We start from the raw sequence: 72089 nt of genomic DNA on the forward strand, positions 1-72089 counted from the left end.
ATGAGAATTGCTACTCCAGCTTTCTTTTGGGTTCCATTTGCATGAAATACCTTTTTCCATCCCCTTACTTTCAGTCTGTATGTGTCTCTAGGTCTGAAGTGGGTCTCTTGTAGACAGCAAACATATCCGTCTTGTTTTTGTATCCATTCAGCCAGTCTGTGTCTTTTGGTGGGAGCATTTAGTCCATTTACATTTAAGGTAATTATCGATATGTATGTTCCTATTCCCATTTTCTTAATTGTTTTCGGTTCGTTATCGTAGGTCTTTCCCTTCTCTTGTGTTTCTTGCCTAGAGAAGTTTCTTTAGCAGTTGTTGTAGAGCTGGTTTGGTGGTGCTGAACTCTCTCAGCTTTTGCTTGTCTGTAAAGGTTTTAATTTCTCCATCAAATCTGAATGAGATCCTTGCTGGGTAGAGTAATCTTGGTTGCAGGTTTTTCTCCTTCATCACTTTCAGTATGTCCTGCCAGTCCCTTCTGGCTTGCAGAGTTTCTGCTGAAAGATCAGCTGTTAACCTTATGGGGATTCCCTTGTGTGTTATTTGTTATTTTTCCCTTGGTGCTTTTAATATGTTTTCTTTGTATTTAATTTTTGACAGTTTGATTAATATGTGTCTTGGCGTATTTCTCCTTGGATTTATCCTGTATGGGACTCTCTGTGCTTCCTGGACTTGATTAACTATTTCCTTTCCTGTATTAGGGAAGTTTTCAACTATAATCTCTTCAAATATTTTCTCAGTCCCTTTCTTTTTCTCTTCTTCTTCTGGAACCCCTATAATTCGAATGTTGGTGCATTTAATGTTGTCCCAGAGGTCTCTGAGTCTGTCTTCAGTTCTTTTCATTCTTTTTTTTTTATTCTGCTCTGCAGCAGTTATTTCCACTATTTTATCTTCCTGGTCACTTATCCGTTCTTCTACCTCAGTTATTCTGCTATTGATCCCATCTAGAGTATTTTTCATTTCATTTATTGTGCTGTTCATCATTGTTTGTTTCATCTTTAGTTCTTCTAGGTCCTTGTTAACTGTTTCTTGCATTTTGTCTATTCTATTTCCAAGATTTTGGATCATCTTTACACTCATTACTCTGAATTCTTTTTCAGGTAGACTGCCTATTTCCTCTTCATTTGTTAGGTCTGGTGGGTTTTTGTCTTGCTCCTTCATCTACTGTGTGTTTTTCTGTCTTTTCATTTTGCTTTTCTTACTGTGTTTGGGGTCTCCTTTTTGCAGGCTGCAGGTTCGTAGTTCCCATTGTTTTTGGTGTCTTTCCCCAGTGGCTAAGGTTGGTTCAGTGGGTTGTGTAGGCTTCCTGGTGGAGGGGACTAGTGCCTGTGTTCTGGTGGATGAGGATGGATCTTGTCTTTCTGGTGGGCAGGTCCACGTCCGGTGGTGTGTTTTGGGGTGTCTGTAGACTTACTATGATTTTGGGCAGCCTCCCTGCTAATGGGTGGGGTTGTGTTCCTGTCTTGCTAGTTGTTTGGCATAGGATGTCCAGCACTGTAGCTTGCTGGTCATTGAGTGAAGCTGGGTGCTGGTGTTGAGGTGGAGATGTCTGGGAGATTTTCGCCATTTGATATTACGTGGAGCTGGGAGGTCTCTTGTGGACCAGTGTCCTGAAGTTGACTCTCCCACCTCAGAGGCACAGCACTAACTCCTGGCTGTAGCACCAAGAGCCTTTCGTCCACACGGCTCAGAAGAAAAGGGAGAAAAAGTAGAAAGAAAAAATTAGTAGAAGTAGAAAGAAAGGAGGGAGGGAACGAGGGAGGGAGCAAGGAAGGAAGCAAGGAAGGAAAAAAGAAAGAAAAAGTAAAATAAAATAAAGTAAGATAAAATATAATAAAGTTATTAAAATAAAAAAAAATTATTAAGAGGAAAAAAATCCCCAAAAACAAAAAAAATGGATGGATAGAACGCTGGAACAAATGGTGAAAGCAAAGCTATACAGACAAAATCTCACACAGAAGCATACACATACACACTCACAAAAAGAGGAAAAGAGGAAAAAAATCATAAATCTTGCTCTCAAAGTCCACCTCCTCAATTTGGGATGATTCGCTGTCTAAAGGAGGGAAGGAAGGAAAGAAAGAATGAAGATAAAGTAAAATAAAATAAGGTTATTAAAATAAAAAGTAATTATTAAGAAAAAAATTAAAAAAAATAAAAGACGGATGGATAGAACCCTCGGACAAATGGTGGAAGCAAAGCTATGCAGGCAAAATCTCACACAGAAGCATGCACATACACAGAAAATAAGGAAAAGGGGAAAGAATAATAAATCTTGCTCTCAAAGTCTACCTCCTTAATTCGGGACGATTCGTTGTCTATTCATGTATTCCACAGATGCAGGGTACATCAAGTTGATTGTGGAGCTTTAATCCGCTGCTTCTGAGGCTGCTGGGAGAGATTTCCCTTTCTCTTCTTTGTTCTCAGAGCTCCTGGGGGCTCAGCTTTGGATTTGGCCCCGCCTGTGCGTGTAGGTCGCTGGAGCGCGTCTGTTTTTTGCTCAGACAGGACGGGGTTAAAGGAGCCGCTGATTCGGAGGCTCTGGCTCACTCAGGCCGGGGTAGGGAGGGTCACGGAGTGCAGGGCGAGCCTGCGGCGGCAGAGGCCGGCGTGACGTTGCCCCAGCCTGAGGCGCGCAGTGTGTTCTCCCGGGGGAGTTGTCCCTGGATTCTGGGACCCTGGCAGTGACGGGCTGCACAGGCTCCCCGCGAGGGGGGTGTGGATAGTGACCTGTGCTCGCACACAGGCTTCTTGGTGGCGGCAGCAGCAGCCTTAGCGTCTCATGTCTGTCTCTGGGGTCCGCGCTTTTAGCTGCGGCTCGCGCCCGTCTCTGGAGCTCCTTTAAGCAGCATTCTTAATCCCCTCTCCTCGCGCACCCGGAAATAAAGAGGGAAGAAAAAGTCTCTTGCCTCTTCGGCAGGTCCAGACTTTTCCCCGGACTCCCTCCCGGCAGCCGTGGCGCACTAACCGCCTGCGGTCTGTGTTCACGCAGCCAACCCCAGTCCTCTCCCTGCGCTCCGACGGAAGCCCGAGCCTCAGCTCCCAGCCCCGCCCGCCCCAGCGGGGGAGCAGGCAAGCCTCTCGGGCTGGTGAGTGCTGGTCGGCACCCATCCTCTGTGCAGGAATCTCTCTGCTTTGCACTCCGCACCCCTGTTGCTGTGGTCTGCTCCGCGGCCCCGAGGCTTCCCCGCTCTGCCACCCACAGCCTCTACCTGCGAAGAGGCCTTTCCTCCTTCACAGCTCCCTCCCACTGGTGTAGGTCCCGTCCCTATTCTTTTGTCTCCGTTTTTCCTTTTTTCTTTTGCTCTACCCAGGTACGTGGGGGGTTTCTTGCCTTTTGGGAGGTGTGAGGTCTTCTGCCAGCATTCAGTAGGTGTCCTGTAGGAGTTGTTCCACGTGTAGATGTATTTCTGGTGTATCTGTGGGGAGGAAGGTGATCTCCGCGTCTTACTCTTCTGCTGTCTTCCCAGAAGTCCCTCTAATAACCTATGATCTTAATTTCCCTACTTGTAAACACTTGAGGCAAAAGGGGATCATATGGAGAAGTTGCACAGCAGAAACACCAGGAAAGGCTCAACATTCCAATTTTCAAAATCCTTATAAGTCGGAATCTCTAAGATTGGGCCTGGATAAGTATTACTTTAAATATTTCTATGTGAGGTGATTCAGAATCTCTGATCTAATCCTTCCTTCTGCAGGGGAATAAGCTGACGCAGCAAGCAAATAATGAATGATCCCATTCTCTTGCTTAAAACCTTCCAATGGCTTCGCATTGCAATTAGAATTAAATGTCCATTGTGGCGATTTGCTGACTGTGATCTACAAGGCCCTGCATAACAGAACCCCACCTGCCTTTAACCACTCTCCTCCAGGGATTCTCAGGGACTTTGCACTGGCTGTCCTTGTGCTCATAATGTTCCTCCCAGAATTTTTTGTGCCTCACTCCCTCCTATCATTCTCAGCTCAAAAGTCACCTTCTTGGAGAGGCTTCCCCCAACCGTAGCAAGCCTGAACCCTACCCCTGCTCCCATCACTCTCTCCGTTGCTCCTGTTGTCCATACAGAGCATGTACCACTATCCAAAATCATGTTTGTTTGTTTCAACCCAATTAAGAAATGGCCAGGAGAACTGAACAGACATTTTTCCAAAGAGGACCTGCAGATGGCCAACAGGCACATGAAAAGATGCTCAACATCGTTAATCAGAGATGCAAGTTAAAACCACAATGAGATACCAGCTCACACCTGTCAGAATGGCTGTCATCAAAAAGAACACAAATAATAAACATTGGCGAAGATGTGGAGAAAAAGGAACCGTTGTACATTGTTGCTGGGAATGTAAATTAGTGTAGCCACTGAGGAAAACAGTATGGATGTTTCACAAAAAAACTAAAAATAGAGCTACCATATGACCCAGCAATTCCACTCTTGAGTATTTATTAAAAAACAAAACAAAACACTAACTCAAAAAGATACACGCACCCCAATGTTCTTAGCAGCGTTATTTACAATTGTTAAGATAAGGAAGTAACCTAAATGATCATCGACAGATGAATGGATAAAGAAGATGTGGGGTGTGTGTGTGTGTGTGTGTGTGTATATGTATATGTATATACACGCACAGTAGAATACTATTCAGCCATAAAAGTAATAAAATTTTGCTGTTTGCACCAACATGGATGGATGTGGAGGATGTTATGCTAAGTGAAATAAATCAGACAGAGAAAGACAAACATGGTATGATATCACTTATATGTGGAATCTAAAAAATACAACAAATTAGTGAGCATAATGAAAAAGAAGCAGATTCACAGATATAGAGAACAAACTAATGGTTACCGGTGGGGAGAAGGAAGGGGGAAGGGGCAATATAGAGGTAAGGGGTTAAGAGGAACAAACTATTAGGTATAAAATAAGTTACAGGGCTTCCCTGGTGGCGCAGTGGTTGAGAGTCCGCCTGCTGATGCAGGGGAAACGGGTTCGTGCCCCAGTCCGGGAAGATCCCACATGCCGCGGAGTGGCTGGGCCCGTGAGCCATGGCCGCTGAGCCTGCGCGTCCGGAGCCTGTGCTCCACACGGGAGAGGCCACAACAGTGAGAGGCCTGCGTACTGCCAAAAAAAAAAAAAAGCTACAAGGGAGAAAATGGCAGCCTGCAGGGGACCTCATGAAGTGGAATATTCTCTGGAGCTTCTGCCACTAGTGTCTTTGTCCTCACAGTGAGTCACAGGCACCCCCACCTCCCCAGGAGACCCTCCAAGACCTGCAGGTCCTATGGGAACTTGTCTTCCTGGTGGAACAGTCAATAGAGCCTGCAGACACTTCATGAAATCGATTTCTTGACCAAGGGCCCTGTCTGTAGGGATCAATGAACCCCCGGAGTTTTGGAGGCTCTCATCCATGAGCCAAGAACTTGGAATGGAAGCCGTGTGACTGATAGGGTCTTGGTGCTCCGGCCAGGTGTCAGCCCTGTGTCTCTGAGGTCGGAGAGCCGAGTTCAGGACACTGGTCCACCAGAGACCTCCCGGTTCCAAGTAATATTAAACGGCAGAAGATCTGCCAGAGATCTCCATCTCAGCGCTAACACCCAGCTCCACTCAACGACCAGCAAGCTACAGTGCTGGACACCCTATGCCAAACAACTAGCAAGACAGGAACACAACCCCACCCATTATCAGAGGGGCTGCCTTAAATCATAATAAGGTCACACACACCCCAAAACACACCACCGGACGCAGTTCTGCCCACCAGAAAGACAAGATCCATCCTCATCCACCAGAACACAGGCATCAGACCCCTCCACCAGGAAGCCTACACAACCCACTGAACCAACCTTAGCCACTGGGGAAAGACACCAAAAACAACGGGAACTACGAACCAGCAGCCTGCAAAAAGGAGACCCCAAACACAGTAAGTAAAGCAAAATGAGAAGACAGAGAAATGCACAGCAGAAGAAGGAGCAAGATCAAAACCCACCAGACCTAACAAATGAAGAGGAAATAGGCAGTCTACCTGAAAAAGAATTCAGAGTAATGAGTGTAAAGATGATCCAAAATCTTGGAAATAGAATGGGGAAAATACAAGAAACGTTCCACAAGGACCTAGAAGAACTAAAGAGCAAACAATGATGAACAACACAATAAATGAAATGAAAAATACTCTAGATGGGATCAATAGCAGAATAACTGAGGTAGAAGAACGGATAAGTGACCAGGAAGATAAAATAGTGGAAATAACTGCTGCAGAGCAGAATAAAAAAAAAAGAATGAAAAGAACTGAAGACAGACTCAGAGACCTCTGGGACAACATTAAATGCACCAACATTCGAATTATAGGGGTTCCAGAAGAAGAAGAGAAAAAGAAAGGGACTGAGAAAATATTTGAAGAGATTATAGTTGAAAACTTCCCTAATACAGGAAAGGAAATAGTTAATCAAGTCCAGGAAGCACAGAGAGTCCCATACAGGATAAATCCAAGGAGAAATACGCCAAGACACATATTAATCAAAGTATCAAAAATTAAATACAAAGAAAAAATATTAAAAGCAGCAAGGGAAAAACAACAAATAACATACAAGAGAATCCCTGTAAGGTTAACAGCTGATCTTTCAGCAGAAACTCTGCTAGCCAGAAGGGAGTGGCAGGACATTTTTAAAGTGATGAAAGGGAAGAACGTACAACCAAGATTACTCTACCCAGCAAGGATCTCAGGCAGATTCAGTGGAGAAATTAAAACCTTTACAGACAAGCAAAAGCTAACAGAATTTAGCACCAGCAAACCAGCTTTACAACAAGTGCTAAAGGAACTTTTCTAGGCAGGAAACAGAAGAGGAGGAAAAGACCTACAATAACAAGCCCAAAACAATTAAGAAAATGGTAATAAGAACATACATACTGAAAACTACCTTAAATGTAAATGGATTAAATGCTCCAACCAAAAGACATAGACTGGCTGAATGGATACAAAAGCAGACTCATATATATGGTGTCTACAAGAGACCCACTTTAGACCTAGGGGCACATACAGACTGAAAGTGAGGGGATAGAAAAAGATATTCCATGCAAATGGAACCCAAAAGAAAGCTGGAGTAGCAATTCTCATATCAGACAAAATAGACTTTAAAATAAAGACTATTAGAAGAGACAAAGAAGGACACTACATAATGATCAAGGGATCGATCCAAGAAGAAGATATAACAATTGTAAATATTTATGCACCCAACCTAGGAGTACCTCAATACATAAGACAAATGCGAACAGCCATAAGAGGGGAAATCGACAGTAACACAATCATAGTAGGGGACTTTAATACCCCCCTTTCACCAATGGAAAGATCATCCAAAATGAAAATAAATAAGGAAACACAAGCTTTAAATGATACATTAAACATGATGGACTTAATTGGTATTTATAGGATATTCCATCCAAAAACAACAGAATACACTTTCTTCTCAAGTGCTCATGGAACATTCTCCAGGATAGATCATATCTTGGGTCACAAATCAAGCCTTGGTAAATTTAAGAAAATTGAAATCATATCAAGTATCTTTTCCAACCACAACGCTATGAGACTAGATATTAATTACAGGAAAAGATCTGTAAAAAATACAAACACATGGAGGCTAAACAATACACTACTAAATAACCAAGAGATCACTGAAGAAATCAAAAAATACCTAGAAACAAATGACAATGAAATGATGACCCAAAACCTGTGAGATGCAGCAAAAGCAGTTCTAAGAGGGAAGTTTATAGCAATACAATTCTACCTCAAGAAACAAGAAACATCTCAAATAAACAACCTAACTTTATACCTAAAGCAATTAGAGAAAGAACATAAAAAACCCAAAGTTAGCGGAAGGAAAGAAATCATAAAGATCAGATCAGCAGTAAATGAAAAAGGAATGAAGGAAACAATAGCAAGGATTAGTAAGACTAAAAGCTGGTTCTTTGAGAAGATAAACAAAATTCATAAACCATTAGCCAGACTCATCAAGAAAAAAAGGGAGAAGACTCAAATCAATAGAATTAGAAATGAAAAAGGAGAAGTAACAACTGACACTGCAGAAATACAATGGATCATGAGAGATTACTACAAGTAACTCTATGCCAATAAAATGGACAACCTGGAAGAAATGGACAAATTCTTAGAAAGGCACAACCTTCCAAGACTGAACCAGGAAGAAATAGAAAATATGAACAGACCAATCACAAGCACTGAATTGAAACTGTGATTAAAAATCTTTCAACAAACAAAAGCCCAGGACCAGAATACTTCACATGTGAATTCTATCAAACATTTAGAGAAGAGCTAACACCTATCCTTCTCAAACTCTTCCAAAATATAGCAGAGGGAGGAGCACTCCCAAACTCATTTTAGAAAGCCACTATCACCCTGATACCAACACCAGACAAAGATGTCACAAAGAAAGAAAATTACAAGCCAATATCACTGATGAACATAAATGCAAAAATCCTCAACAAAATACTAGCAAACGGAATCCAACAGCACATTAAAGGATCATACAACATGGTCAAGTGGGGTTTATCCCAGGAATGCAAGGATTCTTCAGTATACACAAATCAATCAATGTGATACACCATATTAACAAATTGAAGGAGAAAAACCATATGATTATCTCAATAGATGCAGAAAAAGCTTTTGACAAAATTCAACACCCATTTATGATAAAAACCGTCCAGAAAGTAGGTATAGAGGGAACTTACCTCACTATACTGAAGGTCATATATGACAAACCCACAGCCAACTTCGTGCTCAATAGTGAAAAACTGAAACCATTTCCTCTAAGATTAGGAACAAGACAATGTTGTCCACTGTCACCACTATTATTCAACATAGTTTTGGAAGTTTTAGCCACAGCAATCAGAGAAGAAAAAGAAATAAAAGGAATCCAAGTCGGAAAAGAAGTAAAGCTGTCACTGTTTGCAGATGACATGATACTATACATAGAGAATCCTAAAGATGCTACTAGAAAAGTACCAGCGCTAATCAATGAATTTGGTAAAGTAGCAGGATACAAAATTAATGCACAGAAATATCTGGCATTCCTATACACTAATGATGAAAAATCTGAAAGGGAAATTAAGGAAACACGCTCATTTACCATTCCAACAAAAAGAATAAAATACCTAGGAATAAACCTACGTAAGGAGACAAAAGACCTGTATGCAGAAAACTGCTAGACACTGATGAAAAAAATTAAAGATGACACAAGCAGATGGAGAGATATACCTTGTTCTTGGATTGGAAGAATCATTATTGTGAAAATGACTATACTACCCAAAGCAATCTACAGATTCAATGCAATCCCTATCAAACTACCACTGGCATTTTTCACAGAACTAGAACAAAAAATTTCACAATTTGTATGGAAACACAAAAGACCCTGAATAGTCAAAGCAATCTTGAGGAAGAAAAACAGAGCTGGAGGAATCAGGCTCCCTGACTTTAGACTATACTACAAAGCTACAGTAATCAAGACAGTATGGTACTGGTACAAAAACAGAAATATAGATCAATGGAACAGTATAGAAAGCCCAGAGGTAAACCCACGCACATATGGTCACCTTATTTTTGATAAAGGAGGCAAGAACATACAATGGAGAAAAGACAGCCTCTTCAATAAGTGGTGCTGCACAAACTGGACAACTACATGTAAAAGAATGAAATTAGAACACTCCCTAACACCATACACAAAAATCCACCCAAAATGGATTAAAGACCTAAATGTAATGCTAGATACTGTAAATCTCTTAGAGGAAAACATAGGCTGAACACTCTATGACACAAATCACAGCAAGATCCTATTTGACCCACCTCCTAGAGAAATGGAAATAAAAACAAGAATAAACAAATGGGACCTAATGAAACTTAGAAGCTTTTGCACATTAAAGGAAACCATAAACAAGATGAAAAGAGAATCCTCAGAATGGGGGAAAATATTTGCAAATGAAGCAACTGACAAAGGATTAATATCCAAAAAATACAAGCAGCTCATGCAGCTCAATGTCAAAAAAACAAATAACCCAATCCAAAAATGGGCAGAAGACCTAAGTAGACATTTCTCCAAAGAAGATATACAGACTGCCAACAAACACATGAAAGGATGCTCAACATCATTAATCATTAGAGAAATGCAAATCAAATCTACAGTGAGGTATCACCTCACACCAGTCAGAATGGCCATCATTAGAAAATCTTCAAACAATAAATGCTGCAGAGGCTGTGGAGAAAAGGGAACCCTCTTGCACTGTTGGTAGGAATGTAAATTGATACAGCCACTATGGAGAACAGTATGGATGTTCCTTGAAAACCTAAAAATAGACCTACCGTACGATCCAGCAATCCCACTACTGGGCATATACCCTGAGAAAACCATAATTCGGAAAGAGTCATGTACCGCAATGTTCATTGAAGCTCTATTTACAATAGCCAGGACATGGAAGCAATCTAAGTGTCCATTGACAGATGAGTGGATAATGGTGGTTTGGTACATGTATGCAATGGAATATTACTCTGCCATAAAAAGAAACGAAATTGAGTTATTTGCAGTGAGGTGGATGGACCTAGAGTCTGTCATACAGAGTGAAGTAAGTCAGAAAGAAAAAAATACTGTATGCTAACACATATATATGGAATCTAAAAAAAAATAAAAGTGGTCCTGAAGAGCCTAGCGGCAGCACAGGAATGAAGACACAGACGTAGAGAATGGACTTGAGGACACAGGGAGGGGGAAGGGTAAGCTGGGATGAAGTGAGAGAGTGGCATGGACATATATACACTACCAAATGTAAAATAGATAGCTAGTGGGAAGGAGCCGCATAGCACAGGGAGATCAGCTGGGTGCTTTGTGACCCCCTAGAGGGGTGGGATGGGGAGGGTGGGAGGGAGACGCAAGATGGAGGAGATATGGGGATATATGTATATGTATAGCTGATCACTTTTTTATCTAGCAGAAAGTAACACACCATTGTAAAGCAATTATACTACAATAAAGATTTAAAAAAAGATAAAATTGCCTTCTATGTAATGAGAAATTAACTCATCATTGGTGAGTGATTTATCGTTGCTTGGCTAATATATGAGCCATTTGGAACTTACTTTTATTGTGGCTTCATTTTCATTTCTCATTTTTGTGAGGACACTGCTGTGAGGACCTTTGTTATTTCTAAATTTTCTAGTTCTTCTGACCATTGCTAGCTCACGCATGGGGAATATTGTGACAAATGCTTAGTCTCGTGATGTTGACATATATTGTATTCTTTTCATACAGTTATAGTGCCATTGTATAATAAACACACTATATTGCCATCTATTTGGCAAAAAAATAATCCACACTCCACTGTACCTTAAAGCGAGACCTCGGAAGTCCACTTGTTTTTTTTAACATGACAGATTTGCATTGGTAATATTAAGAAAAGTTGCATTACAGGTGTAAGTATGAAACTCAAAATGCTCTAAGTTATGACTGCATTACTGTGATTTACAGTTTACTACACAGCAGTTAGAGGTGATGGGAGTGGCAAATACCGGTTCTGTTGGTCTACGGTGCCATTATTGTGCAAAAGCAGCCATAGATGCTGCGTAAGCAAATGAGCATAGCTGTGCTCTGTGCAGTGAGTGTTTTTATGGACAGTGAAATTTGAATTTCATATAACTTCCCACATGTTGTAAAATGTTACTACTCTGTTGATTTATTTTCAGCCATGCAACATTAAAAAATTTTTATCTTTAACAAGCCATTTTACCTTGTGGGCTGTACAGAAGTAGACAGCAAACCAGATATGACCTGCTTGCTGTAGCTTGACGAGCTCTACTTTAAAGTCAATTGTCTTTTTTTTTGGCGTATAATTGCTTTACAATGTTGTGTTAGTTTCTGCATCACAGGGAAGTGAATCAGCCATATGTATACACACATCCCCTCTCTCTTGGACCTCCCTCCCACCCATCCACCCAACTAGACCATCACAGAACACGGAACTGTCAATGGTCTTTTAAAAAATTAACAAATAAGGGAAAATTTCTTTTATATTCCCTCTTATATTTGCCATTTCTGGTGTTTTCATTTCTTTGCATAGACCTTTGTTTCCTGTGGTTTCATCTTCCACAAACCTGAAGAAATTCCTTTAATATTTCTTTCAGTGCAGATCTACTACTGATAAATTCTCAGTTTCAGTGTATTTTAAATGGTTTATTTTGCCTTCATTATTCCCCCCCCCACTTTTTTTTTGATGGGGACCATTTTTACAGTCTCTACTGAATTTGTTACAGTACCGCTCCTGTTCTATGCCTTGGTTTCTTGGGTGTGAGGCACGTGGAATCCCAGCTCCCTGACCTTCGATCCACCCTCCTGCCCTGTCCCCACACTGGAAGGTGAAGTCTCAACCACTGGACTGCCAGAGAAGTCCCCATTATGTCCTTTTAAGTATTTTTATTTTCACAAAGACAAAAGAAAAAAGCAGTACACCAAACAATGACAATATTAATAACATTTTAAGGAAATTAGAAGCAATTTGTAGTTATATTATGTAATCACTCATTTATATTCCATCTTGGCCATCATAATATCCAATAGTATTAATTTCCAATTAGCATTCACACTGCTTATTGGATACATTTTTCTCCTTTCTTTAGTTCCAACATGATGCTGGTACATTTGTTTATGTGATAATGCACATCTCAAGAGGTGTGTGTAAATAGGTGTATGTGTGTGGTATGTGCATGCATGTTTTGGTCCTCTACCCACAACTTTACGAATGTGAAGAAAATCTGGAGTTCCTCTTTTCTGGATCTTCTTTTGTGTTAAACCCTCTCAATTGTCTCCATCTTCATCAAGGCTTCGTGAAAGCTAAGGTCTGCTTTAATTCCAAAACATTATATTCCTCTGCTCTCATTTAACTCTTTTTAAAATAACTATCAACCAATTGAAGTTATTCAGTTAGATGAAAATTCAAATTCTTAAGGTTACCAAAATAAAATTCATGTGTGCTTAAAATTCAGCATATGGAACTCTCCATTAAGGAGAAGAAAGTGCAGATATATTGTGGCTTTAAAGACTTTTTTTGGTGATCAAGTTTAAGCTGAAATATTTTTATACGTTTCATAGTCTTCATATACCTCAGGAATAGAATTAGCATTTTTTGTAGAATGTTTATACCTTTATACTTCAATTTCAACTTAAAATTTTATCTTACAGACTGGCTATAATTAAAAACTATAAAACTACTTAGTGTAAATATTTAAAGATGTATAATATATGCATTCCTGCCTTTCAGTAAGCTATTTTCCAGTTGAATATTCATTCAACACATTTTTGTTACATAGTCACTATAGTTAGGGCGCTGTGTTAACTGCTGGGATTCTTCAGTGAAACGGCAGATATTCTACCTTATAAGCACTTAAAAATAAACTATGCAAGGTGACATGAAGGAAACGAAAGAGATGCAGGGCTACATGTAGAGTTTCAGGGAACTCTTCACTAAGGTAATCAATGAATTGGACGACTTTGAATAATGACTGATAAAAACATGGGTGAGAGGGATGGTCTCTGTGGGCCATCTGAGACAACAGTAGATTCATTTCAGGTTACTTGTAGCCATATGGAATCTAGTTTCCTTTCGTTCAGTCTTAGAAGCATTCCTATGTGTGGCTGCTGAACTGGAGCTATTGCCTATTGCTACAGCTGAGCTGTATTACCTGCTGAAATGTTAGTTCATCAGTGCCCTGAAAGAGCTGCTGCTGGGAACTGTGGTCCAAAAGACCTAGGGTAGCTTCTGAAGAGTCCACTGGTACCTGAATACCAAGACTGTCAGCTATAAAAAGTCCAGATCAACTTGTTCCAGGTGTCCAGATTCTGTGTTTCAGCATTTGAAAATTCTTCAACTAGGGCTTTATTACCTATAGAATTAGGAAGAGGCCACAGTTCATCTGGGGGGTTAGTACTGGGGCCCAGATGCTCAACTACTTCAGTTGAGAGACTTGATGACTTCTAGGAGTACACTTAAATCTTTGCAATTAACCTCCATTCCATTTGATAGATTTTTAAAATTTATTTATTTTTTGTTTTTGTTTTAAATTTTTAATTTATTTTTTTACGGTAGGTCCTTGTTGGTTATCTATTCTAAATATAGCAGTGTGTACATGTCAGTCCCAAACTCCCAATCTGTCCCTCTCCCCGACCCCCGGAATCATTATCACCATCTCCTTTTTTAAGATCTCTGTCCCCAACTCCATCACTCTCTCCATGGCTCCTATGGCCGATATAGAGCATGTGTACTATCCAAGTTGTGTTTTTAAAAGATTCTCCACTCCCACCCTACTAGAACGTTAGCTTCTTTTTTTTTTTTTTTTTTTTGCTGTACGCCGGCCTCTCACTGTTGCGGCCTCTCCCGTTGTGGAGCACAGGCTCCGGACGCGCAGGCTCAGTGGCCATGGCTCACGGGCCTAACCGCTCTGCGGCATGTGGGATCTTCCCGGACTGGGGCACGAACCCCTGTCCCCTGCATCGGCAGGCGGACTCTCAACCACTGTGCCACCAGGGAAGCCCTAGAATGTTAGCTTCTTGAGAGCAGAGACCATGCCTATGTTGTTAATGATTATAGTCATGACACATAGAACACTGTCTGGTACAAGGTAAGCACTCAACAAATACTGGGTGAATGAATGAGCTGAATGCATTGGCCCCCTAAAGTGATATCAAGCCCATAGGTCCTTTCTGTTGATATGTTGTCAATCACAGGAAATTTACCCTAGTGAAATTCTCTGGGGTATTTTAAAAAGGGAATTCTAGTTACTCAGTTCACACAATGCTTTCTGATCGCAGAGGCCGCATCACATTTACTGCATTGTTTCCATGAAAACAACCCTGTCCAGATTTTCTCTGTACCATAAACTGGAACACTGAATGATGAGAAGTTTCCCATGCAGTCTCTCTTCATTGATTGTCCCCCAAGAAATGTGCCTTTTTGTCGCTTTTGTTGAGGCTCCCAAAGAATCATTTTCCATAGAAAAAGTTTTCAAAAAATTTTGGTAGTCAAAAGCTATTTCTGGGTGAACAAGTAGAAGAAATTACCCTTCTGGTCGTGTGTCAGTAAAGTTATCATCATCTCTTTCATTCCCTGAGATTTTAACCTAAGAGCTTGAGAGTCATGATTCATTTCATCCACAGACAAACCTAGACTAGTGCAATTCTCTCAGGTCTCCCATGCTGAAATCTCATCTCTATTTTGCCTTCATTTCTGAAGGAGAGTTTCACTGAATACAGAATTGTGTGTTGATATATTTTTTCCTTCAGCAATTTAAAGATGTTATTCCACTGTCTTGTTTCTGTTGAGAAATCGGATGTCATTCCTATCATTGTTTCCCAGAATGTAATGTGTATTTTTCTCTGACTGCTTTAAGATTTTTCTCTTCTCCATTCATTTGAATATGATAACCTTCGTTTGGTGTTCTTTCTTTCTTTTTAAAAAACATATCCTGTTGGTGGCTTTAAGTTTCTTTGGTTCATGTGTTGCTTTTTTTCCATTAAATTTGGAAAAATTTTGCTATTATTTCATGTACATTTTCTGCTTCAGTGAATTTTCTTTTCTCTTTTGGGGACTCTCATTAAACATATATTGGACCTGATTTTGTCCTGCAGGTCACTGGGCTTCTGTTAATATTTTCAGTATTTTTTCTTCTTCTGTCTTAATTTGGTTCATTTCTATTAACCTGTCTTTGAGTTCACCGATATTTTTTTTTCTGCAATGTCCATTAAGCTGTTAAACCCATCCAGCAAATTTTGAAATTCGTGATGTGGTATTTTTCAGTGCTAGAATCTTCTTTTGATTGTTTTTGTAGTTTGCAGTTATTCCCTGAGAGTCCAGATGTTTACTTGTCATGTCCATCTTTTGATTTAAAGCAATGACCATATATATAATATCAAATAGATATTGTCCCCTATTTCCAACAGCTCTGCCATCTCTGGGTATGTTTCAGTGATTTTTTTTTTTTCTTTCTGGCTGCAAGTCACATTTTTCCTGACTTTTGCACATGTCTGGTAATTTTTATTGTATGCTGGATATTATGGATGCTAGGTTGCTGAGAGCCTGGATTTTTGTTGTCTTACTTTGAAAAATGTTGAGCTTTTTTGTGTTTTCTTTTGTTTGTTTGTTTTGTTTTGTTTTGTTTTGTTTCTGGAAGTCTTGATCCTGTCAAGCCATGTTCAAAGGGCTTGTTAGGATGAGACTCATGTCTACTAACATTTATCCTATTCCTAAATGTGGTCTTCCTAGGGTCTCAGCTGAATGCCTGGGCTTACAGTCATCTGTCTCTACTCTGGTTGGTCAGAATTCCATCCTATCACAATAGTGTGTGACTTCTGTAATCTCCATTCAGCTCTTAAGCTCCCTGTAGCTGTTTGCTGTGATGCTTCTGCATTTGCACAGTTTAATATTCAACCAAAGGGACCTGCGTGAAGATTTCTGCAGCTTCTCTACACAACATCCTTCTTTCCTGTATCCTTCCACACAAATTCTAGCTGTCCCCAAACCTGCTGTTTCCTCTACCTTGTAAGACTGCTGCTTTCTCTTTGGGTACCACTTCCCTGGGTCACTGTTTGGAAACTGCACAGGCAGGAAGCTGAGATGAATGTGGAGCACATCTCACATATTTCCTTTCTCTCAAGATCACAGCCCTATGTTGTCTGTTGTCCAATGCCCAAAAGCAGTTGCTTCATATACTTAGTCCAGTTTTACAGCTGTTATGACAGGAAGTCTTTTAGTCATTGCTCTGCGTGGCTGGAACTGGAAGTCCCAATGTCTTCTTTATCTTTGTTCTCTCAGGGTGGTGCTTAGAGCTAGGTGCTGATGTTGGTTGAATGAGTGCACAATAATTTTGTTAAGTGACCTGGATAAGGGCATGCGGTGGAGCATTACAGGGACCCCATGTCCCTAGCCTCTTGCTTTTCTATGCTGTATTGTAAGGGGCTTCATTTTCTTCTCTCTGTGGTTATGAATTGGGGCCCAGCGTTCACCTTTGCAGAAAGAAGGCTTAAGTTCCCCACGAATGACTTTTTCTTCCCCATTTTATGAAATTGACAACCACACTTGTGATGAAACCACTTTTAACCTTTCAGGGTTCACTTTGGGGGACTATGGGGGAAGCACAGGCAAATGTCCAGTGTTTTTCAGTACTCTCTTCATAGCTTCCTTCTGCATTTACCAAAGCCATGGAACATTGCTTAGAGCATCTGTGTGATTCAATCAGGGGCTGCTTTTCTGTCTTCCTGAATAATCCTAATGATTAGCCTGGTCCATCTGGAGCAACTATTGACTGGCTCACACTCTTTCGAGTTAACGCTGAGCCATCAATCTCTATTTAGGCCATTTCCTGGGAGTGACTGTGGGGGAAGTCGGGTTAGAAGATTGCGTCAGGTCAGAAATGTAAACCCTGGAAGGAAGAAGGCCTCTGAAAGCTGAGTTCTATTGCTTATGAGGTGAACAGCAGTGGTCAGTTTTCTTACAGCTTTCTAAGCCTCAGTTCCTTCATGTGTAAAACGGGAATATTAATACCTATCTTCTAGGTAAGGTTAAATGAGTTAACAAGTGTAAAGCACCTTGTGTCGCGCCTGCCTCAGGGGAGGTGCTCAGTAATGGCAGATATCCCTCCCTTTCCCTCCCCTCCCCTTCCCCCTCCCCTGTCCTTCTTTCTTCTTTTGGACACTTGGTGGAGGATGGCCGTGCCTCTGAAGTGCTAGGGCTCATGAATATATGGACGGGGAGAATATCCTAGGGGGTTCTAGGTATTTTTGCTGTGAGCTTCTTTGCCATAAACATCTTTGCCATGAGGCTTTTTGCCAAAAATATTTTGGCCGCATAACAAATTGATGGTAAGGCAGTTTTGCTGTGAAAGATAAGATAACTGGCTGACAGTTTGTTTTGATGGTTTGGTTTCAAATGGTTGGAATGAATAGCGTTCTTCCCAGTTAGCGACGTTATTGATGGCTTTATCAAGTTGACAGAGCATGATGGTTTGCCCCAAGAGTTGGCTTCTTATTTTGAAACACACTACATTGGAGGTGAAATGGGCCAAGGGCTTTGAAGGCACAGAGTTGAACCCACCTTTCCCATGGGATGTCTATCAACGGACATGTGCCAGTATGTCAAGAATAAGCAACAGGCTTTCACCATGCAATACAGAGCTCCGTCACAAATATGCGTCCTAGTATTTGGAAATCTCTCTTAACGACAGAAAAAATTTTAGCAAAAAGGAAAATGTATGATGTGGTGAATGAGGAGACGAATCAATAAGCCAAAAAATGTATATTACTGTGAATGAAAGACTTGGAAGACAAGTGCTTAGGTACAACCCACAAAATAAAATCAGTTCTTTGTGCAGTATTGCCATGAATCTACGCACATTTTAAATATATTCAAATATTTTGTATTTTGCAATAAAGTCTTTAACTTTGTTATTCATTTTTCATGTTTCATTATGTCCTTTCTTTAAGATTTGAGTTTTTTTGAAATTATTTTTTTATTATTTTTTTTTTTGCGGTACGCAGGCCTCTCACTGTTGTGGCCTCGCCCGTTGCAGAGCACAGGCTCCGGACGCACAGGCTCAGCGGCCATGGCTCACGGGCCCAGCCGCTCCGCGGCATGTGGGATCCTCCCGGACCGGGACACGAAGCCGTGTCCCCTGCATCGGCAGGCGGACTCTCAACCACTGCGCCACCAGGGAAGCCCTGAAATTTTTATTTTATATTGGAGGATAGTTGATTAACAATGCTCTGTTAGTTTCAGGTGTGTATCAGAGTGATTCAGTTATACATATACATGTATCTGCTCTTTTTTAAGTTCTTTACCCATTTAGGTTATTACAGAATATTGAGCAGGGTTCCATGTGCTATGCAGTAGGTCCTTGTTGGTTATCCTTTTTAAATATAGCAGTGTGTACATGTCAATCCCAAACTCCCATTCTACCTCCCTGTCCCCCACCCTTCTTCCCTGGTAACCATAAGTATGTTCTCTAAGTCTGTGAGTCTGTTTCTGTTTTGTAAATAAGTCATTATGTCCTTTTTAGTTTTTTTTTGTTTTTTTTGAATTTCTGAATTTTATTTTATTTTTTTATACAGCAGGTTCTTATTAGTCATACATTTTATACACATCAGTGCATACATGTCATGTCCTTTTAAATGTCCCTTTTTTTTTTTTTTTTTGCTGTATGCGGGCCTCTCACTGTTGTGGCCTCTCCTGTTGCGGAGCACAGGCTCCGGACGCGCAGGCCCAGTGGCCATGGCTCACGGGCCCAGTCGCTCCGCGGCATGTGGGATCTTCCCGGACCAGGGCACGAACCTGCGTCCCCTGCATTGGCAGGCAGACTCTCAGCCACTGTGCCACCAGGGAAGCCCTAAATGTCCCTCTTTTTTTTATTATTTTATCTTTTATGGCAAAATTGCCTTACAACCAATTGGCTATGTGGCAAAAAAGCTTGCAGCAAAGATGTCTATGGTAAAAATGCTCACAGTGAAAATACTGGACAAGGTCGTGGAGACGTGAGAAGGTCCCAGTGTGTTGGTCCTTACTCCTCTGTTCCTGCCTGCATCATATCTGTAAGCACTTACAGGGATTTAATTTTGCTGTGTAGACTTCCAGAGTGGGACATGTCTGGCCATTTTGCTCAGGGACCACACCCTCTAGGGAAGCACTATAGGGGCTGGGAACACTGTATTGGTGTTGCTCAGACATGGCTCCCTTTATTCCTATGAATCCTTGGGCCTGATGGTTTCCTCTCTAGGCCTCAGTTTACTTCTGTATAAAATGGTTACTGTCATCCAGACCCTATTCTCCTCTCCATGGAACTCTTGGGAGAAGGGATACATGCCACTAATTTTTTTTATGGTGTCAGATTGTGTTTCTTAGTGCCAGGGCAATAACTGGGAGAGTTCCCTAGCACAGGAAGCAAAGTCCAGTTGGGGGTCACTTCTAAAAAACCGCAGAGTGCCAAGAAGCGTTCTCGATCCCCACGCAGTGGTACAGGAGAAATGTTTCCCATCTGAGAGCATGGAATGGAGCTCCAGGGATTGCTGGGGTGGTTGTTACCAGCCGTGCCAGAAGAGTCCAAGGTGCAGCTCATTTGCTTTTGGCTCAGGGACAGCTGGCAGCTGGCCAGTGCTCAGTCATCTTGTTCTTTGCCCCTGAAACTAGTAATTAACAATACCGGCTGGGTGAGTCATGCTTGCTATCAGTCAGTAATTGTGTTGTGGAGCCATCAGTCCAAATGTTACTAAATCAGACACACTGAATCACCTACGTGGGTCCCTCTTGTTCGCTATCTTTGCACCCTGTTTGTTTCCTTTAGATGATGGCTTATCAGAATGTATTATTATTTTGTAATTCCTTTATTGTACCCCCCTCACAATTTCAACTCAGTAGCTTGGAAGCTTGGTGAGCTCAATAGCCGTGTCGATTTCACTCACAACTCCCAGCAGGAGCCTAACACGTGGAGGGCGCTTATTAAATGTAAGTTGAATGAATGAATAACCAAATCTGCAGCTCATCATCTCCCCTACCCCATTTCATTATAATCTTATAACTTCCGTAATTTGCTTTTGCTTCCTTAAATGCAGAAGAAAAGAAATACAGGGAGCAGGATCTCAGGTCATTTATTGAGCTCTGACCAGGGGCCATGCACCGTCATGGGCAGGATCTCACTTTATCTTCACAAGGACACCTGAGGCGCGCACTATCCTCATTCTCATATTGCAGATGAGGAAGGTCAGGTGCAGCTAGACTAATCTGTCTGAGGGCTCACAGCTGGAGCAGGGTGGAGTTGCGAACATAAGGCGGATCCGTCGAGCTTCAGGGCCTTGCTTTTTGCTTCATACGCCAGTGCTTCAAAAATTCTGGTTCAACTCTGGCTGCACCTTGGAATTACCTAGGAGTTAAAAAAATACAGTTGCTTGTCTTGCATTGTTGGAGATTCTGATTTAATCAGTCTGGGGTAGTGCCTGGACATCAGGCTTTGTTAATCTAGCCCCATCCCCCACCCCAGCTCTGGCCAAAGTGTAGTCAAAATTGAGAACTATTGCCCTGAAAAGCATGAGATAAACATACAGCCAGACAAGCCGCTTTGCTTGGGGACAGAGCCCCCTGGGAAAGGCTTTGATGACGGTTCATCATGGTCTCCTGGGATGAGCGCACAACCTGGAGAGGAGAGGTATCTGGGTAGGATGTCCCCTTGAAAAGAAAGACCTGATCTTACTCATCTGTAATATGGGGATGACGACAATTCTGGCATTGCTCAACTGGGATTCCGAGAATCTTAGGCTGGAAGTGAACTTAGAAATTCACATTGTGGCCCAGAGACGTTAGATGGTTTGCCCAAGGCCACGCAGTGGGTAAGAGGTAGAGACGTGGGCAAAACAGAGAAGCAGAACATGACGGTGGATAAGAGGTTGGGGTTAGGCTGACTGATGGATCCAAATCCAGATTTATCACTCTGGCTGTGTGCCTTTGAGAAAGTCACTGTGCTTCCCTGAGCCTCAGATTCCTCATTTACAAACTAGCCATACTGGTAATAGTATCTACCCTTTAGTGTTTTGTGAAAACACTAAAAGGAAATTGTGTTTGCAACATGCTTAGCATCGTGCTTGGCCCTGGGTCAAGATCTTTCTGGGGTTGACAAAAGCAGAATGGAGAATCAAGACAAAAGCAGAATGGAGAATCAAGACAAAGGCAAAATGGGGCTCTAGTGGTAGGCGGTGATATTGCCAAGACCCTGGGGCCAGTAGAGAAGGAAATCAAGTGAGCTGGAGCTGGCGTGAGGGATGAGTGTGTCCAGATTTAGGGCGTCCCAGCTGGGGTAAGTTTGAGCTGACAGGACAGTGGTGCTGCCAGTGTTCCTATTCCAGGTACCAGGATTAGGACATCAAGTGGGACGTGGTATTCAGGAAGGGAGGGCATCCTTGGATCCCTTCTCAGGTTAGAGTGGTTGTTCAATCAGTGGTATTACACTGAACGGAAGACCCAGTCATCTTTGGAGGTCCGTTCCTGAGAATGCCAATCTCTGTGGGAGCAGATGTGTTTTACTGATTTGAGACTAGGAAATCAGCCTCTGATTGAGGATTAAATGAGATGATGCAGTGCTTATCTAAGTGCCCACTAAATGTCAGTGATTGTTATTTACTGCTAACAATAAACCCTGAGAGTTGGGCACTGTTATCCTGCCTGGGTTCAAATGTTGACTTAGCTGAGTAATTCTGGGCAGGTAAACTTAATCTTTTAGGCTTCATTTCCCTCATATGTAAAATGGGATAATAGCGCAATCTCATCACATTGGGAAGTAAGATGAACTGTCTGAAGAGTTGAGTTCAATGTGTTCCATAAGGTAAGAACACAAAAAATGCCTGCTCTAAGCACTAGAGTTAAAGTCCAACCTCAGCCCGTGAGGGGCCATCCTGTTATGTGGAATGGTGAGTGGGCTGCCATATCCGGTGGAGAATCGGGGTGGGAGGGGCAGAGGGGCATGGAGAGTGTTGTCAGCATGGAACAGCGTTCACCGACCCTGGAGTTGAGGTCTCAATTCCAGCTACCTTTCCGTTTCATGCCCCGAAGGGGTAAAAAGTCCCTGTGTGCCAAGTGTAAGGTACACGAAGTGTACAGTACATGGGGAATTTTGCTTTCCCTTGCAGAAACCCTCTCCTCTACCCCCACACACTGAAAAAGGGAAGCTCGTTTGAAAGTCAAGCATTATAAGCATAGAATATTGAGACCAGTTTCTAAACTACAAACGAAAGGGGCTTTAGCTCACTTTATCCACTGCTACTCATGATTCTCACAGGAGGACGTTGAGATTCATAGGAGTGAAGTGGTTGGCCCAAGACCTCAGAATTTGCCAGCTGGCAGACCTGGGCCTGGAACAGAGATCTGTTGACTCCAATCCACTGTGTTTTCTACAATTCCACCCTGGAGCATTATTATTATTATTATTATTATTATTATTATTATTATTTTGGTGTGTACATGTGGGTGAGTGGAAGCAATGTGAACAGGGATGGTAAATAAAGATAGTCAGACTATCTAACGGTTGGTCAGTTTTGTCTCCTTGATCTAAAGTTCCTAGGGATGAAGAGTCTCTGAGAACTGAGTGCAAAAGTTGTGTTTGGTGAGCTGGATTAGGAGAACAATCTTTTTCATCTGGAGAACTGGCATTATGACTTTTGTAGACATTTGGCTTTTAATAAATTCAGGGCAAATAATTCATTTCTTTACATAAGGGTAAAAAGTGTTTTGTTCTTATCACTCCCAGGAGTTGGGTACAAGCTAAAAGTGAGAACTGAATTTCAGAAGGACACTACTACATGCTTAGATTTCCCACTGGGAGGGGAAATTTTGAGACTGAGTTTTTGGAGGAGAGCGTTATCCTCTTCTCCCTTAATCCATGTCTCATTTTACCTACAGCTATTAGCTGGAAACAAATGAAATTTCAATGTGACCCTTTTTGACCCACAGAAATGGCAATTTAATATGGTCCCACCCTATTATTGGCTGAGCATCAATGGTGACTCTAACTACTGCTCTGGGAAATGGAAAGAGATGGATGAGTTGAACCCTTTTAATTCTTGCTGACTGCCATTTCATGAGTGGCAGCATGTATAGTTTCAGAGAGACCTGGGTCCAAATTCTGGCTCCATCAAGTACTAATATGACTCTCTCTGGCCTTTCTTTCTCTTTTTTTAGGGTTGTTTGCTGTGAGTTTAAGCCACTTAACCACAGAGTCTCCTAATTCATAAAAGGAACTAAGTATATTCCCTCCTTCTCTTCCTTTCCCTCATCTGACCAGAGTGGCACAATCTGTGGGGTTTCATAGTCAATTTGTCATAGGATTTATTATGACCTGTGAAAATCAGTTGCCATTTTGAATTCAAATACATGGAGAACTAGAGGCATTTTAAAACCCCAAGAGGTTATCCTTAGACCTTAATCTAGAAAGAAAAATAAATGAACAGATGGACAAAAGAATTGATCTAATTACTAAAATTCTGCAGCTTTCAATGCCAATTTATTAAGTTACATCTATTAAATACTTTAAACACGTACAACATTTCATTCACAGTGATTGGAATTCATACAGTAGTGCTGGAAGACAGGGCACTCATATCAGTTAAATACATATCCAACAACATACAATATGCAATTTACCTTGGGTTTGTGATGTTTTAACATAAAACATAAAATCAGTAAAAGCACATGGGGCTTATCATTAAAACCACATAAACACCTATACTTGTTTAATCTTTTCACCCCTGAAACAAAAGGGGGGAAGTTACATATTTTAATGACTTTACAAATAAAGTCATCTGATTAAGTTCAGCTACTTTATTTACTCAGCATTGTGTGTCTCCTTCCTCCTGAACGCATATGCAACATGGTGGTGGGACTTGCCTGTCATACTCCCTCTTGCCTTGGCTCTCCAGCATCTAGGTAAGTGCTGCCATGTGACATATGCTCAAGAAAATAACTGAGTCGTGGATGACATGGAAAGATTGCTGGGCTGGGTGTCAGGAGATATGCATTCTAGCCTCACACTGCTACTAGCTACTGTCTGGCATTGGGCCATTTACGTCACCTTTCTGAGCCTTGCTTCCTTCATCCTTAAAATGATGGAACTTGGAGCAGATAAGCTCTGCAGATCCCGTCAGCTCTAAAATTCCATGACGTGCTCTGTTGGTCAACATCTCAGAGTCACTTGTGTTGGACAATCTCTGAACAAGTGGGAAATGGCAACCACTTCTAGGCTAGAAGTCCTGAACTCTTGACAAGACCTGCCAGGTTCTTAATGATCAAATAGAACACACAGAAGTCAATTGAAAAATGACCATGTAATCAAAGATTTGGAAAAGACCTCAGAAATCCTTTGGCTCAATCCTTTCTCTCACCTCAATGAAGGAATGGTTTCTACAAAAGCCTTGACATGAGCCCTTTGCTTGAATGTCTTCTGGGACTGAGCAATCACTATCTGGGGACATTCTATTTTGGGGTGGAAAGTTCATTTGGATATCAAGCCAGAAATGGTAACCCTGTAACTTCAACTTACTAGCCCTAGCTTTTTCCTCTAGGGAGACATGGAAGAAATTTCTTCCCCCTTTCTACGTCACCCCATAGATATTTGATAATATTTCTCATGTCTTCCTCCAATTTCTCCTCCAGTTATTATTAATTACTATTTAATAAGAGCAGAGGGTAATTGGGTGAGCCTAGGATTATGCTTCAGGGGAACAGTAGCCTAGCTCTAGATCACCATTAACTCATTGTGTGGTCCTGAGCAAGTAAGTCCTGTCTGAGCTGGTATGGTATTTTCTTCTTAAAATGGGTGATGGAATGGATGGCAGGGGGTAAATGTGTCTCAGAGCTTGGAAAGTTGTAAATATGGTTAACAGAGTGGAGCAGGGCATAGATGTGACTACTCTGACCCTCACTCTCTCACTGCTGGAGCAAAAGCATTCAGGGGTTAATAGTCCACTGAATTCTTCCCAGGCCCAGCTGCCAGTGTGATGCAATAGCTCTTAATATCCAGGACAGCGGTACATCGTTTAAAAAATTTCTCCTAAAAATGGCAGAATACTTCCAGGACTCTGGGTCCTGGGAGAGTAAGAAGTCTTGAGGCGAGTGGCTTCTGCATGTGTTTTGCAAGGTGTAGCGTGTAGAGAGTCCTGTGCTGAAGAATTAATCCCCAGTGTCACAATCATGGAAACACGACAGGGAGAGGACTTGGGAAAATACCTTGCGAGAGAAACTTGGCAACAGACCTGCCGTGTGCACAGTGAGCTAATTGAACTTCCATAAGCCAGAGGGGTTATTGACGATCGCAGAGGTGGAATTTCCTCTGGGGTGACATAGCCTAGACTGAAATAGAGGCAAGGGCTCTGGCATGCCTAGTTATTGAACTGAACCAGACACCTTTCTGGATGTGAAAGTGTACTTTTTCACATTCTACATTATGTTAGTCAAAAAAATCTAGGAATTTTAGTAGCTTAAGCAATTTTGTTCCAAATAGATCTAAACCAGGGTCAAAATACTAGTGACTCCATGCATTTTGATCATGGCTCCTGTATTGGCTGAGAAACACAGGCTTTTCAAAACATCTGGGTTATCCATAAAGTTCTAATATTTTCATGGGTGTTGATGGCCAAACTCTAGTCCAGGAGATAATAAACCTTTCTCTACATGTGGCTTCAATAATGGATTTTAGCACAGAAAGTACCTTTATTTTCCCCCCTTTTATTTATGGAGAACTATCCTTGAATAGTTATTTAAAAAAACACTTAGAGTAAACACAAGTCATTTTGTTAATGATCATCCTTCATCAAATGGCACCCATTTTCGTAATGAGAAAATATCCATGTGTCTAAAGTTAGCTAATTAATTAGCTAATACAACCAAAATAAATTAAAGGATCTGCAGACAGTGGAGGTGCTAAGCAGTTAGAATGAATATGTCTGAGACTAAAATAATTTATCTTTGTATCCCCAGGGCAAGTAGGTACTCAGTAAGTGTTTGTGGAATTGATTTGAATTCAGCCTTTTCAGAGACATGGAATCGGTAAAACATTTTCTCCCTAAATTAACTATTTTCTAAAGCACATAAGCATGCGCCTTTTTCCCTCCAAATCTTTGGATGCACCCCATTTACTCCTTTTAGGGGACCATCACATTCTTAAAAAGCATTCTCCCACCTCACTCTCCCAACTAGTATGCTAAGTTTTGCTATGGACATCATGCCTAGGAAACAGAAGTTCTGACTTGAGTTCCACTAGGAACGTCTGGCTGGGCCTATCTGAACAGTAAAAGAAATATCAGAGAGAATTTAACAAATTCAGCAGTGAAGACTTGAGCACAATACAATCTTCAATAAACAAGCTTATGACAGGAGCAAAACAAATGTGTGGCAGGGATTTTTCCAAAGCCTCAAGTCTTCTAGGATAGTAGGAAATTCCTATTTGTTGGATAAACTTCCAAATTCACCAGATTCCCTGTGGAAGAGAGGGAAGGTTTGAGGGCCCTTGGTATAGGGGTTCCTTTCAGTGGAGGGGACTCTGGACTCTTATGCATGCAGATCCTTTGCCATATCCCAGGTTGCTGGGTGTGCTCATGGGGATGCAGGCAGAGCATTTTCTTTCCCTAATAGGGTGTTAGTTCTGATCTTGGAGCCTGACTGGAGTCATTGATAAAGCATTCCTGATTTAACAATAAATATTGTTCTAGGAGTCGGTTGAGGAAACATTCTCTCATCAAGCTGGGTTTGTAGTTACTGAGAAACCTTTCCTTTCTGCTTTAAGTAAAGGGTAATTAGTCTGTCTGAGATGCCCTTTCCCTGAGGCTATCCGCTGCCTGCCCACCTCCTTTCAGGAGTCACTCAGGCTTCACTCCCCTTGTGATGTCACTTCTGAACCAGGTGGATGTGACCGTGCCCTGCTCTGTGCTCATGCGGGGCCTGCGCTGTTTTGAGAAGCTGAGGGCTTTAGAACCTTAACCTCCCAACTCAGAAATTAGAAGTTAATTTTTATTTAATTATAACTCAACAGATATTGATCAAGTACTGCTACACCAGTCATCATGTTCAGGAACCCCATAATGCATGTCTCTGCCGCTGTAGTCTCCTGGTGAAAAGAGTAAGTAAGAGTGATGTCATTGCCAAATTTGCTTTCAGACCAACCTGTGAGGTCTCTCACAATAGGGAACATTTATTATAGAGACCAAGGTGCTGGAGATCACTCCGCATGTCACACTGACATGCTCTCAGACTTCACAGAATGCTCAAAGTTAGCATGTTTCACCCCCATGAGCTCATTTGATCCTGGGAAACAGACGGGTGGATTCCTCCTTTACAGACAAGTCAACAGAGGCTAAGAAAGCAGAAATGCCTCTCCAACCCTTGACATATGAGTGCAGAAAACTCATACAGATTAGAGGATATGAACTCATTGAAGCAATGGAAGGACCTTCTCAATGTTCAGCCTCTTCTTCAGGAAAGATGCCTTGGCTGGGCTGATTAGCCAATTCCACATTTAAATCCCTTTGAATATTTTAAGAGAAAAATACCCATATAACGCTCTGCATATAAAGTTGTGAATCAAACCTCAGAGCAGATCTCAGTTAATATCTACAGATTTGGGGACTGATTTTCCCCCCCCCCCCCCCCAGGGAATAAGTCCATTGTCTCTTGGCATCAGTCAAGTTTGTTACATAATTGGTCTGTTAGCTAGAACTCTGTCTTCAAGTTTTTTGAGTGACCTAACCAGCTGGTTATATTACATAGTCAGGAGAGCTTCAGAAATCTTCTGTAACAGTGTCTGATTTGTTAGAACTTAGAATTAGTCCTTGGAATATGTAGAGCGATATTTGACCAGAAGCCATCTAGTGGTATTCATATACATTTGGGTAGAGTCTGTCTCAAGTCTTCATAGTGTCTTTTGGGTTAAGGTAGCACACACATAAAAGGCGCTCAAGAACACTGTTCTGAATAGATGCTATTGTTGTGTGTATTTCGACATACACATGTGGGAACTCACACTTGCTTGTTTTGATGCATGTGTACATAGTAAAGAGAAAGGTAGTTTTTTTCACTTGCCATAGATGGCGTGAAAATCAGTTTCTTTTTTTGAGAACATTTATGAGAAATATCAGCTCTCTTCATTTTTGTAGGCAAGGCATTAAAGTATGTGTTTAGAGGAACTGACGTAGGATTTTGCCTCTCAAGGGTTTACACTGTTTTCTAGGGCATTAGGTTTTGTTTTCAAGGTTCCTGAACCGAAGCAAATGCTTCATAATAAAATTGAACAGTATCTGGGCCCTCTGGTGACAAATGTGTAGTAGGAAGGCGTGGAAATGTTCCATTCATCTGGTGATCAGTGTTTTAATGTTTAGAAACTCACCACTCTTCCAAGAAACCATGATAATAGGTCTGTTCTCTTATGCCTTTTTCCAGTTAGTATTCTCATCAGTAAGGCACATAAAGTGTGAACTTTGGGCCCCTAAATTTCATGGCTTAACCACTGTCTCTATGGATGTTCCAAAAAAACCTTCTAGTTATAATTACATATGAATGAGGAAAATTAGGAGCTAAGAGGCAGAGGACCTTTACACAGTGACATCTGCCTTGCCACTATAGCAAGAAGGCTCCGAAGAAGGTTTTATCTTCTTTTGTGTAATCCACCAAAGAGATGTCACTGACGTTCACCATCAGCTTGTCCCCTTCATTCAGGAAGAACATGGCCCCTAGGTAGATAGGTTGGAACCAGTTGCTGCCTATTTCACACACTGACTTGGTCCCCATTAGGAGCTGGGTTGGCTCAGGGTAGCTGTCCGTTACCTTGGTGATGACCACGATGATTGAGTCTGGCTTGCTTAGTCGGCTCCCTTGGCTGATTTCACCACACTCGGATGTGGTCCCTCGGAATGTGACCTGGGAGTAAACAAAGTAGTCTCCCGACTCTGGGATCACCAGAAATTTGTTGGTGTAGTTCATCCGGTTCTTGGTGAAGGCCAAGCCAAGTTCATGTTCCCAATGCAGAGCTGGGAACTGATTTTTCAAGGACTGCGTGGGAGTTTGTCTCACAACTGCAAAGACAAGAGGGAGGTTTCATTTGCTTGTGTCAGAACCTGTGGAATTTGCTAAAAAGAGTCTTAAATCATTTTCAAAGAGTAAAGAGATTGGATAAAACCAACAGCTAACAAGTTCCTTGAGGAGGAATGAGTAGAGGATATGTGAGTGGACATACACATCTGTTCGGAGAGTAGCATCTTAGGTAGGTGACCTCAAGCAAATTGCTTTGCCTCTCTGAGCCTGAGTTTTCTTATTCGAAAAATTTGAATTTTTTCCTGAGCCCTGTGATCCGTGGAAAAGAGTTAAGGTTAAAAAATCTCCTTACTCCTCTGTGTTTTGGAAAACAGCTTACAACAAAGAACTCCTCTTCCCCAGTGACTTAGATAAAACTGATGGATGACCTCCCTTGTTTACCTGTGCCTAGGCCAGACACCAGACCCTCCCAATTCCCATTCTTTGCTTCATAAGTGATTAGCTGGACTGTTTTGTCCTCACTGATTCATCAGAACAAAATGTTTTTTAACCAAACTTCAGTTAAGTTTCTCTCCTTCCTCCAGGCCCCTGAACTTCGGCCCACCCTCAACCTGACCCTCAACCTGAACCTCAACCTGAACCAGCCTCCTGAAAATAGGCTGGCCTCGGGGTAAAACATTCTCTGAGCCTATCAAGCCAACCTTTCATCCCACTTCCTCACACCTGGTTCATTTCAGCTTTGTGTCGTCCTCTCTATAAAAGAAAAACCCTTTTAGCCTAACTCTTGAGACACTTGCAGACTTTATGGTCAGAGGTTCTCCTGACTGCAGTAGTCCCTCACCTCCCCTACTTCCCCACCTTGTGATAATCCTTTTGCTTAAAGTATTTCTTTACTAAGTGAAGATTTGCTTTTTTGATGTACCTTTCCTTAAAAAACAAACAAATAAGAAAAAAAAAAGGAAAGGAAAAGGAGATAATAATACCTGTGGAAAGGATTAAGAGATGGTTAATTTTTTTTTTTAAATGTGGAATTAGGAATATCCTCTAAACTACATTTACTTTTGTTAGGCTTCTGGTTTCAGTAATGCTCTGCTACAGAAAGAGGGCATTGCAGAGAGAGAGAGTCATGTTCCTTGTTACTCCCTTCCAATGCATGGTCCAAAGCCACATGAAACACAGGCAGTAATTAATAAAAAATTAGCATGCAGAACACCAGAGATCCAGAAGATTTTGTAAATGCTTCTTCCACATCAACAGGGCCAAAATGTAAGACAAAATATAATTGAGTTGTGGAGTGAAAGGGACTGGGGCTCCGGGCTTCCGACTCTGTATCATGTAGGTTCTTCTCTCTGAGTCTCATTTTCCTGTCTGTGAACTGGAGACAAAGCTCCCTTATAGTGTTGTTCTGAAGATCAAATGAGTGAAAGAGACATGGACATATTTATCATGATGGCTGGATACAGTCTTACTCAATACATATTTATTTTCTTTCCTCAAATAAACTAACGTCTTTCATTTTGACAGATTAAAAAATAAGCCTGTTTCATTTTATGTATTTTTATATGTTTTTGTTTGCATTATTTACAAGTATATGTTACATAGAACATATGAATGAATGCTTTTTATGAGGTTATATCTATAGCAGAAAAAAATAAATAGAATCACACCATTGATTCAAACCATTGATTTCAAATAAGATAACCTGCAGTAAAACTAATACTTTTCAGAATAAATGAAAACACATTTTAATTTCCTACAACCGCTTTTGAAATCCATAGCAATTACCATTATGTACCGCTGGCCATAGTTTTGGGATAGGTCATATTTAAGTAAGTGTTCAGCAAACTTCTCACCTGGTAATTGACCAAAAACCTGGTTCCTGGATTTTTCTAAAGTGTCTTTCCCATTGCTGACTAGACTATGGCTTCTTTTGCAATTATGACACATGTTCAGAATGTGTGTGTCTCCCCTGGCCCCTGCACTAAGTGGCCCCTGGAGAGCTCTGTTGCTTCTTTGCAAAATCTGTAAAGGGCATTTTTATTAGTCACCTCTTATAGTCTCTACTCCTTCTTTGTGGGTGATGCAATAGATTTACCAAATTCATCTCAGATGATTAAAAGCAAAAATCATGTATTTTCTAGACAAAGCAAGTTCTATTAACTTGGTATGCAATTAGGCCAACACAGCAGCAAGTAGGAGATTGGGTAGGAAGTATTTGTAATGGAAACAGTTGGAGTCAGTCTCAGATCTCAACCCTCCTAGTCCTGTGACTTGGGATAAGTGAATTTAGTTGTCTGAGCCTTAGTTTCCCCATCCTGTTTTGCTGATACGCAGATTAAAAGAGATCCTGGATGTAAACTGCCTACCACAGTGCTTGGTACATATTAAAAGCTCAGTAGAACCTAGATTCCTTTCCTCATTTCCACTCCCCCCATTCAATAGGAAAAGGGTTGGCATCTCCATACTCAGTTTCTAGGATTTTCCTGCCCAGCCTGTTCAATAACCCCCATTCTTAGAGGCAAGTGGTAAGTGATGGTGACTGGCATCTCCCTGGTCCTAATCCTCACTCAGGACTCACTGCAGTTCCCTCTTGGTCAAACGTTAAGACAGGTGTTGTGGGCCACAAGGATATCCCCTTGTGGGTTGCAGGTTTTCTTACAGATCAGAAGAATATGCTTATTTTTTAACTTTCTAGTTTTCCAATGGATTCAGCAAAGTTTATTTATTTATTTTAAAATTTGTGTTGGAGTATGGTTGCTTTACAATATTGTGTTAGTTTCTACTGTACAGCAAAGTGAATCAGCTATACGTATACATATATCCCCTCTTTGTTGGATTCCTTCCCATTTAGGTCACCACAGAGCACTGAGTAGAGTTCCCTGAGCTATACAGTAGGTTCTCATTAGTTATCTATTTTATATGTAGTATCAATGGATTTTTAACACGTATTTCTGCACTGTCTTGCTCTTTTCTCTGGAGTCATAGAGGTATATGTGACTCCAGATGTGAGGTGTCAGGAATTTTGACACTAGACTTGGGAATTTGGCCAACCGGTGATGTTAAGAGACTGCTCTTAATCTCTTTACATCAATGAAAATTCTTTAGAAATACCTACCTGAATGTAAGTGTCCAATAACTTCTTCAATGGACTCAATAAATTGGCTTAGGGGAGCTTTCATCTTTGACTAGATTCAAAATTACATGAATCTCTGAATCTGAGGAAAGCCATTTCTGAATGATTGAGTGTGAGAATGAAAGAGAAACAGTAGATATGGAAGAGAGCTGATAGAGTCTGGAAGAAAATGCCCAAGAAACATGGGGCTTTGGACACTTTGAGGGAGGAAGACATCTGAAGACCCTGACTGAGAGGAGGAGTCTGTTACCAAAGGGTGTGGTTTCCAGTTTAAAGCTACAAGAATGAGTTTTGGCAAACACTGAAAGAAACCTCAAGCCCAGGGCCCATAGTCTCCTGGAAAACACACCCAGAAGAATTACCTGTCAGGTGTGCCCTTGGCTTATCCCCACCGGCTCCAGGAGGTGCGTCTGTAAGGAAAGGAGAAAAATGCTTTCTATGAGTCGGAGGGTGATTGGAGTGAAGACAGCCTTTGGTGAGCTGCGTGGTGCCTGCGGCTGGAGAGAAACATTCCTCTCCTGCAGTTTGGTCCAGGTCTTTTTTGGGGGTGGGCAGGGACAAGGCAGCCTCAGGAGAAATAATCTTGAACACAAATGAACCTTGGCCCCATGACTTTGGACAAATTATCCATCCTGTCTGAGACTCTGCTTTCTCGTATCTAACACGGGTACATCAATTCCTCCCATGGATGATGGGTGCTCAGAACGATTCCTGGCACATGCTTGGTGTTCAGCAAAGCTCACCTCGCCTCTCCTTTGCTTCTGTTGGCTCTGTGGGAGCTGGTTGGCCTTTTGCCTTCTTCATAGTCCCTTTAACCATATCCACTGAGCCATCTGGATGTCCTAACAGAACTAGGTGGGGACTACTCTGTAGCTATATGACCTTGGCAAATCCCTTTCCCTCTCTGGACCTCTGTTTCCCTATCAGTTCTCCAGAAGGCCTCAGCATTTCCTTTTGGTTCTCAGAGATGATTATACTGGACAAGCGTGTTCTAACTACAGTGATAAAGATGATGTTATTGATGATAAAAGGAAAAATTATTGCATACTTTTGATGTGCTAGGTATTGTTCTAATATCTTTAAAGGAATTAATTAATTTAATCCACACTAACCCTGGGAGGTAAGTACTATTATAACCACTTTTATTGGTGAGTAAACTGACACAGAGAAAGGTGAAATTATTTGCCTAAAGGCTGTCAGCTCCACAGGCCATGCACTTGGCCATGGCACCATTTTGCCTTCTTAGTGACTGTGGAGGAGCCTCTCTTTTCCTCTGGGTCTGCATCTTAACTTCCCATGTATGAGACTATGAGAAATGTGCTTGTTCCCCACAAGAAAAGGCATAAAATATGAACACACTTACAAGATCGCTGATGTGAAGGTCCAAGCTCCTGTCCTTTTGGAGTCTATTGGGAAAGAAAGATATGGTTCATATTATCTTGTGGTCCTTTTGACCCCATACCCATGCAGCTGCCCATGTTATGGGCGTGTTTAAGATGCTGCTGCTACCCAGCCTCAGTACTCAGAGATAAGGGAAATGGGAATGAGAATATTGGGTTGATGGGAATCTTGCACCCATGCTCTCTTCTTTCATCTTCCAGCACCCCAATGACCTTTCTCTCTCCTATGCTTGTCTCTGAAGCTCAACTTTAAAGTTTTGTCCTGAGAGCTTTTCCTGTTCCATTCTAGGGCACTCTGTCATCTTATCATTTCTTCTTTTATTTGAACAAATAGCCTCACTTGCTTTATTTTCTTTTCTTCAGCACAATTTAAAAATTGGAACTGTTGCAAAAAGTGATACCAAAAAAGAAATAATGACTATGCTCTCTTTCTCATCAACCTCCACAATTCTGCCTTGTTTCCATGCAATATATGAAGACTTTTTTATTCTTGCAACCCTAGTTTGTGAGCCATTTCAGATACCACATGGTAGTTAAAGAGTAACTGCCTTGGGGGTAGACAGACCTGAATTTGAATCCTGGTTCCACCATTTATTAACAATATAATCTTGAGCAAGACACTGCCGCTCTGAGTTTTGGTGTCATCATTTGAAAAATGGGGATAATAACAACCCCAGCGATAGATAACTCCCAGATTTGAGATGAAGAAAATGTATGAGTCAATGCAAAGAATGCATGGAAAATGAAGAACCACCATTCACAAGACCTGCATATAAACTCAGGAGCAAAACCAAGCTCTTAGTTTAGGAATGACATCACTCTCTTACATTTTCCAATGTTCTCTTCTCTGATACAATTTTGACTCAACCCAGAGTCTTCTGATTTGACCCTCATAACTACACGGTCCCCGAGACCACTGATCCTCATGTCACCATGAACACTTGTCATTTTACATCTTAAAATTCATGTGTGTTTGTGTGCGTGTACTTGTGAATGAGAAATTGTATGTCCATGTGAGTTTGAGAGAAGACAGCTTCATCAGTGGAAGCGAGTATGAGTCAGTGTGTTTTTGCATCTGTGTGTCTACGTGTGTCTATGGTCTGGTGTTGTGTGCGTGGATTCTCTACATGCATGTGTGGTTGTGTGGATGCAGCTATGTCGTTGGTGAGTCTAGGTCTGTGAGCAGTCCTGTGATAACAGTGATCTTATTAGAGCCCAGACCACCAGGGTCTTTTTACTCCAAGACATGTTACCTAACCTCTATTGGAAGCCCTCTTGAAGGCAGAGATCTTGTCTTTGAATGCCTAACTGACTCTCTCCCCTTTCCAGTGCTCTTTTTTCCACTTCCTAATTCTGTTGATGGCAACACTACTGCCTCTCCTCAGTTACCAAGCCTGAAATTTCTTTCTTTCTTCTTCCGCAAACCCAAGCTGTCATTTCTATTTTGGAGTTTTTCTCATTCATGCCTCTACCCCAGGCCTCAGCACACTGCTCTCCGGGATTCTTCCCATAGGCTCCTAACAGAGCTTCCTCCACCTGGTTCCTCCTTTTCTTGAACCCATCTCTTAGCCTGCCTTCAGAGGGCTTTTTCTAAAGCATCACTTTGAGACACGTCTCTGTTCATAAACCTTCAATGGCTCCCCATAACCTTTAACACAGTCCCAAATACTTACGTTGGCATTCAAAGTGCCAACTGCCATCCCAGTCTTGGTACCTTCTATTTATCCTTCTCCAAGTTCTCTGTACTCCAGCCATGAGAGGCAACCACGGTGAGTGATTCAAGGGACATGAAAAAGGCAGTAAATGTAGCTACCGTTTATTCACTGAGTAGTGGCACTGGGCCGTGCTAAGCCCTTCACGTGCATTATGTCCTTCAGCCTGGCAGTGACTCTCCACGATGGATGCTATTTATATCCTCATACTGGAAATTAGGCTTTAGGACATTAAGAAACTTGCCCAGTGTCTTATACCTGGAAAGCGGAGGAGCAGGATTTTAACCCAGGTCAACCGACTCCAGAATCCCAAGCCCTCAGCCATTGCTCCTTATTACTTCCAGGCAAGCCCCTCATCCGCTGAGGTGGATGGATAAGTACTAGTGGTTCCCTGCACTCTGACAGTGGGGGAAACACAGAGACCAGAAAACAGGAACCTGGCCCGGAAGTGGGAGAATCAGGGGGGATTACACCTGAACTGCGTCTTATATATACTCGCAGGTATATAATACTCACAAGTATTAACCAGGTAATAAAGATAATGACCATTTCAGACAAGGCTAAAAGCTTGTGCAAGAGTAAGGAGGCCCAACAGAGCACAGGAGCAGTTGGGAAACTGCAAGTATTTCTGCTGCCAAGTGAATATATTATACGCTTTTAGCATAGGGTCATGAGTACCATAGTCTTTGAAAACCTAAACCCAGTCGACATGACTACTTATCCAGCATCAATAACGTTGATGAGCTTGGGAGGTGGAGAAGCAGCCTAGAAATGGCCTTATTCTGTAGACTGTTTCCTTACTTGCTATTGACAGAGCTGACAAAGGACTCGATCCTTCGGCAAGGCAGAAAACTGAAGGTGAACTCTCAAAAAGAATTTGGAAGAGCCTGGTTGCATCCCCTTGTGTAGGAAATGGCTGCCTTGGTTGGCCACCTTCTACTTCATTTAGTTCTCTGCTGAGAAACCTTCTTGAACATCCTACTTATTTTTGTCTAAGCAGACCCTCAGCTAAGAGTCTGGAGCATTTCTTCTGGCTCAGAGTCCCATTGTCATTAGCAAGAATTTGAGAGTGAACACATTTCCTTATTTGCTCTGCTGGATTTCTGTAACTTGGACACATTTTATTTTCATATATGGATGGATGTGTGTGGGTTTTAAGTGGCCCACCTGGAATACTACTAACCATCTGGAGGCTAAGATAGTGCCCGTTGGCAGGTTTGAAGAACACAGCATTCCAAGAGTCTCCACGAAGAACATCAGCTGGGACCCTGTTTCCAAGAACAACATCTAAAGGCTTCCATTGCTGTTTCTCTTAATAATCCCTCTGTTTATCATGGGAGGAAGATTATTGTGATAAGCAGGAATGAATGAAGAGGAGATTTGAGAGGATGAGCTAGTAGGTCTTTGAGGAAAGGTTTATGCATGTGAGCTGGCTCAATGCCTGCTCTTAAGATGGTTGCTTATAAAAAAAGTCAATAAATGGCTTACTGTCTTCCAACTCTGACTCATGTCCATCACTTCTGATTATTCTGGGATACCAAGGAGATGATGGCTCCCGAGAGATGCTGGTCACTGCAACATTAGCTTCCAAATCTGAATAGACATGGAGTCCAAGAACACCCCTGAAGAACGTGATTTATTTCCCCTTAACTACCTTCTCAAATCACTGGCTGAGAACCAGGGTCCAATTTTATTTCCCCTTCGGAGCATTCATTACTCCCTCAAGTGATATGACTTATTTGTATGCTATTGATTTTCTCTCTCTAGCAGAATTCCAGCTGCCTGTAGAATTCTGCCTGTCTTGCTCACCACTATATTTGTAGCACCTCAGACGGTGCCTGGCACTCCCACTGGATTATCCATTTGGCAAAATACACTGATGCTCAGGCACCAGTAAGACAGGCAGAAAACAGAGCAGAAGATGGAGTAAAATTCAGCTTCAGTGACTGTAGCCAGAGTTTTACAATTAAGAAAACTAGGAAAGAGACCCTTTAATTTTAGAATACATGCAGAGTTTTGAGTTTTTGTTTAAATTTAAAAACGTGATTATGTAGAGGTGGGTAGCCATAATCTTTTAGTACTGGGGCCTCCAAAGTTTTTCATCAGGCTCCGCTTGGAGCGTAGCCACGGCTCTAGAAATGTTTGTTGAGAGTTGTGACAGTTGGCCAGGATCAGAGCCAGAAAAGGCAAATGTGTCTGCCGACGGGCATACATTTTAGTGGGAGCATGGGTTGCCTGCCACCCTGGTATTTATTAGCCCGAGCAAAGTAAGCTGGTGCTTTTCACCCCTTAGTTTTATAGGTCAGGGAATTTTCAGTCTCACTTGATTTTATTTCCTTTTTTCTTCTTGCTTTTTTTTGGGGGGGGGTGGCTGCCTATAGATTGGTAAACCCCAACTCAAACTAACCATGACCTATTACTTTAAGCGTTTTCGGAATTCTCTAATACTTCCAACAGGGAACAAAGAGGGATGGAGGGAAGGAGGAGACCACTGTCTAGCTGAGGGTTTCCCGGTGCCAGGTCCTTCTGGTGTTTGTGCGGGCTTCTCAGCTGGTAAGTACCCCAGCTGCTCCCAGAGGAGGCTATCATCTGACTATAGTCTTTGTAAGCCAAAGGCAAAGAGCACGTGAAAGGCCTGGGAGCTGAACCTTTAGACCAAGTACAGACTGGCACGTATCAGGAGCCCCATAAACATTAGCTGACTACATAATGGATGAGCCTGAAGCGATGTGGTCTTTGAGATTCTCTTATTGGCATTTCCCCAGAAAAATCCCCTGAGCGTATTTTAACTAATGACCCATTTAGCCTTTCTCCCATATTCTGTACTCTCTCTCTAGTATATTCATAAACAGGAAGAGATAGCTATTTCTTGCCGTCATAAATGCCACAATTGCAAAGGCATAAATGTTTTATGATCCATAACATCCTCCCAGCACTTCTAGGAGAAATACACAGACATTTGCCTTTTCCTCTTGCAATTTCCTGTTTGTACTTGCACAAGGATAAATCCAACCTGGACGTGTTTGATTCCAAGGTTGTTTCATTTCATCCACCTCTACGGTGCACTGGACGGTGGTGTTGTTTTTTTCCCCCAGATCTTTATTGGAGTATAATTGCTTTACAATGTTGTGTTAGTTTCTGCTGTACGACGAAGTGCATCAGCTATATGTATACATATATCCCCATATCCCCTCCCTCTTGAGCCTCCCTCTCACCCTCCCTATCCCACCCCTCTAGGTGGTCACAAAGCACCGAGCTGATCTCCCTGTGAGATGCAGTTGCTTCCCACTAGCTATCTATTTTACATTTGGTAGTGTATTTATGTCAATGCTACTCTCTCACTTCATCCCAGCTTCCCTCCCCGCCCCCATGTCCTCAAGTCCATTCTCTACATCTGCGTCTTTATTCCTGTCCTGACCCTAGGTTCTTCATAAACTTTTTTTTTATATATTTCATATATATGTATTAGCATACGGTATTTGTTTTTCTCTTCCTGACTTACTTCACTCTGTATGACAGACTCTAGGTCCATCCACCTCACTACAGATAACCCAATTTCATTCCTTTTTATGGCTGAGTAATATTCCATTGTATATATGTGCCACATCTTCTTTATCCATTCGTCTGTCAGTGGACATTTAGGTTGCTTCCATGTCTTGGCTATTGTAAATAGAGCTGCAATGAACATTGTGGTACATGACTCTTTCCGAATTATGGTTTTCTCAGGGTATATGCCCAGTAGTGGGATTGCTGGGTCATATGGCAGTTCTATTTTTAGTTTTTTAAGGAACCTCCATACTGTTCTCCATAGTGGCTGTATCAGTTTACATTCCCACCAACACTGCAGGAGGGTTCCCTTTTCTCCACACCCTCTCCAGCATTTATTGTTTGTGGATTTTTTGATGATGGCCATTCTGACTGGTGTGAGGTGATACCTCATTGTGGTATTGGTTTGCATTTCTCTGATGATTAGTGATGTTGAGCATCCTTTCATGTGTTTGTTGGCAATCTGTGTATCTTCTTTGGAGAAATGTCTATTTAGGTCTTCTGCCCATTTTGGATTGGGTTGTTTGTTTTTTGATATTGAGCTGCATGAGCTGCTTGTATATTTTGGGGATTAATCCTTTGTCCGTTGCTTCGTTTGCAAATATTTTCTCCCATTCTGAGGGTTGTCTTTTCGTCTTGCTTATGGTTTCCTTTGCTGAGCAAAAGCTTTTGTTTCATTAGGTCCCATTTGTTTATTTTTCTTTTTATTTCCGTTACTCTAGGAGGTGGGTCAAAAAGGAACTTGCTGTGATTTATGTCATAGAGTGTTTTGCCTGTGTTTTCATCGAAGCGTTTTATAGTGTCTGGCCTTACGTTTAGGTCTTTAACTGGACGGGTCTTTACATGCAACACTTAGAGTGGTACAGAGCAAAGAATGTGGTGTTTGCAGCCCAGCAGATGTGGAAATCCCAGCTCTATTATTTCCTAGTTGTCACTTAACCTCAGTAAGACTCAAGTTTCCTCATCAATAAAAGTAAACAATGGGGCTTCCCTGGTGGCGCAGTGGTTGGGAGTCCGCCTGCCGATGCAGGGGATGCGGGTTCGTGCCCCGGTCCGGGAGGATCCCACGTGCCGTGGAGCAGCTGGGCCCATGGGCTGTGGCCGCTGGGCCTGCGCGTCCGGGGCCTGTGCTCCGCGGCGGGAGAGGCCACAGCAGTGAGAGACCCGCATACCACACACACACACACACACACACACAGAGTAAACAATGATTCTTTCCTCCCAGGACTGTTGTGATGGCTAGAAAGAAAGACCAGACGCATAGAGTGGATAGCCAATTCACTTTCCTTCTGTGTTTGTGCTCAATCAATCCTTGTGGTATGTGTTTTTGGTTCCATATACCTTCCCCTTGGTCCCACCACTGTAGTGGTAAACAGAAGCCACCTGTGTGTCTCTTTATGACCAGTGGCACAGAGATCATTTCGGAGCTCTGGACGGCTTCCCCCTTCTCCCAACAGGAGGGGCCTCCTCAGTCCACAGTTTGCTTCTGGACTCCTGCCGTTCCACAGTCTCCAGGAGTTTAGGGAATGGGATATCCCTCCACCCGTTCATACTCCATGCTTGTTGCCGCTGTCAGCTCCTGGGCCTCCTTAAGGACACCAGGCTGGGAGATGACCTCTTATAGCCACGGTGTTGCGGCTGCTGGGCCGCCTGTGGTCTGTTAGATGAGGAAGCTGGGGTTGAGCGATGTGCGTGTTGATTTTAAAGGGGGAATGAATGGATCGTGGAATCACCAGCCAGGAGCTGCAGCGGAGGTGTGGGATTCACTCCCTGCTCGCTTGCCCTCCCTTCATTTCATTTCGACAGCGCACCCTCACCTTCTCTGGATTCTCTGCCCTTTGCCCCTGGCCTGACCTTGGGAGTGAGCTGGGCTTCTCCTCCTGCTGTGCCCGGGCTCCCTGAGGCTACAGCAGAGGCAGCCACTGCGTGCTCAGTGTTTTGCAAAGGGGCTTATCGTTACCGTCCTCATCCAACAGAGGGAATAGCTTGAGTGAAATAAAAGGCTCAGATGTGGAGTCTGTAGAGAAGTAATGTCTGTGGAGCATCTACCTTATGGCAATAGCTTTCCGGACTTCTCCTTGCAGAATTCTCAGCAAAATGCTATGAAGAAAGTGTGTTACACTCCCCATTTTGTAGACAGGTAGTATGACTTAGGGAGGTCAGGTACCTTGTGCATCTCTCCATCCTTCTCTCCAACCGGGGAATGCTTAGTGAGTGCCTCTGTATGCCAGGGATAGCTAGGTGTCCCCAGGGGAGGAAGGGAACTAGCATTTATGAGCACTTACTATGTGAAAGGCATTTTCTAGGGTATCATTTTTAAATCCCCCTGACCACCGCCAGCAAGTGAATAATTTGCTGGGTTTATACTCAGAGGCACACTAGCGTAGTGGTTAGGAGGAGCATACACGTGGGTTTGAATCCCAGTGTCACACTCTGTGTGACTTTGGACATGTGGTTTCGATTTTCTAAGCCTGAGATTCATCTTCTTTAAAGTGGAGATAACAGTAGTACTTTCTTCATTGTGCAGTTTCAAGGATTAACTGAGATGATGCATGAAGTACCAACGGTAAACATGTAGTACACGTGTTATACGCCAGACCTCACATTAAGAACTTTATATCATGATCTCATGTACTCTTCTCAAAACGCTAAATATGAAAAAACTTAGAATGGAGTCTGATATATAATAAATTATTATGAGGCCACAGTTGTGATGTGGTGGGGCCATGGCTTTCCTTCTAATCTGTGTACCTCTGAAGCCTGAGCTGGCCTCACTGTGGGGTCCTGCTGGTCTGGATGGAAACCAGGGCGTCTCAGGGGAATGTGTAGGAGAAAGGAGGTGCAGGGAACAAGGACTAGGAGCCTTGCGTGGATTTTCGGGAAGGGTCGAAAGTGAGATTGGAGGGGACCAAAGAGAGGTGAGGAAAATGTGTGCGGATGATTCTAGAAGTAGGACTTGGAGGGAAGGACAGAGACTGACAGTGGTGCAGCCCTGGGAAGCAGTGCCTCCCTTGGCGTCCCTGACTCTTCATTGCACAGTGCTGAGTCCCCATTCTGTGCTGGGCTTGGGCGGGGAAGACAAAGGCCTGGCCTCTGGGGACCTGTGGGCCAGAGCGGGGGCGGTGGACCTGTCCTGAAGGCAATGGATGCCACTAAGGACCAAAAGAAGGCCCAGGCCATGGTCAAGTGCAGCCGGTAAAGGATGGATTGGAGCGTGGGTTGAGGGTACAAGACCAGGGTGGAGAAGGAGGCATGAAGATAGCTCACAAATATCAGAGACCAAGAAAAGCCCTCCAGTGCCAGAACCTGCTCTCTGGACTGGTGATGGCAGATTCCAGGGCAGCTGCAGAATTCGTTCTCTTTGACATAATTTCCATGAGCAGGGAAGTTCCGAGAACATAACTGTTACAATTGCTAATCCTCCACCCCCTGCCAGATACTTGAAGGGTTTTATTTCTAATTATCTCTGTTTCGTACATTAAAAAACTGAGGCCAGGAAGCTTAGGTAACATGGCTAAGAAGTGGCTAAGCCAGAAATCAAACTGGGTTTGAACTTTTGACCCATGGTTTTTCCACGTTGCAAATCTATCTAGCATTCTCCAGGAGTCTAAAGATCCTAAAACATTTTACTGTGTCGCTCTCTCTCTATTTTATATATATATATATATATATATATATGTATGTATTTTAAAAATATATATATATGTATTTCTCTGTATAGGTAACATATACATTTTGTACAAAAGGATATAGGTTCAAAAATGTGTCCCCATTTCCCTTGTTACCCAGCCACCCAGTTTCCCCATCTGGATGCTAACAGAGTTACCAGACTCCTTGTTCATCTTCCTGAGATAGTCTATGCCTTTATAAATACATTCATATATATTAATGTGCATTATTTTTTCAGAAAATGAAGTGTTTCACATTCTACATGCTGTTATGTACTTTGATTTTTTCACTTAATATACATCTTCAAGAAATTCCCCATCCTTACACATAGAGATGCTTCATTTTAATTTTCCATTGCATGAAAGGACCATGATATATTTAATCGATGCTATATTTATGGTCACTTCACCTAAAGGCAGTTAACCCAACCTTCTCAAATCTAATTTTGATTTCTGCTCTGCAACTTACTGGATAATAAGTTTGCATGTTGAATCTTTCCTTACACAACCCCTGAAGGAAGAGTCCAGTTTAAAATATTTTTTAACAGTCCTGGTGACCGTTTTTGTTGCTGCTAATAAAATCCTGGAACATTACTCACAAGTTGCTGTTGCTTTTCCACAGCCTGTTCTAGGGACCCAGCAAGAAAGGACTTGGTCCTGTTTTCCGGTAGAACGAGGCCAGGCAACATAGAAATAGTATCTAGTTCTAGGTCTGCCCCCAACCTGCTCTGTGACCCTGAACTTTTCCTTCCCTTCTCTGATCCTTGGTTTCTTCAAGTGTAAAACGAGGAGATTAGACTAGATCAAGGGTCAGCAAACTTTTCCTGTAAAGGGCCACATAGTAAATATTAACTTTGCAGGTCATATGGCCTCTGTCACAAATACTTAACTCCTCTGTTTAGTGTGAAAACAGCCAAGGCAGTACGTAAGCAAGTGGGTGTGGCTGTGTTTTAATAAAACTTTATTTATAAAACATGCAGTGAGTGAGATTTGGCCCATGGGTCATAGTTGCTGGCCCTGGGACTAAGGGCACTTCCATCTCTTAATTTCTATAAATCTGTGAAGAGCTTTTCCACTTAGGGGAAAGAAAGGGACAAATACCCAGCTAGTGCCCATATTGCAAGCACTTGTGAGGGGCTTTATAGAGATTCCTTAGAATCCTCACTGCACTTCAGTAGGGTGGGTATTATGGGAAGACTGAAACTCGGGGAGCTTCTGTACTTTGCTCCCTCTCTTCCTTTCAAGTCCTTTTGAGCCTTCTCTTCTCAAGCCTCAACTCCCTCCTAAATTAGAGTAGAAAAGATTCTCAGGGATGCTGGCCTCCTCTGGTTGCCACAAGGATGGAATGAGGAAGTCCCTTAGGGCAGCCCTGGCAGAGGGAACGGCCCCGCTGAGGACCGGGGACAGGAGAGCACTGGAGTCCTGAGGGAACTGAGGGAAGCCGGGGTGGCTGAGAGGCCAGAGGCAGGAGAGAAGGGAAAGGGGTAGAAGATGAAGCCACAGAGGTGACACAATGCAGTGAAAGCTTCCAAAGAATAATTTTGGCTCCTGTGTGGAGAATCAAGACCAGGCCCATCTTTACAGAATTTCCTGTTTCACAGAATACTCCTGTTTCCTGTCCTCCTCAACACATGAGGGTGATCCCCTCATTCATCCACAAAAAGGGCAGATGGAAAGTATTTTCGTTGATCGAGAGCTTGACTGTGGTTGGGGAGGAGGTGGAAGGGAGGCAACAGGGAAGCCGAGAGAAACCGGATTTGCCAACTGAGACTTGACTCCGTCCCTCCCCGCTGTGACCTTGGGTGCTCACGCAGACGCTCTCTCTCCAAGTTCCTCGTCTGCCACATGCCACTGCTCACCGTCTTACTGCATCTCTGGGTTGGTGTGAATATCCAGCGGGATCATGTTTGTGAGAGCTCTCTACGAGTCTGAGGTGGGAGCTCATATCATGTCGTCATTATTGTCATTATTATCATCAGCTTATCCTCTGCTGCTGCCGAGCCAGCTCTTCAGGCCTGTGAATGTATCTGAAGGTCTGTGTGACCCTCCTCTCTCAATTTTTCTTGTGTTAGGATTGAATTGCCTTTTGCCTGGCCACTGTGGGAATGGAAAACTCATTCCATAAACAATCTCAGATTCCACGGATCTCATGAAGGCTGTGGGCAGAAGAGGAGGACTGTGGGGCTGCGTGCGGGAGGTGAAGAGGAGGGGGGAGCAAGGCTGGGACACGGGGGAAGCGGGTGTAGGTGGTGGCGAAGGTGGTTATTGGCCCCTAGGTGAGTCTGGGGGAGTCCACTCGGGCAGATCACAGTGGGGCTTTGTATTTGCAGGGCTCGTGGAATGTTCCAGGCTTTGAGGGAGACAGATCTGAGTTTGAGTTCTGGATCTAGGTCTTACTAACTGTGGGGTCTAGATCATAAGAACAAGTGCAAATGAAAAATAAGAGGCTTAGTTCCCCCTGTTGAAAATAAGGGATGAGATTTCTTTCCCTTCCTTTTTCCTAGAGCATTTAGGTTAGAAAACTTGTAAGTACTTTCTTCTTGCTTTGAAATGTATTTAAATCCTTTTGAAGAACAGATAGGCCTTTTCTTCCCCCCCTGCCCCTGTGACCTGGGAGCATCTCTCTGAAATGTGAACACCAGGAGAGGTAATGCCCCCACCTCCCAGTTTCTGTAGGAAGACAGGTGCCTAATTTAGGTGGGCACCTTGCTCCAATTTGCCAAACTACCATAAGGAAATTAGAAGTTGGTTTTTCCCCTGGAGAAAGCCAATTACCTAACACAGATGGTCACTTCAATTACAAGAAGTTTGGACGAACTCTGCGTGACAAATGGTGCTGTCGAGTCCTGTTACCGCGTACTTGTAGCTCTCCCCACATTCCCAACATATAAACTGCTCCTGAGCATACCTTATTAGTGCTGTCAGAGAACTGATATTAGTATCTTTTTTTGGTAGAAAGAGAAACAGACTCCAAAAAAAAAAAAAAAAAAGCCATGTGCTTATTTACACAGCTGGAGGTTATGGAGCTGGGAGTCAAACTCAGGTGACTAATAAGAGTCCTGACATTTCATTGTTATGTCCCCAAGCTGTCCCGGTGACCTGGTTTTCCCACTTGAATCCCATCTTCTTGCATCTCTTTTGAGCTGGTTATTGTCTGTTAGCCCCTGCGGATCCACTCTATGCCCTGAGCCCTCACTGACCTCCTGGCACACTTGCTCCTTGGCTCTTTTGAGCCCGGCTTCCAATTGAGTCTGGCCAAGGGGATGAGAGGCTGGGGGCAGACTGGTCAGAGTTTTCCCTCGCTGCTTTCTGTTCCCTCCCTGCTGCTTTGGCAGATGGCCTTCCTCAACTCAACCCTCAGCTCCTCCAGGCAGGCCCTCTCCTACGTTTTAGGTCTCCTTGGGTTCCTCTAAAACTTTTCCCTCTGTTTGCCTCTTCAGGCCAAGGGGTGGTGACCAGCTTCATACTGTTGGTAACCCCAGGATGCTTCCGGCCCTGCGGTTCTCATTAATCTGTCTGCAACTCAGTAAATTGACCTTTCTTTGAACTCTTTAAGCATTCTTACTTAAGTCTCTTCTTTGAATGGGCCATGTGTTTCTTTTCAGTACTCCCATTGTTTCATGTGCCCCAGCCTTAGCCCCATTTTCCTTTCTTTGTCTTCTAAGTTATATAGCTTGGCCAAACCACAGCTCCAAAGGTCCCCATCACAGAATGGGGTATTGGCCTTTGCATCTCTTTTTTTTTTTTTCCGGTACATGGGCCTCTCACTGTTGTGGCCTCTCCCGTTGCGGAGCACAGGCTCCGGACGCGCAGGCTCAGCGGCCGTGGCTCACGGGCCCAGCCGCTCCGCGGCATGTGGGATCTTCCCGGACCAGGGCACAAACCCGTGTCCCCTGCATCGGCAGGCGGACTCTCAACCACTGCGCCACCAGGGAAGCCCAGCCTTTGCATCTTTTGAGTGCCTGCAACAGGGCAGGCATGCAGCTCCTTCCCTCGAGGGGCTTCCTGGGCAGCGCCAGCTTGTGCTTCACACTCTCTTCCTAAGCACATCACTGGCCTCCACTGTACCGTGGCATCGCACCTGATGGACTTCTAGATCAACACAACATGGGCAATCTCAGACATCGTTTGGGGCAGAGGGAGTGTTTTTCATCAGAACGCAGGAGAGCTCAGGTTATTGGAAGCCACTTAATGCCTCATTCAAGAACAGCCATTTCTTTCTGGCTAAAGAGGGACTGAGTCCAGAATGCTGACTGCACGCTGCAGTTTGACTTTGTTGGAACCAGCCCCATGGCGGTCTAGGCATCACAGCCTGAACCCCCATGCCCTCCCATTCTCCTGTAACATGAACAGCATTTCCAGTTGTCTGCGTATTTCTACATTTCCTGAATGATGGCATGTGGCCATGGATGTTGCTGTCTGAATCTCAGTCTGTTGGCTGACCCTCATGGGTGGTGAAAGTTACACATTAACCATGGCTTGCTCATGGTCTCTGCTTTGAAGTTGCCAGCAGTGCTTAGAAAACAGGTTTCCAGTTAAACCAACTGAAAAACCTGTTTTCCCCTCTGGAATTTAATACTTTGGACCGAGGTTAAATTGCCTACCAGAGATTATGTAGGAGAGTTGTTTTTGTTTTTTTTTAAAGGGTATCCCTTGAATGACACATTCAGGTTTTAAGGTTTTTGAAGTTCCTAGTCTAGAACTATGTTTTCCCCATCACCTGTCAGCACCTGCCCACCATTGCACCATTGTTCTCCCTAGACCCTGTATTCTTTTTTGACTAAGCTCCCTGACACCCCACCCCTACCAAGACCAGAGAGATAAATAATCAGGTAGGAGATTCTTTCTTGAGCTTCGAAAAAGAATATTTCTAAACCCAAGAAAGGGGAGTTGATTGAATTATAGCATCTACATACATAAGAGTACAATACAACCATCTGTATCATCATGCTGCTGTGAGTTTACTAACAACAAACAAAACCATAATAGGAGGCTCAAAACGATCCCACCTGATTAAAAAGTATGGAATTATATATCCCCAAATGTTAATAATGGTCACTCTAGGCGGTTATGGGTAATGATAATTATCTTCTTTTCCTTATCTGTGTTTTCTACCTTTTTTCAATGACTGTGTATTAGTTTTGTAATTTAGTTTTTTTTTAGTTTTTCATTTTTTTTTAAAGAAAATGAATGTTCCCAAATTATCAGTGCACTATGATTATAATTATCTCAAATAAGTGGCTTGTGGTTGTTTCCATATAAACCTAAAAAGGCACAATTCATCCCCCAGAAATACTGAGAATAAAAACCAAATTGGAGTTCTCCACCTTTCACATTCTACCTTTCCTTTGCATATGGAAGCAGGGACCATGATGGACCAAGAAGCTCTGTCCAGAGCTGCGATAGCGGCCAGGTGGCCCCAGGGGGTCTGCTGATCCCCCAGGTCACTGCGGAGTCTTGCTTACCTGAAACACACAGGCCTCTCCTTGGGCCCGGAGCTGGCCAAGGAGCAGGTAGGCGGTGAGTCCTGCCAGGATAGGGAGCAACACGAGGCAGCAGGTCAGAGCGCAGCGTGCACTGTTGCTCCTGGATGCTAGCCCAGCTCTGGCCTTGGGCCTGCAGCCTCCGTCCTCGGGCAGCATTTCGACACTGGCTGTTTCCCCAAAGCCCGGCCCTAGATCCTCTGCCATGCCCCTGATGGTCCTAGAGTTGCCTCTAACTCCTTGAGAGCAGAGAGACCCCCCATTAAATAGAAGCCCAGCTCTCACAGTGGGTGAATTAATCACTGCCTACTCCTCCCCCTGCCCTCCCCCCTCCACTTTCCACAGCACACTGTGCCCCGCCCTACCCTGCTAGGGAATGCACCGCCTACAACAGAAACCAAGTTTGGTTTAAGAAAAAAAAAAGAGAAGGAGAGAAGAAGAGGAAAGCTTTCCCAAGCATATTTATATATACAGTGTGCTCATGTGCACCTTCCTTCACTTACAGAAGGAAGTTAGGAAAGTCCCTGGAGGAGGAGAAAATAAATTCATCAAGTCAGTGGGAGGGGCCAATGAAAATATACCTGCTCCTTGAACTGGAGGCCTGCCAGTGTGCCAGTCTGGGGAGTGTGCTTCTTCCGGAAGTGAAAGTGAGTATGGGTGGTGTGGCTTGCAGACTGGGAGATGGAAACCGCGTTTGCACCACCAGTTTGCTAAGTGCTGCCAAGCCCTCTGTCTTTTTGAGTCTCCTAGGAGCTCGTTCCCATTGCACAGATGGGACTACTGACGTTCTGGAAGGAGAAGGCACTTGCCCTAGGTCAGCCAGGGATTAAGACGGACTAGCCAGGAAGAGGATCTAGTTTTTCCAAATCATGGTTTAAGGTTCTTGCCTCTACTGCACGGTTGCCTGTGAAAGGAAAGCGTATTTCTAGCTTGTGTTGACCAGTTGCCTGAGGAAAGAGTATGCGGTCATAGAGGTGACTGTCTATAAGGGGAGGACATTGACTTCTACTCTCTGATGAGTCCAAAGTTGACTGAGCCTACAGTTGGGTGTGTACGGGGACCACAACATGTAACAAAGGCTAAGACTGACTAAACGCTGGCTTTGGGCCAGTCACTCTTCTGAGTGAGTTAAATGTATCCATGAAATTATTCCACCCTGAGATAATCTTTTGACATAGAAATGTTGTTATTTCCACCTGACAGATGAGGAAACTGGAGCGTAGAGAGTACGCAGTAAAGCCAGGCTTGGAACTGGGGCAAGCTGGTTCCAGAGCATCCTGATTATTACGCTATATGTGATGCTCTACAGTGCACCTACACAGATACCCATACCCACTCTACCCGGAGTAGGTCATCCCTTCCAGTTAGGGGTTGGGAGGCTTCCTAGAGAAAGAGGTGGTATTGGAACAAGGTCTTGAAACTTAGGGACGGTGATAGTGGACAAGAATAGAGGGCCCTGCAAAAAGATGGGTTACAGAAAGAGGAAAGCTTAAGGATGTCCTGTGGCATGTGGTAGAAACCAGTCTGACTAGTGCCTCCATTCAGTGGCTATATCTGCTTATATCGTAGCCTAAACCCTTCAGGCTACTTGGAAAAGCCTTTCATGACCTGCCCACCATCATCCCTCCTCGGCGTCCAGCTCTTCTCTTACTACGTTCTAAGCTGCAGTTTCTCCAAATGCACTGTGGACTAGCTGCACTGTTATATCTGCTGTTCCCTCCACTGGGAAATCTTCCATTCCTTTCCTTTCATATCACCAAGCTCCCATATTTTTTTCAACTTCATGTAGAAAACTTTCCTGCATCTCCCTGCCTCCAAGATGGGGTGAGATGCTCATCTATGTTCTTATAGCTTCCCATTCTTCCTCTGTGATTGACTACTTCATACTAGACTGTGATTGATTGTTTTTCATCACCCTGATTAAGGTAGAAAATCTAAGAGGGCAGTCACAAGCCTTCCCTGTAGCTTCTAACATAGTAACTGTCACACAGAAGACTCTTAACCAACATCTATTGAAATAAGCATCTAACATATTTTCAAAGAATTCCAGCAAAGGATGATTTTTTTTGTGTTCCGTGGTTACCCATTCTTGGTTTAACAAATCAAATAAGAAACTTTTCCTTGAAACTAACCTAACTCTTTGCTGTTGTAACTTTTAAACACAAAATCACACTTAACATCAAATCATCTTGAAGGGATTTACAAATGTGTTCTTACCCTTGTATTTCTTTTTTAGAAAGTTGGTGTGCTTGATCAAACCAGGGTCTTAAAAGTGGTAAATGTATGGGTTCAAATGAAGAGATATGTATTATCATCCATAATGTAAGAAGGCCTTAAAAGATGGTGAATACTAAAAACACCAGACTGGGGATTTGGATACCTGGGTTTTAGTCCCTTTATTGTGTGACCCTGAGAACTCTAGCAGGCTCTCCTCATTCTAATGTATCTAGCTATCTGCAAAATGTGGTAACTAAGCTTGTTATCATTCTGTTTAAAGCGAGGGTCAGTGGATTCTGAGTTTGTGCCTGGGGAACTTCTGTGGGAAGAGGATAAGAGTTTTAGGGCATGGACCTACAGACCTTTATTTGAGATAACTGTAGAGGTAGATTTACATATAGTTGTAAGAAAAAATAGAGATTCTGTATACCCTTTACTCTGCTTTCCCCAAAGACAACATCTTGCATAACTATAATATTGATATAATACCACAACCAGGAAGTTGACACTGATATTCAGATTCTACCAGCTTTATATGCACTTTTTTGTGTATATGTATTTAGTCCTGTGATGTTGATCACATGTATAGAATCCTGTGACCATCACTACAGTCAAGATACAGAAAATCTCCATCAGAAAGATCCCTCGTGCTGCATTTTATGGTCGCAGCTGCTATCCTCCCCCTCTTCCTCCCTTAATTCCGGGCAACTACAAATCTACTTTACAGCTTGGAGTTACATTATTTGCCAATGTAATATAAATGAATCATGTGGTCTGTGTCTTTTGGGGACTGGCTTTTTTTTTCCCACTCAGCATCATTTCCTTGAGGTCTATCCAAGTTATTGTATGATTAATACATCATATCTTTTAATTGCTGAATGGTGTTCCATGGTGTGGATGGACCACAGTTTAACTAGTTACCCACTGATAAACATTTGGGTTATTCCCAGTTTAGAGTTATTATGAATAAAGCTGCTATGAATACTGGTGTACAGGTTCTTGTGTGAACATGTTTTTATTTCTCTAGTGTAAATGCCCAAGAGTGAAATTGCTGGGTCATACAGCTGGTGCATATTTAGTTTGTAGGTAACTTCCAGACTCTTTTCCAGAGTGGTTGTATCATTTTATTTCCCACCAGCAATGTGTGAAAGAACCAATATCCTCTCAGCATCCTCTCTCCAGAATTTGGGGTTACTACTCTTTTTTTTTTTGCGGTACACGGGCCTCTCACCATTGTGGTCTCTCCCGTTGCGGAGCACAGGCTCTGGAGCACAGGCTCAGCGGCCATGGCTCACGGGCCCAGCCGCTCCGCGGCACGTGGGATCTTCCCGGACGGGGGCAGGAACCCGCGTCCCCTGCATTGGCAGGCGGACTCCCAACCACTGCGCCACCAGGGAAGCCCCTACTACTCTTTTTTATTTTAGCTGTTTTGTTAAGTGTAGAGTGATATCTCACTGTGGTTTTAATTTGCATTTCCCTAATGGCTAACAACATTGAACATCTTTTCATGCACTCATTTGCCATCTGTATAACCTTTTTGGTGATACATCTATTTTGGCTGCTACAAGGTACTTCTCCCTTCCTTCTTGATTCTCAGTGGATTCTAAGGCGGAGGTAAATTAGCTTACAAATAAATAATGAGCTATTGTACTTGAGTGCTTACTACTGGGTACAATATAGTGTTCTAGGTGATGGGATAAAGCAGTGATGAAAATGGATAAAAATCCCTGGTTTCATGAAGCTCATATTCTAGTGGACGGAGATGGCCAGTAGACAGCAAAAATAAGTTACATTTATAGTATAGTAGATGGCCTTAGTGCTTTAGAAAAAAATTGAAAAACAGAAAAGAGAGCCAGGGAGTTACCTTAGTTGCAATTTAAAATAGGGTGGTCAGAAGAGGCAACCTTTCCTGAGAGTGGACATTTGAGTGAAGACCTGGAGTGAGGGGAAGCTCTGTGGGTGTCTGGTAGAAGATTTCTCCTGGCCTTGAAGCAGGTGTGTTCAAGGAGCATCAAGGTGGCCAGGATGGCTGGAGCAGTGTTGGAGGAGGGTGACCACACAGGGCTTCTGGAGTGAGAGTTGGGTAGGACTTGGCTTCTCCTTCAGTGAGTTGGGGAGGCTTTGGAAGGTGTGGTGCAGAAGGGTGGCGGGTTCCGATTTCAGCTTCAGAAGGATGATCCTGGTTGCTCTGCTGAGAGTGGCCTGAAGACAGGAGGGTGGCATCAGGGAGACCATGTTGGAAACTACTGCAGTTTCCTAGGTGAGGAGTGATGGTGGATTGGATAGGGTGGTGGCAGGGAGGATCGCAAGGAATGGCAGATTCAGGATATATTTTGTAGTAGAGCAGATATAATTTCTTATTGAGCTGAATGTGAATGAGCGGGAAAGATAAGAGAGAAGTCTGAGTCCAAGTTCTTGGTTGGAACATCAGAAGGATGGAGATGCCTTTCATGGAGACAAGGAAGACTGGGGGAGGGAGTTCAAGATCTCAGATCAAGATGTGCATCCTTGGGGCTTCCCTGGTGGCGCAGTGGTTGAGAGTCCGCCTGCCGATGCAGGGGACATGGGTTCGTGCCCCGGTCCGGGAGGATCCCACATGCCGCGGAGTGGCTGGGCCCGTGAGCCATGGCCGCTGAGCCTGCGCGTCCGGAGCCTGTGCTCCGCAACAGGAGAGACCACAACAGTGAGAGGCCCGCATACCGCAAAAAAAAAAAAAAAAAAAAAGAACGTGCATCCTTTAAGGTGATTTAGACACGAAGTGGAGAGGACATGATGAGGAGGCAGTTGGATGACTGGGGTCCTGGGGAGAGGCGTGGGTGGAGGTATTAAATTTTGGGTCACTTCTGAGGCAGTACCTATCACATAGTTAGTGATTTAAAATGGAGGCTCCTTTTGTAATCACAGGTCCTCAAGTCCTTAATGCAAAATCCTCGGGACCAGGTTTTAGAAAAGCATTCAATTGAATATGAAATTGCCAATATCTGACTATTCTTGACGTACAATAATAATAATTTTATTATTTCACTGTACTATTTCACTGTAATAGTACATTCCAAATGCCTTATATTATGTAACACTCCCAGTGCGGTCTGGAAAAGTACTCTATAATCAAGCATGGAGGTATTTCTGTAAGTCCAACATACTCATACTGAGTGGGATTTATCTACACACACACACACTCACCCTTTCAGGTCAGCTTTGCTGCCAAAGGCATCATAACAGTGTTTTACATTTGTGTCTCACATTTTTAGATTTTGGATTGTGAACTTGTATTATTATCATTGTTGTTATTATTATTTTACCATTCTGTGTGGCATCCACAGAGTTGAATGAGTGGAAGGTACTGAGAGGCATATTTCAGCTCAATTTTAAGCCTGTGTCAGTACTCTTCAATGATAAATCATGGTGCTTCCAAAGGTGGGAGCTCTCTGTCTTATCAGTAAATAGAAGACCTGAATAACCACTTATTGGGGGATATTTTAGGAGAAATTCAATCATTCGAGAGATGATTGGAGTTGATGTCTTTTACAGTTCTTGATCTCACTGAGACAGGATGACTAAATCCTTTCTACTCTTCAGGCCTCATTCTCTGCATCTGTAAAATGGGGACAGGGAGTTGAACTTTATGAATGCTGAGGTGCTTTTGGCATTAATGTTTTCAGGGTCCCTCTGATTCTCTGTATCTTCTCACTGGTTGTTCCCCCCACCCATCTCTACACATCCTTGTCTGCTAAGTAACCCTTGTCCATACTGTACCATGGCAATTTCCCCACGATGTGCAATGAGGGATTAGCATGGGCAGCTGGGAAAGGGAGGCCGAGGTTCCCCTGTTGCTTCCCAAATTGGGAAAAAGTCATTTTTCAGGAATTACTTCTTGACCTCTAAGTGTGTTTTGACTTGTGCAACATCCACAGACTTCCTGGGAGACTGCTAATCCAGGGCAAAACTTCACCTTCCTGGAATGGTGTTCTTGGTTGCAGGGCCTCCCCTTTCCAGTTCTGTTGGGAAATGAGTTATTTGATGAAATAATTTTTCTTTTTTTAAAAAAAGTATTTATTTATTTATTTATATTGAAGTAGAGTCGATGTACCATATTATATAAGTTACAGTGTACAATATAGTGATTCACAGTTTTTAAAGGTTTATAGTCATTATAGAATATTGGCTATCTTCCCTGTGTTGTACAATATATCCTTGTAGTTTATTTTATACATAAGTTTGTAGCTTTTAATTTCCCATCCCTATATTGCCCCTCCCCTTTTCCCTCTCCCTACTGGTAGCCACGAGTTTGTTCTCTATATCTGTGAGTCTGTTTCTTTTCTGTTATGTTCACTAGTTTGTTGTATTTTTAAGATCCACATATAAGTGATATCATGCAGTACTTGTCTTTCTGTCTTACTTATTTCACTTAGTATAATACCCTCCAAGCCCATCCATGTTGTTACAAGTGGCAAAATTTCATTCTTTAAAATTTTTTTTGGCTGAGTACTATTCCATTGTGTGTGTGTGTGTATGTGTGTGTGTGTGTGTGTGTATATATATATATATATATATATATATATATATACACACCACATCTTCTTTATCCATTCATCTGTTGATGTACTTTCTGGTTGCTTTCATATCTTGGCAATTGTAAATAATGCTGCTCTGAACATTGGGGTGTGTGTATCTTTTCAAATTAGTGTTTTTGTTTTTTTCAGATATATACCCAGGAGTATGTATCACATGGGCCATATGATAGTTGTATTTTTAGGTTTTTGCGAGCCCTCCATACTGTTTTCCACTGTGGCTGTACCAATTTACATTCCACCAACACTGTATGAGGGCTCCCTTTTCTCTAAATCCTTGCCAACATTTGTTATTTGTGTTCTTTTTGATGATAGCCTTTATGACAGGTGTGAGGTGAGACCTCATTGTGGTTTTGATTTGCATTCCCTGATGATTAGTGATGTTGAGCATCTTTTCATGTGCCTGTTGGCCATCTGCACGTCCTCTTTGGAGAAATGTCTATGCAGGTCTTCTGCCCATTAAAAAATATATATTTAATTAATTAATTAATTAATTTTCTTGGCTGTGTTGGGTCTTAGTTGCAGCACGTGGGATCTTTCTTTGCAGCACACGGGCTTCTCTCTAGTTGCGGCGTGCGAGTTTTCTCTCTCTCACTGAGGCGCATGAGTGCCTCAGTAGTAGTCAAGGAGTCATGGCTTGTGGGCTTAGTTGCCCCACAGCATGTGAGATCTTAGTTCTAAGATCAGGGATCGAACCCGTGTCCCCTGCATTGGAAGGCGGATTCTTTACCACTGGACCACCAGGGAAGTCCCTTCTGCCCATTTTTAAATTGGGTTGTTGGTGTTTTGATGTTGAGTTGTATGAGCTGTTTATGTATTTTGGATGTTAACCCTTTACTGGTCGTACCATTTGCAGATACTTTCTCCCATTCAGTAGACTGTCTTCCATTTAGTCAGTGGTTTCCTTTGCTGTGCAAAAGATTTACGTCTAATTAGGTCCCATTTGTTTATTTTTGCTTTTATTGCCTTTGCTTTAGGAGACAGATCCAAAAAAATATTGGTACTGTTTTATGTCAAAGAGTGTTCTGCCTGTGTTTTCCTCTAGGAGTTGTATGGTTTCCGGTCTTACATTTACATCTTTATGCCTTTTAGACTTATCAAAATTCTCAAGCAGGTTAGAGCCAACTGGTCCACTCCTAGGCACCTGCTCAAGAGAAACTCTTGCACACATTCAACAGGAGGTACTTACAATGACCTTTGTCGTAACAGTCACCACGGTAGAAAAAACCTGGATGTCACCAGGAAAGGTGGTGAATAAAGTATGGCAAAGCCACCCAATGGGGCATTATACAGCCTTCCAAATGGAGGAACAACACAACATGCCTCAATATGGATGAATCTTAGCAAAATGATATAAAGTGAAAGGTTATATACAGCAAGGTTATATAAAGAGGTTATATCCAGCAAGATTATATAAAGTTAAAAACAATGCATGTGCCTGTACACACACAGAAATACATACGATACAACTAATTAAAAAGGAGAATAAAGCAATGATGAACACAGGACCCAGGATGATGGATACCTGAGCTGGGGCAGTTAATGGGTGGCTGCAAGAGGTTTCATATAGTGTCATATGATAACCCCTCAAGGTCCTGGCTTTCATTTTACATCATTGGTTAATTGGTATTTACAACGTTATAACTCATTAATTAACTAATTACAAGGCAGTCCAAGCATGGACCATGATGTGTGTGACATGATCCAGGGATTATGACAATTCCAGTTCTGTCTTTTTGAGATCCAAAAATAGACAAGAAATAAGAATCAGTGGGTGCTGCGTGTGGTCCTAATAGACTTTCCAGCGAATCACGTGGATGGGTGTTAGGGTATCTGTTCTGGCCTCACAGAGGAATGTTTTTATTTCTTCTTAGTTTCTGATTCTGGTCCAGCAGCTGATGCTGCTGGATAAATGGAGTCTTGTTGAACCTGGTCCCATTGTTAGGTCTTTCCTTAAATCAGCATTCCTTTAAAAGGGCCAGGAGTTATGATTGTGTATTTGTTGACCACTTGATTATGGTAAGAAAATGGTGGAGAGCTGTCTCTGGACAGATGACATGTTCTGGTTGGGAGGAGAGTGCTTGGGTGAAGAGAGGGTTGGAGCAAATTTGGAGCAGGCAAGATGGACACTGAGTTGTCTTGGCCAAACAACTAGACTCTTTCCTTGAACACTTTCTTCCTTCTCTGGCTTTTATAGTATTGAATCAATAAAGTTGCTAAGTTGTGAGGCCTGGCTGTGGCTGTGGGCATTCTCTGATTCCTCGGATACCTACTCTGTGGCCCAAACTCAACCAGAAACTGGATACACAGATGTGACCCAGATCTGAGGCTGAACACCATTATTATTTTGCCCTTGTCTTATTCTCTCTCAACACGGACAGCATTGGCTCTTAGTGCAGCATTGCATCAAGTGGATCTTGCAATAGAGGAGCAGAGGGCTCAGCTATGCAGCTGCATTCACAGTGGTAGCCCCAGGCAAAGTTAGAGCTCCCTCCTCTCAGTATGTCTAGCCCACACCTCAGTTACTGAAGTCTTACCACACTGCATTGTCATGGTTCATTTACACAGCTCTCCCGCCCACCAGCCTGTGATTAGAGACTATGCGTTTTTCCTTGCCAAGTCTCCCAAGTTCAGGACAGAGTGTAGATGCTACATGAATGTTGAGGGAGCATCATGCATTTCACCTTGCCATCAGTGCCCAGTGACTGGGACCTCAAAGTGGGGACAGATTATCACTGTTTGGAGGAGTCCAGGGAAGCTCAGAGATAAGTGGGGGGTGGTTTGGTTTGGCCTTTGAAGTGGATTTCATGGATGGAGATGGAAGGGGAAAATGGGGAGGCGTGGTGGTGATCGTGGGATGGGGATATTCAAAGTAAATAACTACTAGAACTGCGTGCCTGCTGATCCATCAGAGTAGACACTGGTGGCAAATATCAATAGTATTGCTGTCCCGGGGTCTACCAGCTGCAGGTCAGCCAGGGAGACGAGGAGGGGCCTGGAGTTTGGGTGGTGAAGAGGTAGAACAGGAATAAATGTTTCCCTATCACCATCTTTGTTCCAGCTCTGCATCAGGAACTTCCTATACATGATCTTATTTGATTCTCACACAACTTTGGCAGGTAGGCACTATGACTCCAATTTTTAAAAGTAGGAAAGAGACAGTAGAGGGGTGATGCAGCTTGCTCAGAATTACCCCAAAAGTGAGTAGTAAAGCTGGAGTTGAAGTTGAACCCACACCCCCAAGTTCCTAGCGTGTGCTCTGCTCCCTCTGCCATCCTGTCACACTGCCATGTGTGGAGGGTGTGGCCAGTGGAGGTCAGGGTGAGCACCAAGGCATGAGGCAGGAGCCATTAGACGCATCCAGAGGACTGTGTGGAGGAGGGGCAGGAGTGAGGCTACAGCAGAGGGCTGGGCCGCTCCTGAGGCTGGGGTGGGTGTCCGTGGTCAGGGACATTCTATGTAGAGTCTGTAAACCTCCACCCTTCATCCCCGAAAGAGTCCGCAGTGGCCACACCCTTGTCATGGGCTTTCTGGGGAATGTTTCTGGAACTGGACAGAGAGCTCGGGCAGGGAAGGAGGGCAAGGCACTGCCCTGGAACCAGGGCCAGAGATGATTCTGGAATTTAGAAGGGAGAGGTTGAGCACAGGTTTTCAGCCTTTGGGGCTGGAGATGAGTAATGTCTGGTTGGGGGAGGAGCTACAATCTAGGGATGAAAAGGAAGTGATAAAAAGAGAATCAGAGGCAAAAGATGTGACTGAACAAGTAAATGGTTTTAGTTCCAGTTCTGGTGGGAGAGAAGCCCAAGGACTAATTTCAAGGGGTCGTCAAAAAACGTCTGAGTGGTATATTGATGGAGACAGTGTATGTGGGGGAGAGATAGAGTGAGATAGAGGAGAAAAGATTCACAGGAATAGAGAGACAGACTGAGGTGGAGGCAGAAACGTACAAAGGTAAAAGAAAAACACAAAGACACAGAGACAACACCCTGGAGATCCAGATGCACATAGAAACCAGGGCAGTGAGAGAGAGAGAATCAGAGAAGCAGAGAGATAGGGACAGAGACAAAGAGAGAAAGGGGAAGAGTGACACAAACACCCAATGGATAGCTGTGTTTAATGGAAAAAAACCATATAAACTTCCTGAGAAGGACTGCATCCTGGCCCTTTGGGCTTCCTGAGAGGAAGGGTTCTTTGGCTTACCTGAGGTGCTGGATAGTCCTAAGTCTCTGTGCTTTCCTCACTGACAGGTGGAAATGCTGGGGTAAAAGGCCACCTACAATATAGACTTTCCCTGTAACCACAGCATCCCAGTCCCAGAAGAGGCCTCAGTGCTGTCTCCTATCCTCCCATCTCACACCTCTGCTTACAGCCCTCCAGTGAACTGTAAAGACCAACCACCTAGTACTAACTCTCAGAATATTATTCTTTAGGCTGAGCCGCCTCCCCACGACTTTCAGTTTGGGAGCATCACGTGAGCAAATCTGGTGCTGCTTTTCCACTTGGCTCTTCAGGTTGTTGATGACAATGACTGTGTTCCCACATGGTCTCTCTTCTTCAGGACCATGATCTTCGGTTCCTTCACTGGTGTTACCGGTCAGGACAGGCTAAGTTATGCTGTAGTAATAAACAATCCCAAGATCTCCGGCGTTCTCAGGAACAAATAGTTATTTCTTACAGTAAAGAAAAAATAATCTAACTGTTAAAGAAAAAAAAATTATTCATGACCCTTGTTAAAGAATAGTAAGGAGACTTTATTCAAGGAGGGTGGTGGTATTTCGATGGGTGTAGGGGCCACCACAACAAGGGCTTGCAGAGACTGGACTCAACTCCAAATACAGCATGGGCAAGTGGGAATTTATAGCCAAGGAGCAGGGTGGGGATCAGTGGACGGAAAATTGCTAAGGAGAAATATCAGGAGTAAGGGGGATTCTGGCTGACAGGACCTAACAGGATTCTCACTGAAGGCGGGCCAGGGTGACCACACGTCACCTGGGTGGGGGGTGGAGGATGAAGACCTGAATAAATATTGAGAGCCATCAGATATGCAGGATGGAGGATTCTGGCTAAACTGACTTGGCAGGATTCTTGCTAAAACTGGACAATGCAAAGATGAGCACTGAAGCTTAAAAGTCAGAGTCTACTTGAGAAGACAGTTCCCTGGAGCCTGAATAGAGTTGGCCGAGGAGAGAATCTTTGTCATTTGCTCACGCTCTATGTTCACTGTGGGCCAGAACAACGGCTCCAATTCATATTCATTCCAGGACCCAGGCTGGTCAAGCAGCCTCTCTCTGAGCTCCTGGGAGTCCACCTAGGAGAGGAGGCTGGGCGCACAGGGTAGCGGAGCATGCGCGTTGCCTTCCGTCCGCGATGTGACGCAGCACGCGGACGCCCTCCGGGTCGTCCCCGGCCCCAAGCCAGGCGCTGCCGTGTGCCGACCGCCAGAGGAAGCGCACCTTTAATCTGATCGTTCTACCTAAGTTCTACTGGGCTTTACCATTCAGTGCCTTTTAAAAATCTCATCACTTGGGGTCTAGAAGCAATTGGCTCTTCTGCAGCTCCAAGATGGAAAAGGGCATCTTTTCTTTGGGCTTTGAATGAATGAGAAATAAACCTTTATTGTTTTAGTCCACTGAAATTTTAGGATTTATCTGTTTTGACAGCTACTGTTAATTATTTTAATGCAGAAATTGGTAAGAAGTGGAGTGCCCCATAACAAAAACATAAAATATATGATATCTTAGTGATCGGGGACAGGTAATGGGGAAGTGAATTGGAAAGATGGAGGTAAGAGTATTCAGTGACAAGGTATTTGTAACTTTGTTGCTTGTGGTGACTTGAAAATGCAGAGCTTGCGCTTACTGTACTTGTCATTCCAGGGAAGGTGTAGGAAAATAGAATGACGGCAGCGTGGCTGCATTTGGCAAGGTATTATAAGTATGAGATGAGCTCAGAAAATTCTAAGGTGGATTGCAAGCAGAAATTAAGGAGAGAGAGTCCAGAAATGTGAGTCCTTGAGGGTGGAATAGCATACTGCTTTAGACATCACACAATAAGAGATGGGATTCAATAAGGATTTAAGTGGCAAAGGCCCAGGAAAACCTGTCAGTTGGAAAAATGATGCAGGGCATAGATCAAGTGAAAAGAGCAGACTTCTCATTGATTTTTCCATATAGTCTCAAGATAGCTGCCATTGGCTTAAGAGAGAGAGAAGCAAGGCATGAGAAAGCAAGGAAAATGACAGATTTGAGAACTATATCTTAGAAAGAACTTTGGTTGTGGTCAGTGGAAATAGATCAGAAACCTATTATATTACTGGGTGAAATGCAATGCCAAAGAAACCATGAGCCTGGTCTAGAAAATCTTTGAGGCTTAAAACAACCCTTGGGATGCCAACCTTCCACGAACAGAAAGTAGACTAAGAAAAAGATACAACACCCAGGAGGGCATAAATCCCTAATACTTACTTCATAAGTGTCTAAGGAAGGTCATGGCTCCCAAAAGGGGGACCCTGGGGTCATGAGAACAGTGGATAAGCATTGGTTGCTCTGAGAGGAAATTTATTCCCCCTTACCCAGAGCAGGAGGCTTCCTGAAGTCTGCCCAGCAGGATTTCAGAACTGCTCCGGATCTGTGACTCTTGTATGTTTCCCATTCTTTCCAAGCAGGTATGTTTTTTAAAAAAAATTTATTTTACTTTATTTTATTTTTTATTGGAGTATAGTTGCTTTACAATGGTGTGTTAGTTTCTGCTGTACAATGAAGTGAATCAGCTATGTGTATACATATATCCCCTCCCTCTTGGACCTCCCTCCCACCACCCCCCATCCCACCCATCTAAGTTATCACAGAGCACCGAGCTGAGCTCCCTGTGCTCTACAGCACAGCTCCCTGTGCTCTACACAGTGTTGATTGTGATTATCCTGCCCCTCTTAGCCCATTGTATTTTGGATAAGTGGTGTGTATGTTGGGGGAGAGGGATGGCTGGGAGAGAGGGATATATAATTTGTCCTTTTAGATCTTATGTGTAAGGTAGTGATTCTAAACTGGGCAACATTTGGCAGTACCTGGGCATTTTTGATTGTCACACTGGGGGAGGGATGCTACTGGCATTTCTTTAATAGAGGCCAGGGATGCTGCTAAACATCCTACAATGCACAGGACAGCCCCCCCCCCCAAACAAAGAATTGTCCAGTCTGAAATGTCAATATTAGGTCTAGGAAATACACTTTGGTCTAGGGAATAAAAGTTGTAGCATCCTGACCTAATAGCAAGATTAGTGAGCTTCACCTGCAAATAAGAAAACCTGAAGTGGAGTTGGTGCACATTCCTTCCTTCAACACTTAACTGAGTGCCTGCAAAGTTGGGGTGGGGTGGGGGCCTGGAGGGGTGGGGAATTGTCAGCTATTAGTGCTAGTTGCTGCAGTAGACAACCTCCCTGAGTCTTAGTGTCTTAAACAATAAAAGTGTGTTTTTCACATCATGTCAAGGAAAACCTGTTTTTCTCCCGAACAACTAATATGTTTTTTTCTTAGGGGCATTGTGAGCCCAGTAATAGATTGATTTTCCTCCTTGAGTTGGCTACAAGGAAGCTCATCATAACAGCTGTTCATTGCTGTTTACTCACGTTCCCTGGCTCATCTTCCGATTTGACACTCATTTGCCCATGACTTCGATTTTTTTCCATCCCCGCCCCCTAACATTGCATGTACTTTTGTTTGTTGCCTCAAAATACCAAAATACCTTTGGGGATGAGGTGAGCTATAGAGTAAATGAGTGACTCAAAAGCATTCTTGCTGGAAGATGGCTGCTGTTAAAGGGAAATCAGGGAAAGAGTAAGTATCCCTTTCCTTCTTTAAAAAGGAAAGTGGAGCTTTGGGCCCTAGCTTGAAAATTTTCAGAATTGAAACTGTTGTTTGGGCTTGGGATCTAAAAATAGCTTTTCTTTTTCATTCTGCGGTTTTACTTACCCCTTTTGAGTTGCTGTTTTAACAATCCAGACTCCCATTTGCTTCAGCTGGCAGAGGGAGACAAGAAAACCTTTTCTCCAAAGTCTTTTGGGGAATCACTGCATGCAAATGTCTTTGTCTCAGAAGGAAGCTGTCCTGAGGTTAAGTCTCTGTCCACTCCTGAGAAAGCAGCATTCAGAGTTGGTGTTTTTCCTTTTGCTTTTCTGTTTCCAAATACGAAACAGTCAAGGAGTCAGGAGACCAGTCACAAACTTGCTGTTTCTGATCTCTAAAGAAAAAGTGGGCTGAGAACCCACCCAGATCCACAGTTCTCGTCCGTGTACCAAAAGAGTACGTTAATCCAGTGACATGTGCTTTCTGATGACTTTGGCTGAGTGGAATTTTAGTGACACCTAAACCGTGTATTCAGAGGAAGCTAGCTCTGCTCCCTGTAAGCATGGAAGAAATGTTGGGTTTGGAGGCCCAGGCCAGGGTCTCTCTGGTGAGCTTTGAGAAGTGGGTCAGCGTGAACCTAGGGGCCCCACCGCCTGGCTTCCAGTCCCTCCTGCATCTCTCAGTTGTGTAATCTTGGGCAAACCACGTTGCCTCCTTAAGCCTCAGTGTCTTCATTAGCCACAGTGGGATGACAACAATAGAACCACGTGTCATAAAGAGTAAATGACATATTACTCATAAAGTGCTGGGCACATTATGCAACATGTATTCGTGATTGCTTCCCTTAATTGGGTAGGACACTGCTGGATTGGAGTGTGGCCACCAGAAGGACTGAGCCAGGATGGCCTCACCCTGGGCCCCTTGGACCTTCCTTTCCCCTCTTCAAAGAGGTCGGAAAAGAAGTGCCCCCAAATGGGGAGCAGGAAGGGCATAGAAACATCCTCATGGAAAGCTTCCAGAAGTCCAGCTCTTAATGTGCAGAATCCTCTTCCTCTCCATGTAATCCCTCCTTGGGACATGAGTTGCTTTCCCTTTCTGATTTCCATTTTCTCTTTTGTGAAATGAATAGGTTAAATTAGATCATCTCTAATCTAACGTATTTCATTTCACCCCAGTTTAGATATTTTGTATTGAATTAAAGCAGGATTTCTCAACCTTGACGTTATTGACATTACTGGGCAGATAATTCTTTGTTGTCCTGTGTATTGTAGAATGTTTAGCAGCAGCGCTGGCCTCCAGCCGCAAATGCCAGTAGCATCTCTCCCCCAAGTTGTGACGACCAAAAATGCCCCCAGACATTGCCAAACGTCCTGAGGGGTAGGGGGAGCACAACCGTCCTAGTTGTAAACCACTGACTTAAGAGTACTTAAATGTAATAATGCTGATCACCTTTATTGAGTACTTCTTTATGCTCGCCACAGTGCTGAGATTTCCATGCTGGAATCTTATTCAATCCTCACAGTATCTTGTGAAGTAGGTATTAATAGCTTCTGCTTAGCAAACGAGGGTGTCGAGCTACTAATAAATGATAAAACTGGGATTTGAACCCATGTTTTCCCAACACCAGCACCTGTAATGCTTCACTACTTGAAATGTTTAGAAATACAGGGGCAGTCTTTTGAAAAGTACGGCAATAGGGTTTATTTAGTAAGAACACAGAATTTGGAAACAGACAGACCTAATTTAGAACATCAGCTCCAAGCTGACGAGCTCATCATCGTCTCCTCAGTGAGCTCCATTTCTCCCATTGTTAAGTCGAGGGTAATACCAGCCTAGTAGGCTGCCGGAGGGGAGAGACACCTGGCACTCCAGGTCCTTCTCCAGCTAAATGATATGCTCGACGGTGATGGAGAACACTGTTGACATTTCTTTCATTCCTCCCCTGCAGCCCTGGGTGTGCTGTCAGCAGTCCTGAGGTGGATGAAAACCTCATGCCATAGTGTATCACCTCATTACTGGTCCCACCCTCATCTGGGTGTCTACACCTTTCTTCTGAGCTCCAGACCAACATAGACAGTGGTCTTCAGAAAATCTATACTCAGTACAACCAGAACTGAAATAGTCATGCTGTCCCTAATCTACTTCTCCATTGTTTCCCCTTTTCAGTGACCCCAGTCACCTAAGACAGGACTCTGGGAGTCATTCTTGACTTCTTCCAGCTCCTCACTCCCCGTAGCCAAGCAGTAACCAGGTACTGTCCATCGCACCTGCTGAGACCTGCCTGCATTTATCTGCATCTCCCATCCTCTCTGCCTCTGCCTATGCCCCTCGCAACCCCCTTCTCCCGCCCCGCCAGCCAAGTCACCATACCTTGCACCAGGGTGCTGACAGTGCTTTCAAGCCAGTCTCGCTTCCTCCACACTTGCCCTCACAATCCATCCCCAAAATGTGGCCAGAATAATCCTTCTCAGTTGTGCTTGTGCGTCTGACCAAGTCTCTCCCTCCTTATTCTCAGGATAAAGCCCAGTTCCGTAACTGGCACTGAAGCGCTTCTCATTCTGGTTCCATCTTCTCTTCATCCTCACCTTCGGCCTCTCTCTCCATCTTTTTCTCAGTTTCAGCCATGTGGAACCACTCATAATTTCTCAAAGGGGCCATGCTCTCCCTTCTCTTTAGCCATCTGTATATGTTTTCGCCTAGTAGAGAACACTTCCCTGCCCCTTTTGCTCTGGCCTAGATAACTCCACCAAGCCTCAGCTTAGAGCTCACTTCGCCTTGGGAGCCTTCTCTGGATCCCCTAAACCTGGTCAAGCACTTCCTTGGACTTCCCCACTAAGGCAGTTCCTGTAGTGTGCTGTCACCACCTGTGGACAGGTCTGTCTCCCCCACTAGACTGCAGTTTTTCTGGGCGGCCAGTGTGCCTTTTTCTGTAATCCCCAGTATCCAGCACAGGCCTTGTTATAGTAAATGTTTGTAGCACAAATGAATGGTACTCAGTGTTGCATAAGTTAAAGAGTGGCTGTCAGAGGAGGGAGGAAACCAAGGCAGTGAGTTAACAGAAACTGGTCCTGAAACTAGCTCAGAGACCCCTCTTTCCATCTTGAAATCTCCAGGAATTCAACAGGAAGATTATCCTATTTGGTGGAAATGTGACTCAGGTACCTTTATCTTTGACATTAAGATAGATAAGAAACCATCTTCGCACCTGACAAGGAACTTATGTTCCTTTTTGTGGTATAAATGTCAGATGGAGAGGGTCAAAGAACCAGGAGCGATATGACCTAGGATTCACTTTCAGCTTAGCTGTCAGAGAATTTATGAATGAGTCTTTCGGATGCTGTAACTTGAAAACCTAGATGAGCTTTTGGTATGCTTTAGAGCAGAATTTATCAACATTATGGTGACAAAATTGGTCCTGGTTGAGAATCATGGAACTAGAGGAATTAGAACGGGAGCCCATCTGAAGGAGGCAAAGGAGCACTGGATGAGAGTTGGGTTTAAAGTTCATTGCCAACTTTGCAATTTACAGAAGATGTTTTTCATAAGTTCTATACGAATCCAAAAGTAGGATGTTTGACTTTGAGGAAATCAGCTTGATCTCCGTGGATTATAGCCTCCTCATCTGAAGTAATAGAATAATGCAAGTTCAGAATGTTTTGGATCCTTCCAATTTCAGTTTTGGACTTAGGAGTGATCAGGGAGGTGGAATGAGCTCAGAACTGGGAATGAGGACCTATGGCCTGGCAGCTACAATCAGCGATGAGATTTAGGCCTCTGCTTGCTCAATATGGCCTGTTTCCACAGGCCAACTCGGCTCTCTCCCTAGAGCTTCTCAAGATCTCCCAGGAAACACTGTCTCACTCAGTCATTTTTGTCTGTCCTCCCTCCCCAACAGCTAAGACTGTCAGAGCTGGAGAGTGCTTAGGAACGTTTGGTCTGAGCCCTTTGTTAGAGAGGGGGAATCTGAGACTCAGAAGAGGGACGAGACCTAGCTGAGGTCACACAGTGAGTTCGAGTAAAGGCCTCTTACTGACCAAGTTTCTTTTTTTTTTTTTTTTTGCGGTATGTGGGCCTCTCACTGTTGTGGCCTCTCCCGTTTGCAGAGCACAGGCTCTGGATGTGCAGGCTCAACGGCCATGGCTCACGGGCCCAGCCGCTCCGCGGCATGTGGGATCTTCCCGGACCGGGACACAAACCCGTGTCCCCTGCATCGGCAGGCGGACTCTCAACCACTGTGCCACCATGGAAGCCCTCTTTTTTTTTTTTTTATTAAACTGCTTTGTTAAGGTATGATGACATATAAAAAGGTGTGCATATTTAGTGTATATAACTCAGTGGGTTTGGGGATAAAGTATACACCTGTGAAACCATCACCACCCTCAAGGTCATAGGCAGATCCATCACCTTCCAAAGTTTACTCCTGCCCCCTTTATTATTATTATTAAATTTTTTGGTGGTAAGAACACTTAACTAAGATCCATACTCTTGGCAGATTTTAAGTATACAATACAGCATTGTTAGCCATAGGTGCTCTGCTGTAGAACTAGTAGAGCTCTAAAACTTACTTGTCAGTGTCAGTTATGACCCAAGTTTCTTTCTCCCGCTCGTGCTAACTCTGGGAGCCTACCCGTGTCTGTTCAACTCTTGGTGGAAGTTTTTATTTCATTGAAACTTAACATGTCTTTGGTTTTATGCTTCCTATATCCTGATTTCTGCTTGGTGATAGCCATCTAATGCAAACATAGGACCATAACACTTTAGCAAGAAATAATGTGTTTACCTCCAGCAGAAACATTTGGCTTTTAATTGAGCTTTGAAATGAAAGCTCAAATTTGAGCTAATGAAATGAAACTAATAGTAGGAATTTGAGGCACTGGGCTAGGTTTAGAAAGACTTTTGGAACAGCTAGATCCTTTTGGGAAATTCCCCATCTTTGGAGGTCATGTAGTCTACCCTTTCATATAGAGCTGCACACTGGGGTTGTTTCCCATCATGTGATTTAGAGGAAAGAACCTGGGCTGTGGACATAGGTTCAGATTCCAGCTCCACCTCTTCATAGCTGTGTGAATTTATCACAAAGATAACACCAGTTTTGAATGGTACGTGTGGGCTGGTCACGTTACATATATTATTATTATTATTTTTTTTTTTTGCGATACATGGGCCTCTCACCGTTGTGGCCTCTCCCGTTGTGGGGCACAGGCTCTGGACGCGCAGGCTCAGTGGCCATGGCTCATGGGCCCAGCTGCTCCGCGGCATGTGGGATCTTCCCGGACCAGGGCACGAACCCGTGTCCCCTGCATCTGCAGGCGGATTCTCAACCACAGCGCCACCAGGGAAGCCCCTACATATATTATTTTATTAATTCTTAAGACAGCTGTGGGCAGAAGGGTTCAGAGTTTATGGGTGAGAAAACTGAGTCTCAGATGGTTTAAGATACAAAGGTACATCGACTAACAAAGTTAGAAGTGGTGGTGTGAGGAGTTTAACCCAGGGCAATCTGGGTCCAAATTATAAATGACCAAACTGAGGTTAAAAACAAACGATTAGGCATAACATAACTTCCTGGAACTTTAGTTTCTTAATATGCTAAATTGCGTTGATAATGTCTCCTTAGATGTATTGCTGGCAGGATTAAATAAAGTAATGCCTGTATAGCACCTGGTACCCACTGAGTGCTTGATAGATGGTTAGTCTTCTCTTTAGCTCATGTTAGTTTAATGTCAGTTATGATTTATGAAGTGCTAACTTGGCGTGGGCAAAGTGCTAAGTAAGTTTACAGATGTAATTTCACTAAATTTTGGAAAAGTTATGTGAAGGAGGTTAGTATCATTTCCCCCTATTCCCACTGAACGAATTGAGGCACAGAGACATGAAGGAAACTGCAGAGTCAACCAATGAGGAAATGGCAGAGTCAAGATTCGCATTCAGGCCTGGCTGACTCCAAAGCAGTGCTCTTGCCCCCTTGGCTATGCTCACCCCTCTAACTGCTCAAAGCCACACCTGAGCTTCAGAAAATCTCAGATGCCCCAAGCCATCCCCTTGGCATGCTTTTCACCTCATGAGACTAAAATAAATGCAAATTTCATCTTAATTAGTAGATCTCTTACTGTTGGTGCCTTGAGGACCATCTGAGCTCTATTAAGCCTTGAGGATACTGGAGTCAATTCTTGCTTTATCTTCGGTGAATGTCTAATTCAGACTCATATCCATCCCTCTTCCATCCTGCCCAATATGGCCTCAGGGACTTCAGACTAATCTTAAGCCAAATTGCAGTGAGATCTAATTAAAACCGTTCATGGTCTGCACCCAGCTCACCCAGCCAGCCTCATTTCCCAACACACTCTCTCCTCCTGGAGCCCCCTTGCGAATCCTAGCTTCCTCTGAGCCCTTTAACCTGTCAGATCCCTGTTCCTCTGCTCAGAACAAACCTGTCTTCATTTGATTCAAACTTCTTCTCTCCAAACCCATGCCTGCAAGTGTGAAAAAGTTGGGTAGGGTCAGAGTCACATTTTTTTCAGACCAAAATGATGAGACTGGAAGCCAATTTTCTCTTCATTCTTTATCTGTAAGAGCTCACTATGGTGCCAAAACCTGTAGGCCCTAATAAGTGCCTGGTGATAAAAGAGGAAACTTCACATGGCACACAAGCAAGGGCTATGGAGGCAGACAGACCTGGGTGTGAATCCCAGCACTTCTTATCTCTCTGGTCTGAAACAAATTATACTGAACCTCTCTGTGCCTCAGTTTCCTTACCAGTAAAGTAGGGACAGCAATGTGGTTGTTGTTAAGATCCAAAAAGGCCACATCTGTAAAAGCACTTGGCACTGCTGAATTTGATCAGAGCAGATGTTTGCTAAATCATAGTGGGACCATGAGTTGCTCTTCTCTGATCTGACCTCATGGCATTTTCTCTATATCTCTTCAAGCCACTGAACACTTTCCACCTTGGTTGTGGTAAACTGGATGTGTACAAATGTTCTCCTACGACTCTGAGCTCCTTGAAGAGAGACCTCATAGCAGACTCGACTTTGACTTCCTGGTCCACCAGGGCCATGCCTTATATAGAAGTGGTTAATAAATAGTTCATTAAGAAACAGAATAGATGAAAGAGAAATTTGCTCCAAAGAGGAATTTGTGATAATCACCTTCTGAAGGTTGGGATCAAGTCTATCTTGGTCCACAGCTGTGTCCTCATCACTTGGCACAGGGACAGGTGATAGCCAGAGTTTAACAAATGCCTACTGAATAAATGAATATGGGGTCCAGGAACATTTAACTTATCAGAGTCCATAGAGCTCACTTGGACTGATGCCTGCCTAGTCTCAGAAGGAGAAACTGAGGCCCAGGGAAGGGGAAGGACTGCCCAGTTTCACACAGGGACTCAGCAGCAGGTAGTTTAGATTACCTGGTGTATAAGATTTTCTATAACCTGGTACAACCATAGCTCTTGGTTGACAAAGACTGACTCTGTGTGGCCAGTCAGAACGGAATCTAGCTTAATTCTCGTGCGCTTCAGTGATTGGCAGGAGCTGAACGAACCAGAGGATAATGGGGACTAAAGCATTCGAGGGGTTCTTTTTGGGCTGAGATTCAGTGCATTCCTAAATCAAACTGAGTCTTGGTTATTTTTTCGTTGTGTGCCTTGACTTTTACCACGTGGAGTTCTACAACCAGATTCTGCCTCTTTTCCCCCCCCCCCCAAGTTGTGCTAAACCATCTAGTTATGCTAGTTAGACGCATTCTCCTTGGGAACCAGAGTCTTGCCTTACAAAGCATCAAGGTATGTTGTGTGGCCCAACACAATAGTTAGAGTCAAATTCTGTTTTGGTTTTCTAATTCTGAACTCGCTTTGTTTCCTTTTCTTCATGGCTTCTCTGAAAAATAAGTCTTTCCTGTGATTCAGATGGGTCCATAAAGAATTACATAAGAAACTAGAATGTAAGCTTCATGAGGGCAGAAACTTTGTTTTGTTGCTACTGTGTCCCCAGTACCTAGAATAGTGGCCCTAATGTTGGTGGGAGTTGAAAGAAAGAAAGGAAGGAAGAAAATGAATGAATGAATGAATGAGTGAATGAATCCGCTGTTCCTTGAGCATGCAGAAGAACCTTAAAGACTGGTGCTGAGAGATCCTGAAGACATCTATACTTTTGCTTATAACTAACTGTGCAGCGTTGGGCAAGCATCCTCACGTCTCTGGATTGCTGACTGGTCTGTAAAATGAAGTGGGTGGGATGAGTGGATATGAAGAGGATTGAGTTCAGTAATGGATATGAAAGTATTTGGGAAAAATACTTTGCTTTCATCATTTTCCTTTCTTTAAACTTTCTCTATAGGAGACTCTCCAGATATGTTTATTTTTGGACTCTTGTGGACAACCAGCTGTACACCAGGGTGGATTGTGAAGACGTTGCTGGATGGTTTATGGCAGGTGGGTTATAATCAGATCAAGTATGTGTAAGTGGCAAAGACTGAGGTATTTTCTGGAAGTTTGTACTGGGGGTAGTGTTGTGTGCCTCCCTGATGGGTTATGCTCAGAGCTGCATCCAGAAACCATTGAGGAAGCTGGAGAGGCAGAGAGAGCAGCACAGAAGTTCGTTGAGCTGCTTTGGAAAAGCATATCAGTAAAAGTTAAAGTTGAAACTTCGGGTTGTTCAGGTCAGATTTGTATCCACAAAAGGGTGGGAGAAAAAATGAGGAAAGGTGAATAATATAGGGCTGAGAGACTGAGAGAAAGCAAGTGAGGAAATGAGGTTATCAAGAGTTGATTCACACTTGACCTCTTCTAGTTGTATGACCTTGGACAAGCCATTTGGAGAAGAGCCAAGTGTTGTTTCAGGCCCTCTGGGGGATAGAGATGAGTATAACTCAGTCTCAGCCCTCACAGCCCCTGGAGATGCAGGCAGGTAAGGCAAAGATGAGTGATGACTGCAGAGCTAAAGGATGTATAAG

The 72089-nt window shown here is 43.3% G+C and overlaps 1 protein-coding gene and 1 long non-coding RNA gene across 2 annotated transcripts in view; one reads left to right on the forward strand and one right to left on the reverse strand.

Annotated features, from left to right (window-relative positions):
• Positions 1–28691: 28691 nt before the first annotated feature.
• On the reverse strand, positions 28692–48935 carry TNFSF15 (TNF superfamily member 15). The gene is made up of 4 exons (XM_029203638.1): positions 48492–48935; positions 34064–34106; positions 33063–33110; positions 28692–29608 (listed from the first exon to the last, which is right to left on the reverse strand). Exons 1-4 carry the CDS (start codon positions 48714–48716, stop codon positions 29154–29156), a joined length of 771 nt encoding a protein of 256 aa, XP_029059471.1. The 5' UTR covers positions 48717–48935; the 3' UTR covers positions 28692–29153.
• Positions 48936–71473: 22538 nt separating this feature from the next.
• LOC114884594 overlaps positions 71474–72089 on the forward strand; it is a 116454-nt gene continuing 115838 nt past the window's right edge. The window contains exon 1 of the long non-coding RNA XR_003790867.1: positions 71474–71568. This is a non-coding gene — a long non-coding RNA (uncharacterized LOC114884594). The remainder of the gene's footprint in view (positions 71569–72089) is intronic.

Source organism: Monodon monoceros, unplaced genomic scaffold, assembly GCF_005190385.1.
Source record: "Monodon monoceros isolate NGI ecotype Baffin Bay Population unplaced genomic scaffold, NGI_Narwhal_1 Super_Scaffold_5, whole genome shotgun sequence".
NCBI lineage: Eukaryota > Metazoa > Chordata > Mammalia > Artiodactyla > Monodontidae > Monodon > Monodon monoceros.

Excerpts from the sequence above, each read along its gene's own strand:
- TNFSF15 (XM_029203638.1), bottom strand. The coding sequence starts at position 48,716 with ATGGCAGAGGATCTAGGGCCGGGCTTTGGGGAAACAGCCAGTGTCGAA. Across the intron at positions 34,107-48,491 it reads GAGAGGCCTGTGTGTTTCAG|ACTCCAAAAGGACAGGAGCT; the intron begins GTAAGCAAGACT and ends CTTTCCCAATAG. Across the intron at positions 33,111-34,063 it reads ACCTTCACATCAGCGATCTT|ACGCACCTCCTGGAGCCGGT; the intron begins GTAAGTGTGTTC and ends CTTTCCTTACAG.